This window comes from Pristis pectinata, chromosome 40, assembly GCF_009764475.1.
Source record: "Pristis pectinata isolate sPriPec2 chromosome 40, sPriPec2.1.pri, whole genome shotgun sequence".
In the NCBI taxonomy this organism is placed as follows: Eukaryota; Metazoa; Chordata; class Chondrichthyes; order Rhinopristiformes; family Pristidae; genus Pristis; species Pristis pectinata.
The window spans coordinates 8,782,759-8,843,706 of record NC_067443.1 but is presented as its reverse complement, the minus strand read 5'-3'; the positions used below and the strand labels follow the sequence as shown (position 1 = coordinate 8,843,706).

General features: G+C 48.6%; 1 protein-coding gene and 1 long non-coding RNA gene across 5 annotated transcripts; one reads left to right on the top strand and one right to left on the bottom strand.

The window, feature by feature from the left end:
- Window positions 1-8,086: 8,086 nt before the first annotated feature.
- Window positions 8,087-27,532, bottom strand: paqr6 (progestin and adipoQ receptor family member VI). 4 transcript variants are annotated; one of them, XM_052045749.1, is made up of 9 exons: window positions 27,258-27,528; window positions 27,000-27,084; window positions 24,637-24,784; window positions 22,531-22,658; window positions 18,373-18,578; window positions 14,047-14,173; window positions 13,521-13,617; window positions 11,611-11,755; window positions 8,087-9,905 (listed from the first exon to the last, which is right to left on the bottom strand). In XM_052045749.1, the coding sequence occupies exons 3-9, from the start codon at window positions 24,685-24,687 to the stop codon at window positions 9,634-9,636; spliced, it is 1,026 nt and encodes a 341-aa protein (XP_051901709.1). In that variant the 5' UTR covers window positions 24,688-24,784; window positions 27,000-27,084; window positions 27,258-27,528; the 3' UTR covers window positions 8,087-9,633. The 4 variants fall into 4 exon arrangements, with proteins under 4 accessions (XP_051901709.1, XP_051901710.1, XP_051901708.1 ...); XM_052045750.1 differs by lacking the exon at window positions 27,000-27,084 and having other exon boundaries at window positions 24,758-24,784; window positions 27,258-27,532; XM_052045748.1 differs by lacking the exon at window positions 27,000-27,084 and having other exon boundaries at window positions 27,258-27,525.
- Window positions 27,533-43,187: 15,655 nt separating this feature from the next.
- Window positions 43,188-45,273, top strand: LOC127587492 (uncharacterized). The gene is made up of 3 exons (XR_007958786.1): window positions 43,188-43,295; window positions 43,397-43,446; window positions 45,065-45,273. It is a non-coding gene; the product is annotated as an uncharacterized LOC127587492 (long non-coding RNA).
- Window positions 45,274-60,948: the final 15,675 nt, after the last annotated feature.

Genomic DNA, 60,948 nt, shown 5'->3' with positions numbered 1-60,948 from the left:
ATGTAAAGAAGGAGATTAAACCCAGCAGAGAGGGAGAGAGAGTCAATATTTACACCAGTACAGGGTCTGACCATGGGTTACAGGAAGTGATCGCTCCACAAAATGGCTTCCTCAAATGTCTTCGAATCTTTCCACCAAATTCCTTACATCCTTGCCGCCTGGTTACTGCTCTCTCTGCTGTAGGAAATAGATTGTTTCTGCTCAACCTGCTGGGGTCTCCCACAATGTTACACACCTCAAGTAAATCTTCCCTCAGCCTCCTCTGTTCTACATAGGACAGTACAGTACAGGAACAGGCCCTTCGGCCCACCATGTTTGCCAAACTAATTAAACTAGTAATTAAATGCCTAACTAAACTAATCCATATCCCTCCATTCCCTGCACATCCATGTGCCTATCTAACAGTCTCTTAAATACCTCTATCGTATCTGCCTCCACCACCACCCCTGGCAGCACATTCCAGGCACCCACCACTCTCTGTGTAAATAATCCTGTCCAGCCAGGGTTGTAAACCATATTTTTCCAGTGTAGTCCACACCCTCAAGAAGTCCCTTGCCTCCTCTCTAGTGTTGCTATTTCTGGTTATTGGTTTGGTTCCAGGAACAGGAACAGAGGGTTATTTTATGAGAAAATATCAGAATCAGATTCAGTATCACCGACTTATATGTCATGAAATGTGTTGTTTTGCGGCAGTAGTAGTGCAAAGACACAAATCAATAGTGCAAAAAAAAGGAATAACGAGGTAGTGTTCACAGGTTCATGGACCGTTCGGAAATCTGATGGCAGAGGGGAAGAAGCTGTTCCTGAATCATTGTGTGTGGGTCTTCAGCTCCTGTACCTCCTCCCTGATGGTAGTAACGAGAAGAGGGCATGTCCCGGGTGGTGAGGGTCCTTAGTGATGAATGTCACCTTTAAGGCACCTCCTCTTGAAGATGTCCTCAGTGGTGGGGAGTGTTGTGTCTGTGATGTGGCAGTGTGAAGCAGTTTGGGCCAATGGTCCCTGAAGTTTAGGCCTGGTGATGAGGTGCCGGGGTCCAGAGGGTCACAGAGCGAAAGTGAAGTATAAGAGTCAGGAAGTTTATGCCACCGCATAAACTTTTGGTTTGGCCACACTTGGAGTGTTGTGTGCAGTTCTGGTCACCCTGTTACAGGAAGGATGTGGGGGCTTTGGTGAGGGTGCAGAAGAGGTTCACCAGGATGCTGCCCGGACTAGAAGGTATGAGCAACAAGGAGAGATTGTTTACTCTGGAGCGTCAGAGGCTGAGGGGAGACCTGACAGATATATATAAATACATAGATGGGGTAGACAGAATCTTTTCCCCAGGGTAGAAATGTTGAATACTAGAGGGCATAGGTTTTGAGAGGGGGACAGTTTAAAGATGTGTGGGGCAAATTTTTTACACAGAGAGTGGTGGGTGCCTGGAACAGGCTGCCAGGGGTGGGTGTGGAGGCAGATACAATAGCGGCATTTAAGAGGCTGTTAGACAGACCCATGAATATGCAGGGAATGGAGGGAGATGGATCATGTGCAGGCAGAAGGGATTTAATTTAGTTTGGCATCGTGTTTGGTGCAGACATGGTGGGCCAAAGGGCCTGTTCCTGTGCTGCACAGTCCTATGTTCTGTGTTCTGTGTTCTCTGTTGTGTTCAGTGTTCTGTGTTCTATGTCCGGTGTTCTATGTTCTATGTTTGGTGCTCTATGTTTGATGTCTATGTTCTATGTTCTATGTTCTATGTTCAGTGTTCTATGTTTGGTGTCTATGTTCTATGTCCGGTGTTCTATGTTCTATGTTCTATGTTTGGTGTTCTGTGTTCTATGTTTGGTGCTCTACGTTAAGGCGATGGGCAGAAGACCTGGAGGAGAGATGGGGAGAACCTTCTGGAACCATGAGCTCTTGCTGCCTGGTAGGATGATGCGAGCTGATTCAACAACAGCTCTCAGTGGGGAACTGGACAAGTCTCATCACTGTGGCTGGAGAGAGAGGGCAGGAGAGTGGGACTAACAGCAGCGTTCTTTCCAAGAGATGGCCTCCTTTTGTGAAAGACGAACCAGTGTGTGCCAGGCAAAGACAAAGGGCAGGATTGAGCTCTGCTGGTTTGTTCTGACACAGCCTCACTCTGGGGTTAGAAAGGCACAGACCAGGAGGAAACTGAGGCCAACCACCTCCCGCCCAACCCCTCCACCCTCTACTTTGCATCGGTTCCTGCCCAACAACTGACTCTGACACACTTCCTCCAGTCGCTATTTAAAGCCCCTGTTGATCCCTTGTGTGAAGAGTGACGAAGGATTTGCATGTTCTCTCAGCTTGGCTGCTCTCCGCCTCCCCAGGCTCTGCCACGTGTCCCCAGTGAAACCCAAAATATCATCATCCCGAAACGCTTTACATACGGGGGGAGGGGGGTGGTGGGGAAGTTCCACAAGTGACATGGCCACACTGAACAAAAAGGGCCTCTGCATTTTGGGAACAACTCGGTGGTTTCAGTTATTGGAAACGATCAGCAGCAAGGTGCAGAGGTCTGGGGGGCAAGTGTTGGTAATTGGGATTCGTGTAGATGGGTAATTGGTGGTCAGCATGGACATGGTGGGCCAAATGGCCTGGTTCTGTGCTGAATGACTGTGACGACCACCCAGTCATTTCACAATCTCAAGTACTTCCTCAAAGAATTACCATTACATACACCAGGTCTGTCCAACCTCTCTTTATAAGCTAACACTCTCCAATCCAGGCAGCATCCTGGTGAACCTCTTCTGCACCCTCTCCAAAGCCTCCACGTCTTTGCTGTAACGGGGCGACCAGAACTGCACACAATATTCCAAATGTGGCCTTAACTAAAAAGTTTTATACAGCTGCAACATGACTTGCCAACATTTCTACTCAATGCCCTGACTGATGAAGGCAAGCATGCCGTACGCCTTCTTTACCACCCTGTCTACTCTTTCAGTGAGCTGTGGACTTGGACCCAGAGATCTGTCTCCGCCCATCACTGCTGATAAGGGTCCTCCCATTTACTGTATACTTTCCTCTTGCATTTGACCTCCCAAAGTGCAACACCTCACACTTGTGGGGATTAACCTCCATCTGCCATTTCTCTGCCCACCTTTCCAGCTGTTCAATATCCTGCTGAATCCTTTGACAACCTTCCTCACTGTCCAAAACTCCACTAATTTTCATGTCATCTGCAAACTTACTAATCAGACCACTACATTGTCGTCCAAATATCACAAACAACAGGGGTCCCAGCACTGGTTCCTGTGGAGCACCACTGGTCACCGAGCTCCAGCCACAATAAAACCCCTTCACCACTTCCCTGTCTCCTATGGCCAAGCCAATTTTACATCCAATTTACCAACTCATCGTGGATCTTAGGTGACTTAATCTTCTGGGCCAGAAAAGGATGTTGTTTAAAGGTTAAGGGCTGTGGGGAGAAGGCAGGAAAATGGGGTTAAGATCAATCAGCAATGATTGCATGGCGGAGAAGATGATGGGCCAAATGGCCTAATTCTGTCCCTGTATCTTATGGTTTCATGGTTTGATTGTGAGATGAATTGAATGCACTGGTGGGGAGGATGAAGGGGGAGCAGAAAGGGAACTTTGTAGATGCCCTAATCTAGCACAGAGTTATTAAAGCCACCTTGTCCTGGGAGTAACTGAGGATGGTCACCCACTTGGTCAGACACGTGTCCTGCAAGGGGAATGGGAATGATGTCGCTGTGCATGGGTTACACAGAAATCACAGCAGCAGTGACCCACAACCAGGAGTGCCCCACAGAGTGGTCATTCTGGGTAAAGTAATTCTCAACAGTGCAGCACTAAAGTACACAGCACCATCCCATTTCAGGTCTGCCACCTTGAACTGTCCCGCATGTCTGTCTGGCTGTTTCCAAGGACTTCTGAACCCCGCAACACAGAATCTTGACCCCTCGTTCCAGTTTGTGCTCCTTCAGCGCCCGTGAATTCTGCAGAGGAACCTGGTGGTGTCAGAGCTCATTGTCTTAGAGTGACTGTACCTGATGTGGGCCTGAAGCTGGGGGAGGGCAGGGTCGATGAAGAGCTTGGGTGCTGGAGGAGGGAAGCAGGGAGCCTATTAGGACATAAGCAAGAGATGTAATGCAGCACTGAGCCCCAGCAACGGTGCAAACCAGTGGTCTTGGCCGGCTGATGAGATAAGGGTGCAATCTGAGGGACAGTTCTTGCTGCATTAACACACAACATCCCTTTGCTCACTAAATCCTCCCAGAATGGCTCTAAGCCCACCTTCCCCTCCTGAAGAATTTATCCAATATCCTTTTGCAACCAAAGATCCCTCCCACCCTGGACATTCTCTCTTCTCCCCCCTCCCATCGGACAGAAGACAGAAAAGCCTGAAAGCATGTACCACCAGGCTCAAGGACAGCTTCTACCCTGCTGTTATAAGACTATTGAATGGTTCCCTAGTACGATAAGACAGACTCTTGACCTCACAATTTACTTCGTTATGACCTTGCACCTTATTGTCTGCCTGCACTGCACTTTTTCTGTAACTGTAACACCTTATTCTGCATCCTGTTATTGTTTTCCCTTGTACTACCTCAATGCACTGATGTGGTGAAATGATCTATGTGGATGGCATGCAAAACAAAGTTTTTCACTGTACGTCGGTACATATGACAATAATAAACCACTTTAATTTAAGCCTGACAACTCACAGCCTACAGGAGTTGTAGAGTGGCCACAGCTGATTGGCTGTGCTGGAACCCCACTCACCCCCTCCATAACTGGACGTGTTTCAGTGGGCGGCTGCATAAAATCCTCTCCATTTCTGAGCTGGATGAGGGAAAAAATGGCAGTGTCCCCTCCTGGGCGAACATCCCCAACACTGAGGCCCTAGTTACTCAGCCGGCTACACTGGGCTGGCCATATTGTTCTTACGCCCCGCACCACACTCCGGGAACAGACACTTCAATCCAAGCTCTGTCACAGGGAGAGATTGTCAGACAGACAGGAAACATTTCAAGGGTGTCCTCATATTTTGAGTCCATGGAAGCTCTGGCCCATGATAAGTGGGGAAGCAGTACGAGGGTTGGCACTGTGAATCTCGATGTATTAAGATCACACAGAGGCCCTATTTAGATGGCAGAGCCACCCCACAAAGCGCCAACACACCCGTCTGGTCAGCTACCTCCTACCTCGTCTGTGGCAGAGTCTGCAGTTCCCACAACGGTCTCCTCATGCACCGCAGATCCCACAGAGCCAGGCTGGAAGCAACTCATCCTCGATCCCGAGGGACTTCCCGAGAAGACAACCTTGAAGGTCACATTCCTGGAGGAGCGGGGGTCCAAAAGTGTCATCGGATCATAGAAACTCCCCACCAATTCTTCTATCCGTCCCCTGTCAGGCCCGTGTCTGCAAAGGGAAGTGGTCCTACCTAAGCACCCCGTTGCTGCACACAGCTCAGCTCCAGCTCCCGTGGGCACCATGAACGAAACCTGGGGACCATCGGCACCGTGGACCATGGCATCTCCAGCTGTGGGCTGCAGTGCGCCCTCCCAATCGCTGGGCGACGCTGCGGGTGAGCTGTAAGGTCATCCCCACCGCTAGATGGCGCCGTGGACGGAAGGTGTCGTCACCATTGGCGCCGCTAGGTGGCGCGCTCTGCCGCGTGCCGCTCACCCGGTCCTCCGAGCCGCCTGATGGCGGTGCTGCTGGAGGTCAGGTCACATGGCCACCATATGGTGCAAAAAATTAACAGATGAGGTTGTGTGGAGACCAATGCAATGATTCCCTCATAGAGCAAATTTGGCACTTCTCACCCATGATGGGTCATTGGAGTGGGTTGTTTGACCAACTCTGGGGTGCACTAATGGGTCAAGCCCTGCTGGACTGGAGCCTGGAGTCACATTTAGCCCCAGACCTGCGCAGGGCAACAGAATTGTGTTTCCAGTGGGTATCTAGGGTTGGCCAATTCAAGCTGGGTTCTTGGCATCCCTCTCTAACATATATTTGAAAAGTGAATACAAACATGTGGGCTGGAATTACATTTTTATTGCAGATTTTACTTTAGGTACTGGGACTTTTTTCTTTGCACATAAGAAAGACGTGCAAAGACCATATTTATTTGATTGGTTCTCAACAGAGCTAACAGGAAGTGTTGACCAGGGAGTAAGCAGCTGCTGTGTGAGGAGTGTGGCGATCTTTGGGCAATGGAGGGATGTCCTTCACTGCAACAAACTCATCCATGTCAACAGTTGCCCAAGTCACTGAGAGGATAGGGAGTTACAGTGTGTTGACTGAATTAGAAGTTGCAGGTTTGGGTCCAACTCCAGAGCCTTGAGCACCAAACCCATCCCAATCGTCCCAACAATGTACTGATGATGTGACACAATGTTGGGGACCAGTACTGAGGTAGAGTCCACTATGGGAGGGGTGGTGCTGAGGGTGGGTCACACTGTGGAAGGAGCAGTACTGAGGGAGTGTCACACTGTGGGAGGACCAATACTGAGTGAATGTCCCACAGTGGGAGGAGCGGTACTGATGGAGGGGTAGTACTGAGGGAGCGTCACACTGTGGGAGGGGCAGTACTGAGGGAACACCACAGTGTGGGATGGATGGTACTGAGTGAGGGTCACACTGAGGGAGGGGCAGTACTGTGGCCCCTCAGGGGATTGCATGTGTCGTGGACAGTACAAACACGATTCTTATTTGAAATGTTGCCTGTTGTGTTAACGGATGTAGCGTTGCGTGTGTGTTTCGTTAGTATTAGTTTGCATTCTCTACTGTAGTTCTGTCGTTGCTTAGTTTCTTCTTTTCTGTATTAGATGTCGTGTATTGACACTGGTTGTCTTTTTGTAGTGCTTTTAGCGAATAAATGTTTATATTAAAAAAAAGTGCAGTACTGTGGGAGGGGCAGTACTGAGGGAGTCATGTTTGAAGCTGCTAGATTGCAAAGTTAGGTGCAACATTTAAATGCAGAAGGTGGAAAGCATTTGTTACTGAGGACCAGGCAGCACTGAAGGAAAGTCCCAGGATTTCCCTCACTGGGACTTCGGGAATTCACCTCCAACTTTCTGGGGTTTGATCCAAAGCATGACATGCTTATAAACTGCAGGAAGATGAGAGAAAATGTTCTACAACAGGGGCCAGTGTTACAGTTCCTGGGCAGCTGAAAGGACGTGATCACCCAAGCGGACTAAAGCTGGTGACACAATGAGGGTGAGAACTGGAACAGTCAGGTTAAGGTTTACAAATCAGGAGGGATGGAGACTGACACATCCCTCCAGTACTGCCCATAGCTCAGTGGGTATAACTCAGGCCCAGAGTATCAGTGGATGTAAATCAGGGTCAGTGAGTGTAACTCAAGCCTAGAGTATCAATGGGTATAACAGGGTCAGAGTATCAGTGGGTATAACTCAGGGTCAGAGTATCAGTAGGTATAACTCAGGCCCAGAGCATCAGTGGGTATGACTCAGGCCCAGAGTATCAGTGGGTATAACTCAGGCTCAGGGTATCAGTGGGTATAACAGGCCCAAAGCATCAGTGGGTATAACTCAGGCCCAGATTATCAGTGGGTATAACTCAGGCCCAGGGTATCAGTGGGTATAACTCAGGCCCAGAGCATCAGTGGGTATAACTCAGGCCCAGAGTATCAGTGGGTATAACTCAGGCCCAGAGTATCAGTGGGTATAACTCAGGCCCAGGGTATCAGTGGGTATAACTCAGGCCCAGGGTATCAGTAGGTATAACTCAGGCCCAGGGTATGTGGGTATAACTCAGGCCCAGAGTATCAGTGGATATAACTCAGGCCCAGGGTATCAGTGGGTATAACTCAGGCCCAGGACATCAGTGGGTAAACGACTGTGTGCGTTCACTCTCTCTATGCCTCTCATGATTTTATGCCCCTCTATAAGATCCTCCTTCAGTCCCCTGTGGCATAACTCAGGCCCAGAGGATCGGTATTAGTTTTGCCAAATACCTTCATGGTGTGTCCTCTGGTTATTGCTCCTACCCCAGCCTCTCCTTGACTTTGAACACCTCTCTGTCCCATCACCAGCTCCCCCAATGTCTGCAATTACTGAAAACCCCGTCCCAAGTGAACAGTACGAAGGAAGGTCAGAACCCACAGTAAACTTTAATGTCGACAACTGTGACACAGGAACCTTTTACATTCAAAGGCCAGGAATTAATCCCTGCCTCTCCGTATAATTCACAATCTTCTCCAATCCATTAGAATTCTTTGACTGAATATTTTTTACAGCAACTGACATGTTTTATAGGTCAGTCTTCCTGGCTCCTGGAACACGTGGGAGTGGGAGCTGACCAAAAGAGAAATGATACCAAAGACAATCGATACAAATATTGCTTTAGAAAGCAGTTAACAAATACTCTGTTAAAACATCTAGGTATCCAGTTTAAATGCTTAATAGCACTGAGGATAAGCAGCACCCATTTGAGAGGTTTACTTATTATCAAGGAGGAATGAAAGTTAAGATGCATTTTTCATTAGGCAGAAAGGTTCACTGCAGTTGATGAGGCACCCAGGCAGAGGTATGAGGTTACATTGGGGCAAGGTCGGCAACAGACTCTACCTGAAGACACAGCTCTCTCCCTCTGTGACATCGGCTCCAGGCAAGTGGGAGAGTGAGGATAATGAGCTGCTAAAGTGTTGACTGGTTTAACTGGAGCCAAACTCTTGCAGAGTTGCTCAGATCCTTCCTGAGGGGGCTGTGGGCAGAGGCAGTCAGCTGATAGCTATTGGGGGGTGAATCACTGGCCGTTCCCAATCACTTTCCGTAACTGGCTCCAAAAATGCTGTGGGAACTGACAAATTAGTTTCTGCTTTTGTTGGACTTTCCATGACACTCTGAAGCAAGCTAGGTGGCATCCAGTGTGTGCCAACATGTCAGGAAGTGAACAAATTGTAGAGTACAAGCCAGAGTTTTTCCTGGAACATTTTTCAGGGTCAGCTCTGGATGAGTCACTGAGATGACTACACTCACTCACCCACAGGTGAGGATATCTCCATGCCTGGCTCCAAGGGGAGCATAGGGAGTAGGTTGCCAGTTATAGCCATGGTGATAGTGTGGGTAGCGACGGGGAGGTGAGGATTAGCTGACAGCATCCGAGTGTGTTTGCTCAGGAGGGAGCTGCCCAGATGTTTACATAAAACATCATATCTCCTTTGGAATCTGAGACAGTTGTTCCAAAATGGGTGCAGGAGGAGGCGGAGGCTATTCAGCCCATCGAACATGTTCCTACCATTCAGCTGGAGCGCACCTGATCTGCTCCACAACTCTGGGTGATCTCTGAGGGAGGATAGTGAAGGTTTGGGGCCCTCTTGTCGACACCACCCCCCCTCCGTTGCTCTGGGGATGAGAGCCGTGCTCCCCGTACCTGACTCTCGTGCACCCAAAGACCAACGACGCCCGGTAGCCACTTCCGGAGCCCAGCATTTGCCAACCACCACCCACTGGAAGAGGCAGGCACCATGGGTCAGAACACGAGTGAGTTCCATGGTCAAGTTCGGTCAGCCAACATCTCCTGGGGATCAGTTGGAGATGGAGGATGATCCAACCCTCTCCAGCCACATCACCAGGCAGTCAGGGGTGACCCCCGAATTCCACAATCCCATCCCAGAGAGCAGCGATCCCCTCCCCACATCACTCCCCCTTTGGCTTGACCCGATTGGACAGGGTGCTGAGGAGGAAGGGGGAGGAGCCAGGAGCCAGGGCCAGGAGAGCAATGAAGGAGGAGATGATGAGGAGGTTGAGGAACACGGCAGCCACCATCACGCCCAGGGTTCCACCCAGCGAGGGGAGTGGTGTGTTGGCCAGTAGCCAGGCCCGACGGCAGCCCATGTCGCTGATGATGGCCTCCAGCTGGAAGTGTGTGCCGGCCACTGCACTGATGTGGAACAGCTGGTGACTGTGACCTGCAGGGAAGGCAGATGTAGATCAGCCGAGAGCTGTCCCCTCGGTGATGCAACAGTCGGTTACATGGCAACAGGAACTGGCCATTCGGCCTCTCGGCCTGTGCCACAGGAACAGGAAGAGCCCACTCAGCCCCTGAAACTGTTGCAAGGGATCAGGAGGATCCCATTCACAGTTCCTGGGACATCTGAGTGTGGCCCAGGGCTTCCAGTGGTGAAAGGACTTGGTGTGTGGTCACTGTTGTCACCCACACATATAAAGAGAGCTCCCTCCGGCCCTACACCCTTCCCTGTCACTGTAACCCCATCCAGCACCTATACCCCTCCTTGTCTCTGTAACCCCCTCTGGCCCTTAAACCCCTCCCTGTCTCTGTAAACCCCTCCCTCCCCTACATCCCTCCCTGTTTCTGTAACCCCTCCAGCCCCTACACCCCTCCCTCACTCTGTAACAGCAGCCCCTACACCCTGTCTCTGTAACCCCCTCTGGCCCCTACACCCCTTCCTCTGTAACCCCCTCCCCTTCAGTAACCCCCTCAGGCCCCTACATCCCTCCCTCTCTCTGTAACCCCTATGTCTCAGAAACGTAAGTGCCCCTCCGCGCTCTCCCTGATGTTTCTCCCCGCTGTGCCTTCAGCTGCCTGATTCCTGAGCTCTGGAACTCCCTCGCCATTGATCCCTGCCGTTGTCTCATTGGCTGCCTGTCGGTTATGTCCTGAGGTGGTGAGGTGACTGGCTTTGACCGGTCAAGCTGCTTGTGAAGCTTGCAATGTTTGTCTGTGTCACCCTGTGAACGGAAGTGACTGGGACGAGGGTTACTCTGACTGGAGGTAATCTGGGCAGCTCTGTTACACGACCCACTGCCCACACAGAGCTGCGAAGCCTGGTCTCCCCTGTCCGCACAGCCCACTGCATGGAGGTGAGTGAGAACAGTGTAGTGGACAGTTGGTGATTACTGATAGAGGTCACAGGAGGGGTGGGGGGGGCACCTTGTCAGAATGACACGGCACTGGTGAGTCTACACTGTACACTGTTTGGGCCCTAAACTGAGTGAAGGGCAGACTGTTCCTGGAGTGGGTGAAGGGTGAGCTGTTGGATTAGTCCCTGGGATGAGGGAGGTGCCCCTGAGCAGACCTGAGGAAAGGTGACCATGGCTCACTGGAGTTCAGAACAATGTGAGGATGGTTCCAGAAGCTGCTCCTAGTGCTCGGGACACGGTCTCGGGACAAGGGATCAGCCGGGACAGAGGTCCTGGGACATTATCTCCCAGTGACTCAGGATCAATCCCGAACTCCGGTGCTGTCTGTGTGGAGTTTGCACGTTCTCCCTGTGACTGGGTGGGATTCCCCCGGGTGCTCCAGTTCCCTCCCACATCCCACGTCCCAATGGCATGCGGGTTGGTGGGTTCGTTAGCCTCTAGTGTTGGGGCGAGGGGTAGAATCCGGGGGGAGTTGGTGGGAATGTGGGGAAAATAAGAATGGGATCTGTGTGGGATTGGGGTAAAATGGTTGGAGTGGACTCAGTGAGCAGAGGGAGAGAGATGTTTGGACACGTGGGGGGGGAAGCGGGTGAGGGGTTTGGGAGGGAGGTTGGAAGAGCAGTCTGAAGGGAATGTCTCCCACCCGGGATCTATCCCAGATCTGCACACACACCACAGCCAGCCGCAGCCCAGTTCCCATTCCCACTCCTCCCTCTGTTCCCAGACACTCACCGATATAATCGAACCAGCCAGGAGCCAGGCGTTCCGGCAGGTGAGAGGCGAAGAGGAAGCAGGTGAGGAAGGCAAACAGCAGGTGGCAGTAGTGGGTGGGCACGGAGGCGTTGTGGCTGCAGTCTTCACCCCAACAGAGGAAGAGCTGTGGTAGGATAGAGGAGAGGGACAGAGGGGTGAGCCCTCTTCTCCAGCATCCCCCACCCCCACCCCCTTCCCAGCAGGGTCAAACCTCTCAGGGGGGTCCTACCGTAGAATCGTACCACATGGAAACAGGCCCTTCGGCCCATCAACGAGGCTGACCCTCAACCAGCCATTTACACCAATCTACCCAAGACCAGTTCACTCCACCCACACTCCCACCAACTCCCCCCAGATCCTACCCCTCCTCCACACAATGGGGGCAATTCACCCACCGACCCTGCATGTCGTTGGGATGTGGGAGGGAACTGGAGCATCTGTGGGAAACCCACCCGGTCACAGAGAGAGCGTGCAAACTCCACACAGACAGCGCTGGAGGTTGGGATCGAACCCTGGTCTCTGGAGTTGTGAGGAAGCAGCTGTACCCGCTGGGCCACTGGACCACTCCTTACTGCTCACCAAATATATCTTAATATTCTATTATTATCTTAGACTATTAAAGTAAGTTTGCCACTGAATTCACAAAGTTTTAGGGGAGCACAGAACACGGGACCTCAGTGGGTCCCGGTGAGGTTTGGGAAGTGTGGGGTCCCAGTGAGGTTTGGGGGAATGTGGGTCCCAGTGAGGTTTGGGAAGTGTGGGGTCCCGGTGAGGTTTGGGAGAGTGTGGGGTCCCAGTGAGGTTTTGAATGTGGGTCCCGGTGAGGTTTTGGGGAGTGTGCGGTCCCGGTGAGGTTTGAAGTGTGGGTCCTGCTTAGGTTTGGGGGAGTGTGGGGTCCCGGTGAGGTTTGGGGAGTGTGGGGTCCCGGTGAGGTTTGGGGAGTGTGGTTTCCGATGAGGTTTGGGAGTGTGCGGTCCCGGTGAGGCTTGAAGTATTGGTCCCAGTGCAACTTGGGGGTGTGGGGTCCCAGTGAGATTTGGGGAGTGTGGGTCCCGGTGAGGTTTTAAGGAGTGTGAGTCCCAGTGAGGTTTGGGGAGTGTGGGTCCCGGTGAGGTTTGTGGGAGTGTGGGTCCCAGTGAGGTTTGGAGTGTGGGTCCCGGTGAGGTTTGGGGAATGTTGGTCCCAGTGAGGCTTGGGGTGTGGGTCCCGGTGAGGTTTGTGGGAGTGTGGGTCCCGGTGAGGTTTTAAGGAGTGTGAGTCCCGGTGAGGTTTGGGGAATGTTGGTCCCAGTGAGGCTTGGAGTGTTGGTCCCGGTGAGGTTTGGGGTGTTGGTCCCGGTGAGGTTTGGGGAGTGTGGGGTCCCGGTCCTGGGGAGGTCAGGAGGGAGAGGAAAGGGACAAAGGGGGAGCAGGTTACTAGATGTTGGAGAATTCAGTGACCATGCTGTCAGGGTGTAGACTGCCCAGAGGGAATGTGAGGGGCTGTTCCTCTGGTTTGTGTTGGGCCTCTCCCTAGCAGTGGAGGAGGCCTAGGACAGACAGATCGGTGTGGGAGTGGGGAGGGGGATTAAAGTGGTTGGAGCCGGGAGCTCCAGACAGCCATGGAGGACAGAACGCAGGCACTCGGAGAAGAAGTCGACCGGCCTGCACTTGGTCTCACTGATGGTTCTGAATGAACATAGGGAGAATTCTCAGAGCTTTACTGTGCCACCTCTCACCTCACTGGTTCACCCGGTGACTCGGTGTGACACAGAGCTAATACTGAGACCCAGTGCACCAGCCACTCCCTCCCACCCCCCACACATTGGGAGTGTACGTGTTCACCTCCCCTCTGACCAGTGGCCGTTGTGTGTGGGTGCCCAACCCCTGCACCCACTGACGTCCTCTTACCCTGTGGAAGAGCGGCACGTTGTCGAACAGGAAGGGGTAGGTGAAGGCTGTTAACCGCAACGTTTTACTGAGCCTGGGCTGCTCAATCTCCAGGAATCTGCGACACAAACATACTCAAGTCAACTTTAACCAGGGAGTCAGTGCAAGGGAGGGTGATCTGGCTGACAAGGTCTGGGTCCCAGTCGTGGACCAGACACCTGAGCACAGGTATTGAGGACGACACCTACACCCACATCCTGTGAGCGAGGACCACAGACCTTCACAGGGTCTTGCTTCCCGCTGGCCAATGACTGACAGAAGCAGGATGCCGGAGCGTGGCGACTTTGCACGATGCAGATCTACTCGTTCCCTCTGTTGTAATCGTTCTGGTCTTGTAGATCTAAATTCTATGGCCACACTTTATTCTGCGTTCTGTTATTGCTCTCCCCTTGTGCTACCTCGATGATCTGTGTGGGCAGCATGCAAAACAAAGTTTTTCACCGTACAATCGACCTATTTCACAGCATCGCACGGTAACTGGGCCTACCTGGAGTAGCAAGAGAGTGTTGTGCAAACCAGCGTGTTAAATGCAGCGACAGGGACGAAGCAGGAATGGAGAGCATTGTTAATCCAACGGTCAGCCATTACATAGGCCCGGTAAGTGATGGCACATCCTGTGACACAGAGAGAAGGGCGTTGGCAGGGAGCAGGGCCACGTCCAGTCAGAGGGCACATCAGAGGGCAAACATCAGTCAACACCAAACACAGTAAGGACAACAAGAGAGGGAGGTGGAGGAAGGGAGGGGGTAGGGGAGATGGAGGAGGGGGAGGAGGGTGAGGGGTAGGGGAGAGCGAGGAGAGGGAGGGGTAGGGGGAGGAGCAGGAGGGGGTAGGGGAGAGGGAGGAGGGGAGGAGGGGAGTGGGAGGGGTAGGGGAGAGGGAGGAGGGGGAGGACGGGGAGGGGGAGAAGGCAGGAGGAGGGGGTGGAGGGGGAGGGGAGGAGGAGGAGGGAGAAGGGGAAGGGGAGAGAGGAGAGGGAGAGGGAGAGCAGGAGAGGAGCACAGTGTAAGGGAGGGATTCCACATAGCTTGGCAACCAGGGAACACACATACCCACATCTTTGCTTCGAAATAAAATGATCTTTCAAAGCAGTTTAGCCATGGGATATTGTCAGAATAGGCCAGGGTGGGGGCTGCATCTGCTGCCCCCACCACTGAACTGGGCAGCACACTGGGCACTGAAGAAGGTGCAGCTGCCTCACAGTTCCAAAGACCCAGGTTCAATCCCAACCTCTGGCGCTGTCTGTGTGGAGTTTGCAAGTTCTCCCTGTGACTGCGTGGGTTTCCCTGCCAGATGTTCCAGTTTCCTCCTACATCCCAAAGACAGGCAGGGTCGGTGGGTTAATTGGGTGCTGTAAATTGCCCCCAGCGTGTGGGTGAGGGGTAGAATCTGGGGGAGATGATGGGAGTGTGGGGGGGATAAAATGGGATTCGCGTAGGGTTGAGGTAAATAGGTACTCTGTCCGCATAGACTCAGCGGGCTACAGGGCCTGTTTGTGCTGTGTGACTCTGAGTCCCCTCAACGGGGCAAAGTCAATGTGGAATGCCAGCAGAGAGGGCTGCTGGAGTGCTGAGGCTGTAACTCACAGAACAGAAAAGAACAGATTGTGCTCAAACTTTGAGTAATAATCTCTTGTTTGTCACTTTACTGAAGGCTTCTGAAAACCCAAATGCACATCAACTGTTTGTCCTCTTGGTCCCTGAGTGCTACATCCTCAGATTTCCCTGTCGTAAGGCCATGCTGACTGTCCAATCCGATTATTATTTTCCAAATAAAGTTACTAATTCCTTCCTAAAAGATTCCAGAATCAATCCACACAAAGCACTTGTGACAAGTGGACATCATTACAAGATAAGGGTCAGGCAATTAAATCTGAGTGCATGGAGATGTCTTCTCTCTGAGGAAGGTGCATCTGGAATCCTCTGCCTCGATGGTGGTGGAGGTCGGATCATAACAAACACTTAAAGTAAATATTTGGAAGATCGAAGAATTGAGGATTGTAGGGAACTGGAGCTGAGGCTGGTGTAGGTTAGCCATGATCAGATTGAATGGTTGGGTAGACTAGAGGGGCCAAATGGCCAACTCCAGCTCCTGTTCCCTTGTGATGTTTTGTGCCTGAGTCGGGCTGACTGGTCTACACTTCCCTGTTCTTTCCCTCGCTCCTTTCTCAAATACGGAATTACATTTCTCCAGTCAGTGCAAATCATTCAAAAGTATCTATGGAATATTGAAGATGAAAGTTAGTGCATCTAACATCACCATAGCAACATCATTCAAACCCCTAAGGTACGGGTCATCAGGTCTTTGGGATTTATTGCCTTTCAGTCCCGTTAATGTTTGCAATACTAGTTTATCACCACTGCTACTTTCCTTAAACTCCTCATTTACTCCTGATCTGAGGCGTTCACTGTTTACAGGGTAACGTACAATGCACGATGGGTAAACATACCTGACTTTTCTTTCCAACGTCTCTGTACCCCGACAGAGGAGAAGTTGGAAAAACAATACTGTTCATGAAACATTCTTCTGGTTTGACTTGTGAATGTTCCAAAGCATGAAAACCCCATCCTGTGAGGGTTACTTAGTGGGAAGCACGAGTAACCTGCAGGCTGCTAATTTATTCAGCCCTGTGCTCAATAACAACGCTGTGAATTGGGCCTTTATTGACCGAGACAATGTCTCTGTCTCTCTCACCAGTCAGACCCCTGAAACAGAAAGGCACGCGGGCAGCTGGGAAGGAACTTTCAGCTCACACTTGGTGGTGGAGTCAGGGTGAGCCAGAGAGTGTAGAATTAATATAGATAGAGAGAGAGAGAGAGAGAGAGAGCGAGAGTGAGAGAGAGAGAGAGAGAGAGAGAGAGAGAGAGAGAGGGGGAAGGGCAGGAGGGCACAGAGAGGGGGGAGACAGGGAGAGAGAAGAGTGGAGAAGGGGAGAGAGAGAAAGAGGGGTGGGGAGAGAGTGCAAGAGGGAGGGAAAGAGATGGAAAGAGCAGAGGGAGGGAGAGGGGGTGGAAGGAAGGAGAGAGGGGAGCGGGAGAGAGAGGGAAAGTTGGAAGAGGGGAGGGAACGTGAGAAATGGAGTGGGGAGAGTTCAGAGTTCAGAGGGCAGAGGGCAGTGGGGGGAGGGAGAATGAGTGAGAATTCTGATATCTGTGCCGTGATCTTCTCCCAAACAGGTTCCCTTGAATAAAAACGTTCTCATTTTCTGACCGACCCCCACCCACCCCCCACACATGACCTCATCCCTCCCAGTCTCTGTCACTTCCAGTGTCCCCACCCCACCTCTGGCTCCACACCCCTCCCGACCTCTGAAAATGAGTGGGTGACAAGAGAGAGCCGTTGGGGCCTGAGGAGGTTACAGATATACAGAAGGGCGCAGGGACATAAGAAGATAAGAGACAGGAGCAAGAGTAGATCTGTCAGCCCCTGGAGCTCCGCCATTCAGTGAGATCATGGCTGACTCGCTCTCCGATTTCCTCAACTCCCCTGTCCTTAAGTGTCTGTCAGACTAGTTTCAAATAAAAACAGTAAGTGCAGCATCTGTGGAGAGAGAAACAGTTAATGTATCATCCCCGAGGCCATTCATCAGACTGAGCTGTGTTGATGGACAGAGGGACCTTGGGGTTCAAGTCTGTCGTCCCTGAAAGTGGCAACACAAGAGAAGAAGAGAAAGGGAGGGAGGAAGGGAGAAAAAATGGGGGGGGAGAAGGGTGAGAGAAAGGGGAGGGGGAAATGGGAGGGAAGAGAGAGCGAGGGGTAGGGAAGAGGGCAAACAGAATGCTTGCCTTCATAGGTCGGGGAATAGAATATAATAGTTGGGACATTATGTTGCAACTTTACATAACCCTGGTTAGACCACACTTAGAGTATTATGTGCAGTTCTGGCCGCAACACTGCAGGAAGGATGTGGTTGCATTCCAGAGGGTGCGGAGGTGATTCACCATGACGTATCTCGTTTGGAGGACTTTAGTTCTGGGGAGAAATTGGACAGACTGGGCTTGTTTTCCCTGGAGCGATGGAGGCTGAGGGGTGACCTGATAGGGGTGTTGATAGTCAGAATCTTTTCCCCATGGTAGGGGTGTCAACAACAAGAGGGCACAGGTTCAAGGTGAGAGGAAAAAAGTTTAAAGGGGCTCGGAGGGGAAAGTTTATTTTCACAGAGTGCGTGCCAGCTGGAACTCACTGCCAGAGGAGGTGGTACGGTCTGACACAATTACTATCGCATCGAGACAGACATTTCACTAGGTCTATGTTCCTAACGCTGGAAAAAGGGATTAGTGCCATTGGGTGAAAAGGTCAGCATGGAGGTTGTGGGCTGAAGGGCCTGTTCCTGAGCTGTATGACTCTGTGACTCTCTGACTGAGGAAGAGAGGTCTTGTATATATTCAATGTCTTTGCCTCCACAGCAGGAAGCGAATTCAAAAACACCTACTGCATGGACACAGGCCCTTTGGTCCACTGAGTCCATGCTAGCTGACACCTACCCAATTACACTCAGCCCTGTTTTACGTTCTCCCCACATTCCCATCAATTCACCCCAAATTCCACCACTGACACACACACTGGGGGGCAATTTACAGTGGCCAATTAACCAAACAACTCACACCTCCTTGGGATCGAACCCGGGTCTCTGGTGCTGCAAGGCAGCAGCTCTGCTGGCTGTGCCACTATGCCTGTCTCGTATCTGCCCGCTGACATAGCCCAGTAAAACACTCTGATCCAAGGCAATAAATGCCGACAGGTTCCTGGCCTCGTTGATGATCTCCCAGGCTATGACAGTCCCCGGTACAGAGGCTGATGGACACGGACATACCCAAGCTGTACAGGCTGAGTGCCCCATAGTCGAAGAAGTAGCAGATGTGTCGTGCGTGAGCGGACATGGTGCTGAAGGTGTGGGCACAGCTGGAGGTGAAAGGGTAGAGGCAGCTGAAGAACATGTAGACAAAGAGTGGCCAGGCATACGCCTCATTGTAGAAGTCCACAGAGTGCCAGAGGACGAGCAGCCGCCACAGAAAGTACCTGCGTGAGACAAGGGTCAGAAGTCAGTGTGAGCTGGCAGGACGAGGACGGAGGATCTGCCGAGCACACAGTCCCGAGGCACAAACTATCTGTAAATACTCTGCTGGTCAGTCAGTGTCTGTGGGGAAGGAGCAAGCCGGCACTTCATCCTCTGGGAATGGCTTCACTGTTTGCCTCATCAACACTGTGGGATCAAGCTGTGCCTTCCAATGTAGAGCTACCCACAACCCTGTGGTTTCTGCTCCATGCCAGTCTCACCCCATTGCCCCCTCCTTCCATTCCTCCCCACTTCTGTGTTCCCCCAACTTTCATTCAATCTCTGCTCTCCAACTCAATAGTCACCTCACTATTGGCAACTGCCTTGTCTGTGCACAGGAAGACTTTCTTCCATGAATTTTATCTTGGAAAATTGATTCAAAATACTCTCCGTTGTTTGCAGTTCCATTGAGGACTTTGGTCCTTCCAGTCTCTGTAACCTCCTCCGACCCCTGTAACTTCCTCCGACCCCTGTAACCTCCTCCACCTTCCCTATTCTCTGCCCTCCCTCCAGTTCCAGCCTCTCGACCATCTCCGGCTCCCACTGCTTCATCACTGACTGCCATATCTGGATCCCAAGTTCTGGACTCCTCTGCTGAAGGCTCTGCCTTTCTTTCCTATTTTAAACACCCTTAAAGCTGACCTATTTGATGAGGCTTTTGATCCTCTGCCCCAATATCTCCTCCTGCCGCTGTGTCACATGCCTCAGACTGAGGTGAGGCCCTTGGAATGTTTTACATTATGCGCACCATGTAAGTTCTATTTGTAACTGTATCCCATTTGATTAGTGTGGTGTAGGCATTAACCCTGCAGCCTGTCTTTAATCGTTCCTTTCAGGAGCAGTACTCCCAGTACCATTGCACGGAAGAGAGGAATTCAGGGCTTAGCGACAAGTTCTGTCTGTCGGTGTGAGTGAAACCACTGGCACTGCTCACCGGCATAAGTGTGGGCGAGGAGGCATCCCTGTACTCAGTGATCATGGGGAAAAGGCTCTGGTAAAGACCACCAAGGCACCCCTTCACCATAGAACATAGAACATTGCAGCACAGTACAGGCCCTTCAACCCACAATGTTGTGCCGACATTTTACGCTGCTCTAAGATCTATCTAACCCTTCCCTCCCACATAAGCCCTCCATTTCTCTATCATTCATGTGTCTATCTAAGAGTTTCTTAAATGTCTTTAATGTATCTACTCCCACAACATCTGCTGGCAGTGCATTCCATGCACCCACCACTCCCTGTGTAAAAAACTTACCCCTGACATCCCCCTTATACCTTCCTCCAATCACCTGAAAATTATGTCCACTCATGTTAAGCAGATAACAGTGGCAGCTAATGACAGGTTATCAACCTGAAACATTAACCCTTGGTTTATCTCTCCAGATGCTGCCTGACCTGCTAAGTATTTTCATCATTATCTGTTTCTGTCTCTGATTTGCAGCACCTACAGCCTTCTGGTATTTCAGTGTAACCAGCCCTTTGTTGGCGAAACCAGGGGCCATTCTCAAATACTCAGAAACAGGATCTAAAGGCTGATTGGCCCCTGAAGACTGCGGCAATATTCAGCAAGGTTAGGGCTGATCCAACATTGACCCAACAGTTTCCTACTCTCTCCTTTTGGGATTCAAGTGTTTGTCATCTCCATCCTGTGTATAATCCACAGTTGTAACCCTGGAAGAAAGTCCCCTCATCTTTGTCGTCTATAAACCCCTCAATCTGTGCCTCCTAAAAGAACATAGAACAGTTCAGGCCCTTTGACCCATGATGTTGTGCCGACCAATATAAACCTACTCTATGATCAGCCTAACCCTTCACTCCAACACAGCCCATAACCCTCCATTTTTCTTGCATCCATGTGCCTATCTAAGAGTCTTTTAGATGTTCCTATTATATCAGCCTCTATCACCACCCTGGCAGTGTGTTCCAGGCACCCATCACTCTGTGTAAATAAACCTACTGACATCTCCCCTAAACTTTCCTCCATTCACCTTGAACAGATGTCCTCTGGTATTGGCCATTGCCACACTGGGGAAAAGGTGCTGGCTCTCCACTGTATCTATGCCCCTCATTATCTTATAAACTTCTATCAAGTCGCCTCTCATCCTGCGTAGCTCCAAAGAGAAAAGCCCGAGCTCACTCAACCTTTCCTCATAAGACATGTCGTCTAATCCAGGCAGCATCCTAGTAAATCTCCTCTGCATCCTCTCTAAAGCCTACACATCCTTCCAAAATGAGGCGACCAGAAATGAACAAGATACTCTAAGTTATAGAGCTGCAACATTACCTCGCGACTCTTGAACTCAATCCCTCAACTAATGAAGGCCAGCACACTGTATGACTTCTTAACCACCTATCAACTTGCAAGGCAACTTTGTGAGATCTATAGACTTGGACCCCAAAATCCGTCTGTTCCTCCACATTGCTAAGAATCCTGCTATTAAACTTGTACTCCAACTTCAAGTTCAATCTTCCAAAGTGTATCACTTCACACTTTTCCAGATTGAACTCCATCTGCCACTTCTCCACCCAACCCTGCATCCTGCCTATATCCTGTTGTAACTTATGACAGCCTTCTACACTATCCACAACACCTCCAACCTTAGTGCTATCTGCAAACTTACTAACCCATCCTAGTTCCCAATATCCCCACGTCTCCACCCTGTCCACTGCCCTTGGAACTTGACATATTTCAATAAGATCATCTCTTGTTCTTCTGTACTCCACTGAGTACAGGCCCAACCTGCTTGGCCTTTTCTCCAACCTCACCTCCTTCGTCCCAGGAACCTTCCCTGTATCACCTTCAATCCAAGCACATGCTTCCTTGGAGATGGAGACCAAAGCTGTACGCAGCAGTCCAGGCAGCAAGCTGTACAGTTGCATCAGAACTTCCTTGCTTTTATACTCATTCCCCTTGAAATAAAGGATGACATTCCAGGAGGCTAAAGAAATTCAGCATGTCCCCTTTGACTCTCACCAACTTTTATCGATGCACCATAGAAAGCATCCTCTCTGGATGTATCACGGCTTGGTATGGCAACTGCACTGCCCAGAACCACAAGAAACTGCAGAGAGTTGTGGACACAGCCCAGCACATCACGGAAAACAGCCTCCCCTCCTTGGACTCTTCACCTCTCTTTACCTCTTTACCGCTTGCTGCCTTAGCGAAGCAGCCAGCATAATCAAAGACCTCACCCAACCAGGTCATTCTCCCTTCTCTCCTCTTCCATCAGGGAGAAGATACAGGAGCCTGAGGGCATGTACCACCAGGTTTAAGGACAGCTTCTACCCCACTGTGATAAGACTATTGAATGGTTCCTTTATACGATGAGATGGACTCTGACCTCACGATCTACCTTGTTGTGACCTTGCACCTTTCTCTGTAACTGTGACACTTTACTCTGTAGTTATTATTTTTACTTGTACTACCTCAATGCACTTTGTACTAACTCAATTATGTAGCTGCACTGTGTAATGAATTGACCTGTATGAATGGTATGCAAGAGAAGTTTTTCACTATACCTCAGTACAAGTGACAATAATAAACCAATACCAATACCAGTTACCATTCCTGATTATTGCTGTACCTAAATCTGCACATTTTGTCCAGGTCTCACTCAAGTTAAATAACAATTTGCTTTTCATTCTTCCTTCCAGAGTGGAGAAGCTGACACTATCCCACATTATACCCCATTCTTACCCATTCACATCCCACCTGTGCAGGCACATTGGATGCTCCCCACAACATGCTAACCGACTTACCTTAGGTGGGGATGAGAAGGGAGGGAGAGAACTTGTGAACACTAGCACAGAGCAGAGGGGCCAAAGAGCCTCTTTGCTGTTGCTGCCTGTGACATAGGTCACCGTGAATGAGCAGATTGGCTCTTCTCCGCCACCACGTTAAGCTACAACACGTACCATGTGGGGAGGAAGTGGGTCCAGATGTTGAGCGTCTCATTGGTCATTTGGAAGGTGCTAATGAGGCAGTCCCTGGCTGAGCTTTGGGGGTTACGGTAGCCGGACACAATCCCATCCTCACGGAAAACCTGGGGTGGTGGAGGAGGAGGGGAGGGGGTGGGGGTGGGTGCAGAGAACATAAAATTAAGGCAGATCAGCATTTCCCCAGCACTCCTCAGTCTGGGAAGCCCCAAAGCCCCCCCAGCCCAGGAAATATGATAACCTGGGATTGGCCAATTTATGCGCAGAAAGATGCCACTGATAAACATGTGACCACACGTTTGTGCTATCGTGACGTTTGAAGGATAAATATTGGGCCCAAAGCTCTGGGTAAACACCAACAATACTGACCGTGTGCTCAATCCTTCCCCCGAGAGTGTCGATGGGACATGGGTTTGAAACTTAATTCAGAACATCACATCTCTAATGGTGTGGTGTTCTCTCCCTGCCCTTCCCACAGTGCTGTGCTTCCTCAGTACTGCCCCTCCCACAGTGTGGTGCTCCCCCCTCACTCTCCATCCCATAGTGCGGAGCTCCCTTAGTACTGCCCCTCCCTCAGTGTGACAGTCCCTCCTCACTTCCCCTCCCGTAGTGAAGTGCTCCCTCAGCACTTCTCCTCCCACAGTGTGATGCTCCCTCAGCACTGTCCCTCCCACAGTGTGACTCTCCCTCAGTACTGCCCCTTCCACAATGTGTTGCACCAGGCCTATGAGCTCAGGTCTCTGGAGTGGGAATGTCACGCCTTCCCAGTGCAGCATTCTCTGAGTGTGGGTTTTGGGGAGGAATGGGGTGATTTTATTATCATTTAAAAAAGTAGTTTAATTTAAATTTACAGTTAATGTGTCTTAACCTTGTAATGTTAAACTGTGGAGATAAATGGTAATCAAATAAACTAAGTCTGTCAGGCAATTGTCAACCAGTTTGTTGAGCTCAAATGAGACAAAGTGATTAATACCAGAGTTTGTAACTTTGTGGTCCCAACTTCCCTAAGTCCATTTTAACCCTGACCTATCCTTTTATTATGTTCCAAGTGCCTTCTTTCCACTTGCTTAATATTAAATTCTAACATTTCCCCCAGTATAACGTTAGGTGAACTGCCGATAGTTCCCTTTTGTGTTTCTCCCTCCTTTCCTAAATAGTGAAGTGTATTTGCAACATTCCAATCCACAGTATCCTTTTTAAATTACCTCAGAATCAGTTTGTTTGGCCCAAATGGTATATGAATGGTAATTATGCTGCAAATGACCATCCTGCCCCCCTACTACAGCTTAACCCCAATAGTTCAAGGTCGAGGCCTGAACCCTCAGAGTGGGATGAACTCACGACCTTCTGACTGAAGGTTGGTCAGTGAGATGTGGCAGACACAGACCATTGGAATGTGCTAAGAATCTAGAATTTTTTGTGGTGACTGATTTCTTTTTTTATGTTGTTATTCAAAACAAATGTTTCTCAGAAATGTTCTGGTGAATGTGTGTGTGTGTGTGTGTGTGTCTTTTTATCTTTGTGTGTGTGTGTGTGTGTGCGTGTGTGTGTCTGTCTGTCTGTCTTTGTGTGTGTGTGTGTGTGTGTGTGTCTATCTGTGTGTGTGTGTGTGTGTGTGTGTGTGTTTGTAAGGGAAGGAGGGACAGATAAACAGACTGACTGACTGACTTACTTTGGAATCCTGCTTTGCTGAGACACCAAATGGTCGGAGCCGGATTCTAAACTGTGACTTGCCAACAATGAATGGAGAATATTGAAAAAAACAACTTAGCCGTTGAAGAAGAAGGAAAAATATAACCAAACACATGATGACAGGTTTGGCAGGGGAAATAAATTGAATGCACAAGATTGTTTCGAAGTCCTACAACACAGAAACAGGCCCTTCAGCCTACAATATCCAGTACCCATCTACACTGGTCCCATTTACCAGCACTTGGTCTGTAACCCTCCCTGCCTTGCAGATTTAAGTCCTTGTCTTGATGCTACTTTGTTTGATACATTGACATAAAGAATGGCCAGCGTGTAAGGTTGAATTAACTCTGTGTTTGGGATATTTCGAGCAGATACCCATAACCTTGGACTTACTCTGGGAACTTGGTGATTGCTTAACAGGTGGGGCAACTTAACAGTTAACATCTTGGAGACCTGTGCCCATAGACAGAGACTGTGCCGGAGGATCAATGTGGCTGTCAGGTGCCCCCCTCACCTTCTCTTCCTCAGCTCCATTGTTAACCTGCAAGATTCACATTGGAGGTGGGTTAGAACAAAGAGTCAGACCTCGAAGTCCCAAACAGCAAAACAGGCTGCACACACAGTGGCTCCAACCTGCTGAAACACCCGTCACAGCAGCAGTATCAGGATATGGCATCAAACAACATTAGATGTCAGGACAGACAGAGAGACAGACAGACAGGCAAATGGACAGACAGATGGACAGAGAAAGAGAGAGAGGGATAGAGTGAGTGAGAGAGAGACAGAGAGAGGGACAGAGAAAGAGAGAGGGAGTGATGGAGAGAGACAAAGAGAGAGAGAGAAACAGACAGACAGAGAGAGATAGACAGAGACGGAAAGAGAGATGGAGAGAGAGAGAGACAGAAAGAGAGCGCGATGGAGAGACAGACAGAGAGAGAGTCAGACAGACAGAAATAGAGGAAGTAAAGTGCAGGGAGGGAATTCCAGAGCTTGGGGCCCAAGCAGCTGAAGGCACAGCCACGTGTGGTGTCTTGATGAAATGTGACAATGTTGCCCTTGTACAGAAGCCTCCTCCCACCCTGTAGTTACCCTTGATCATGTCACCTTGCCCTTCCATTCCCTTCTGCTGCATGTTTCAGCTCCCTCATCTTTCAGTGCCTGATCTTCACTCTCTGCCACAGCCCACGTTCCCAGACCCTCTAGGAAAAAGCCTCTGGGAAATCTTTTCTCGGGCCTGTTGTGGTTGTACTCACTCACAAGTGGAAACAATTTCTCAGCATCTCTCCCCGTGCACTTTGTGATTTGAACCATCTCCAGTGAATCTTCCCTGAGTCTGCTGTGGTTCAGGGAAAAGCACACTCAACAGTTTCAGCCCACCTGTTCCTGCAGATCTTCTCCCCACCTCCCCCAACATCCATGTCACAAGAAGCATGGACACTGACAGAGAGTCCTGCATGTCCAGAGTACCTTTCACCTCCCCTTCATTGTACCCCGTGTTCACAAGCAAACCTCCCTTTGAAGTACAGTCATTGCTATACTGTGGGAGACTCAGCAGCCCACCGCACACAGAAAGATCCCACAATGGCAATGCCAGCATCAGCTTCAGTGACGCTGATTGGCGGACAAGTATTGGGAAGCGGTGGGAGAGGATGTCCTTCCCCTTCCCCCGTTATTACCGGGAGACCTCGCATTCGGATGACCAGGCAGGAGAGTTCCGGCTTCAGGTCTCATCTGGAAGATGTCGCCGCTGACAGCGCGGCATCTCCTCCGGCAGTGGTGTCACCCTCAGGTGTCCACGGCCCTGGGCTCCCTCAATACGGCGCTCCCGTCTGACTGCGGCGCTCCCTCAGGACTGCCTCCTGAACACTCTGATATTGGGGAGCTCCCTCAGATTCCTCCGTGCGGCGCTCCCTCAGGACTGCCTCTCTGATTGCGGCGCTCCCTCAGTAATATCCCTCTGACTGCAGCGCTCCCTCAGGAATATACCTCTGCGGCGCTCCCTCAGGACTGCCTCCTGAACACTCTGATATTGGGGAGCTCCCTCAAATTCCTCCGTGCGGCGCTCCCTCAGGACTGCCTCTCTGATTGCGGCGCTCCCTCAGTAATATCCCTCTGACTGCAGCGCTCCTTCAGGAATATACCTCTGCGGCGCTCCCTCAGGACAGCCTTCTGACACTGCGGCGCTCCCTCTGTACGCGCTGGGAATGTCTCTGATAGTGCCCCAGCGACTACGTGTGTTATATCTGAATATTTTAATGCCATTGAACACAGTGGTGTTGCCTACAGCTCACCGCGGTCTGCGTTTATCGCTGGCAAGGCCAATAGTTACTGCCTGTCCCTGATTTATTGGGACCGAGCGGCCTTCCGGCTAATTTCAGAGGGCATTTGAGCGCCAGCAGCCCCTCTGGGTCCGGAGTGACAAACAGACCACATCAAGCGAGGATGGTAAATCCATTCCCGATCCCTAGGTCGACCAACTGGGTTCTATTCCATGGATACTATTTTTTTAAATGTCCAGATTTATTTAATTCGCTGAATTTAAATTCCGCACTTCCCGCTTTGGGATTCGAATTCGCGTCTCCGGGGCACCAGCTGGGCCTGGGGGACGTCAGTGCAGCAATGGAACAGCTCTGGTCGCGGATCACCGACTCGGCTTTATCAGATCATCTGGATCATCCCTCAGATCGCCCCCCACCCCCGCCCCCACCCCCGCCACGCCCCCTGTGACAGACCTCAACCATCCCCTCCCCTCATACCTCCTGACGTTTGTCACAACAAGATCTTCATCTCCTCCAGCGGGCCAAAGTTTGAAAGTAGCAGATGCCAATAGCGAAGTCCTGACTGAATATATTAAGTATATTTTGGGAGTCGTTTCGCAACGAAACAGGACATATTGTACCCGCACAATCGGTGTCTTTCTCGTGTAGGCAGTTACAGCCCGTTCGCGGTTAGACGTTTCCATTTAGTTGCACACTTCAGTGTAGCGGTTTGGAAAGGGCTCAGTAGGGACTCACCAGTCTGTAGAACGGGGAGTCGCCCCCTCCTATTCCGGACTGATTTGCCCGCGGGGATCCCGGCGTTTCATTCTGCCTGCGGAGACTGGCTTTCCGGATCAAAGTGGGCAATACCTTCGCTCGCCGAGCTCTCTCTCAGACTCCTTCACAAACTCTCTCTCTCTCTCTCTCTCTCTCTCTCTCTCTCTCTGTCACTGGAAATCAGTCGCCGCCTTCTGGAAGCGGGCTGATTGGAGGAAAGGCAAAGACGGGGCCCCTTGTTTTCCGAGAAGCAGCCAGAGGAGGAAGCTGCCGTTTAAAGGAGCAGTGTCCTCCCTTCTCCAGCCCGGCGGCTGCACATTGCAGCATCATCTGTCGCTGCCTCATGGGACAACGAACACCCCCTTCAAAATCCGGTGGCCAACATTGTAAAGTGTCTCTCCACTCTGTACAAATCCCAGCCCTATTTAAAGGCACGGCGTTGTCACCCCGGAAAACTCCCCCTTCCATTTAGAGGGGCAGGGTCCTCTTCCAGCCCACCCCTCACACTCTGCAGGATGTCCTGTCACTAATTGAAGGGACACCACCAATCCCCAGCAATCTGGCCACCAAGACAGTGAAGAGAGATTCGGAGCAACACATAAGATGCTGGAGGAACTCAGCAGGTCAGGCAACATCTGTGGAAGGAGATGGACAGTCGACCTTTCGGGTGACACCCCTCATCTGTGTCTCCAACTGAAGAGAGATTGTCCCCAGAATATACAACCCCGCAGCGTTTCCCGCACTAACATCACAGATCCTTCTGGTGAAGAAGCAGGAATTGTTTCCAGAGGCAGAGTCCCTGTAACCAGGGATTCAAAAGAAGTGGCACAGGAGAGAGCAGGAAGTGAAGGACGGAGCTTTGTGCAGGAGGCCGTTGTGATCAGGAACCCAACGCTGTGGAAACATGTTCAATAAATAGAACATAGAACAATACAGCACAGGAACAGGCCCTTCGGCCCACAATATCTGCGCCTAACACGATGCCGAATTAAACTAATTATCTTCTGCCTACAGATGACCCATATCCAAAGTCAAAGTCAAAAGTCGAGTTTATTGTCAGATGCACAAGTGCATGTGTGCATAGGTGCAATGAAAAACATACTTGCAGCAGCATCACAGGCACACAGCATCAGATAAGCAGTATTCACAAGAGAAACATAAATTAAACATAAATTTTACACTATTTTTACAAGTAAAACACAATTAGAACAAAAAAAGTCCATTTTAGTTCAGAGTGATCAGAGTTGTCATTGTTTTGCTGAACTGTAGTGATTAGGGTTGTACCGATTGGTTGAAGAACAGAATGGTTGAAGGGAAGTAGCTGTTCCTGAACCTGGCGGTGTGGGACTTCAGGCTTCTGTACCTCCTGCCCCATGGTAGCTGTGAGAAGATGGCATAGTCCGGATGGTGGGGATCTTTGATGATGGATGTTGCCTTCTTGAGGCAGCGCCGCCTGTAGATACAACGGAAGGCAGGGAGGGATGTGCTCGTGATGTATTGGGCACCCAACAGTCCTTTCAGGTGAGACCGAGATTTATTTGCAACTCCCTTAATATCATCTACTGCATTCGGTGCTCCAAGTGTGGCCTCTTCCTCATTGTGAGACCAAACACAGACTATGTGACCATTTTGCAGAACACCTATGCTCCGTCCGTAACCGCGATCTGCGTCTCCTCGTTGCCAGTCACTTCAACTCCCCCTCCTACACGGTCACTGATATGTCAGTCCTCGGCCTCCTCTACCTCCAGGAGAATTCCAAGCGCAAATTGGAGGAATAGCACCTCATTTTCCGTCTTGGAACCTTGCAGCCTAACGGCATGAACGTTGAATTCTCCCACTTTAAGTAATCCCCCCCCCCCCCCACCACCACCACCACCACCACACCCACCACCAACCATGCCTCTTCTTCCCTTTCCTAGCCTATCTCTCTTTTTTCTACCTCTTATTTTCCTTTCTATCCTTACCTTTGACCCATCCCCAGTGGATCTGCTCTCCCCTCCTGCCCCGCACCTGCCTATCACTACCTCTAACCTGCATCTACCTATGACCACCTTGTGCCCCCCCCACCTCCCTTCTTTTGTCCATCTGTCACTCCTTTGCTTTTCCCTCCTGTACACTGGGCTTCCCTTTTTCCTATCTTCAGCCCTGAAGAAGGGTCCTGACCTGAAATGTTGACCGCCTGCTTTTCTCCACGGATGTTGTCTGGCCTGCTGAGTTCCTCCAGCATCATCGTGTTTTTCATCATGCATTGGACAGATTCCACTACTCTTCAGCGTCTTGCGTTCCTGAACATTCACATATTCATGTGTCTATCTAACAGCCTCGCACCTGCTTCCACGGTCAACACCTCACTAGGCCATTCCAGGCACCCACCACTCTCTGTGTGAAAAACATCTCCTTTAAACTTCCCCCCTCTCACCTTAAATGTATGTCCTCTAGTGGTTGACATTTCAACCCTGGGAAAAAAAGATTCTCACTGTGTACCATATCTATGGCTCTCATAATCTTACAAAATTCTACCAGGTCTCCCCTCAGCCCCCGCCGCTCCAGAGAAAACAACCCAAGTTTGTCCAACCTCTCCTTTAGCTCATACCCTCTAATCCATGGTATGGGGGCTGCCAGAACTGCACACACTCCAAATGCGGCCTAACCAAAATTTTCTACAGCTGCAACATGACTTCCTGACCGATGTACTCAATGACCAACCATTCTTTACCACCCGATGTACGTGCGTGACCACTTTCAGAAAGTTATGGACGTGGACACCAAGATCCCCCTGTTCATCAATACTGTTAAGGATTTTGCCATTAACTGTATACTTTCCCCTTACATTGGCCCTCCCAAAGTGTAACACCTTAAACTCGTTCTGATTAAACTCCATCTGCCATTTCTCCACCCATATCTGTAACTGATCTATATTCTGCTGTATCCTCTGACAGCTCTCTACACTGTCCACAACACCATCAATCTTTGTGTCTTCGGCAAACTTACTAACCCAACCATCTACATTTTCATCCAGGTCCTTCATTTTTCACAAACAACAGAGGTCCCAGCATCAATCCCTGAGGTACACCACTGGTCACAGACCTCTAGTCAGAAAAGGGGACCTGATACTATTACCCTCTGTCTTCTGTGGGCAAGCTATTTCTGAATCTAATCTTCTATTCGCCGTGATCCCGTGCATTCTAACCTTCTGGATCAGCCTTCGATGAGGGACCTTGTCAAATGCCTCACTATAAACCGTGTAGACATCATTCACTGCCTTCATCAATCACCTTGGTCACTTCCTGAAAAAACTCAATCAAGTTAATAAAACACGACTTGCCCTGCACAAAGTCATGCTGATTGTCGCTAATCAGGCCATGGTTTTCCCAAATTCTATCCCTAACAATCCTCTCTAATAGCTTCCCTACAACTGACGTAAAGCTTATCGGCCTATAATTTCAAAAGGAAACTTCATAAGTACTCAACAGGCAAAACATTGCTCTAGGGAAGGAGCTGGAGAGTGCAAAGGTCTTCCATAGAAACGGCACAGGATGGCTCTATCTGCGCTGTATCATCCGGTGAGCGAGTCTCTGCCCCAAAGATAGCAGCCGGTCTAGTCTAGAAGCCTTCACAGACAGGTCTGCAGCCTATGTAAGATATTGGAGAGGGAGCGGGTGCGAGGGATGAGGTGGGGGTCAAAGGTTTGACAAAGCGGTTGGCTGTATTTATCCAGGGTTTAGGATGGGAAGTTTTCAATCCTAAACAAACAATATTTCAGGGTGACATGCACGCGCGCCAGGGCTGATTCTGGAGATCGTGTCCCGTGTATGCATTACCGAATTCACAGTTCGGAAGATGAGAGGCTCCTGTCCACGTCGATCTCTCGCTCCAACAGCAAAATACAAACTGCTGGAGGAACTCAGCGGGTCAGGCAGCATCTGGGGGTGGGGGGGGGGGCGGTGGTGGTGGGGAAGTGCACAGTCGGCGTTTCGGGTCGGCACCCTTCATCTGGACATGCCGACTGTCCATTTCCCCCCACAGATGCTGCCTGACTCCAGCGTTTTGTTTTTTGTTTGTTCCAGATTCCAGCATCTGCAGTCTCCTGTGCTCGAGATCCGAGGTCAGCATTTCAGGCCCTGGTCCACACGACTCCCTTTCCAATCCGAGGTCGAGAGGATAGGCTGCAGCCCGAGTGAGAGTCCAGAGTCCCGGGTTACTCTCATGTTCCAGTACAACGAATGAGAAAAGGGTTAACCTATGTTAACAAAACAGATGGACGTGGCAAGAATGGTTCAATGGGCAATATAACTGTGATTGGAGAGTGGTGAATGGAGGCCATGAGCCTTCACGCCACCGTAATATGGTCATGTGATTGTTTCTAAATTTTACTTTATTTCACTGCCACACTTGGCAACGATAAAAGCGAAAATAGTATTAAATTCAGTCCTTTTCCGTATATAGGACAACTTGGTCAGGATTTGTTAATGTGATGTCTCATTAAAACACTGTCGTTATAGTTATATATGTGTGTGTGTGTGTGTGTGTGTGTGTGTGTGTGTGTGTGTGTGTGTGTGTGTGTGTGTTTGTTCACCAAGATAATAGAACCAAATCAGTGCAACAAAACAATCAACAAAACAGAATTGGTTCATTATTGTCACATGTGCCGAGGTACAGTGAAAGCCTTTGTTTTGCATGCCATCTGTACAGATCATTTCGTCACATCAGTGCATCGAAGCATTTGACCCTGTTGATCACCGGCTGCGTCCTCCATTCCAGCCTCCTCCCACCACCCTCGTTAACATTGTACGTTATCCCTTCCTCCTTAATCTGAATATCCAGCTTCTCTTAAACTTAAGTTTCTCCACAAATGCTCAGACCGAATCTCCAGTGAAAGAGCGGCGCACTGCCCACCGTGCCGTCTTCAGGCGATATTAAACTGAAGCCCGCTTGCCCATTCCCACTCATTAAATCACTCCATGATCACTCCACTGAAGAAGAGAAGACAGTTCCTTCGCGTTCTTGGAGCCAATATCGATCCATCAAGACCGGTCACCATCACATCACCGGGTTGTGGAAGCTTGCTGTGTACAAATTGGTCGGTGCCTTCTCAATGTTACAACATTGAATCGCCGCTTTGTATCCCCGCTTTGGATACTTTTTTTTTGGGGGGGGGCGTCCTACCAGGGGAAAGCCGCAGTGACCAGCTCTGTGGCACTGAGCCTGGTTGTGTGGCGCAGAAGGGAAGGGGGGAGAATAAGAGGGCGGCAGTGGTAGGGGATTCCAAAGTAAGGGGGGGGGGCAGAAAGGAGAAACTGTGAACGTGAAAGAGACTCCCGGATGGTATGTTGCCTCCCGGGTGCCAGGGTCAGGAACGTCTCGGATCGGGTCCACAGCATTTGAACGGGGAGGGTGAACAGCCAGAGGTTGTGTTACATATTGGTACCAATGACATAGGTAGGAAAAATGATGAGGTCCTGAAGAGGGAATATAGGGAGCTAGGTAGGAAGCTGAAAAGCAGGACCTCAAGGGTAGTAATCTCTGGATTGCTGCCTGTGCCACGTGCCAGTCAGGGTAAGAATAGGTTGATTTGGCAGATGAATGCATGGCTGAGGAGTTGGTGCAGGGGCAGGGTTTTATATTTGTTGATCATTGGGATCTATTATGGGGAAGGTACGACCTTTGCAAAAGGAACGGGTTACACCCTAACTGGAGGGGGACCAATATTCTGGAGGGCAGGTTTGCTAGAACTGTTGGGGAGGGTTTAAACTAGTTTTGCAGGGGTTTGGAACCCGAGTGATGGGTCAGAATTGGTGCATTTAATGTACAAGTAGATGCAGAGTGTAGAGAGACTGTGAGGAAGGATCGACAGTTGAAAGGGCAAAATTGCAGTCAGTTGGATGAACTGAAGTATGTCCAATGCGAGAAGTATCAGGAACACGGGTGATGAACTTAGAGCGTGGGTAAGTACATGTGACTACGACGTGGTGGCCATTTCAGCGACTTGGCTGTCACAAGGGCAAGAATGGCTGCTGGATATTCCGGGCTTTAGATGTCTCAAAAGGCACAGGGACGGAGGTAAAAGAGGTGGGGGAGCGGCTTTGATGATCAGGGACAGAAACACAGCTGTAGAAAGGGAGGATGTCCTGGAGGGATCGTCCACTGAGTCAGTGTGGGTGGAAGTCAGAAACAGGAAGGGAGCGATCACTCTATTGGGAGTATTCTACAGACCCTCCAACAGCTGCAGAGGCACTGAGGAACAGATCAGGAGGCAGATTTTGGAGCAGTGCAAAAATAACAGGGTTGTTGTCATGATAATACTGATTGGCATCTCCTTAGTTTAAAGGTCATTGGGCAGAGTTTGTTAGGTGTGTCGAGGAAGGATACCTGACACAGTATTTGGGCAGGCCGACGAGAGGAAAGGGACCTTTACCATAGCCTTGGAGAGGGATAGGAACAGATGATATGGGAAAGTATTTAATTGGGGGAGGGGGAATTATGATGCTATTAGGCAGGAACTTGGGAGGTAAATTGGGAACAGATGTTCTTGGGGAAGTGCACAGCGGAAATGTGGAGGTTGTTCAGGGAGTACTTGCATGGGGTTCTGGATAGGTTTGTCCCATTGAGGCAGGGTAAGGATAGTCGAGTAAAGCAACCATGGTTGACAAGAAACGTAGAAAAAAGAAGCTTACCTAAGGTTTAGAAAGCATGGATCAGACAGGGTTCTGGAAAGTTACAAGGTAGCCAGGAGAATGCTTAAGAATGGACATCAGTGCTAGAAGGGGACTTGAGAAGGCCTTGGTGAGCAGGATTAAGGAAAACCCCAAGGCATTCTACACGTACGTGAAGAGAAGTAGAATGACTAGAGTGAGGGTAGGACAGATCAGAGGAAACATGTGCCTGGAGTCGGAAGAGGTAGGGGAGGTCCTTAATGAGTACTTTGCTTCAGTATTCACCAGTGAGAGAGACCTTGATGTTTGTGAGGCTGGCGTAGAACGGGCTGATATGCTGGGGCATGTCGACGTGAGGAAAGAGGATGTGCTGGAACTTTTGAAAAACATTAGGATAGATAAATTACCGGGGTTGGATGGGATATATCCAAGGTTATTACGAGAAGCGAGGGAAGAGATTACTGTGCCTTTGATAGTGATCGTTACGTCCTCAGTCACCACAGGAGTAGTGCCAGATGATTGGAGGGTGACAAATGTTGTTACTTTGTTTACGAAAGGGAGTTGGGATAACCCTGGGAATTGCTGATCAGTGAGTCTTACTTCAGGGGTGGGCAAATTACTGGTTAAGATTGTTAGAGACAGGATTGTGGACATTTGGAGAAGCCTAGGCTAATTAAGGACAGTTAGTATGACTTTGTGACTGGCAGGTCGTGCCTCACGACCCTGATTGAATTCTTTGAGTATGTGACAAAGCACATTGGTGAAAGTGGATGTGGTGTACATGGATTTTAGTAAGGCGTTTGATAAGGTTCCTCATGGAAGGCTCATTCAGGAAGTCAGGAGGCATAGGATCCAGCGAAACTTGGCTGTATGGATTGGATCCCCCATAGAAGGCAGAGGGTGGTGTTAAATGGAGCGTATTATGCCTGGAGGTCAGTGACCAGTGGTGATCCGCAAGGACCTGTTCTGTGACCCCTGCTCTTTGTGATTTTTATAAATGAATTGGATGAGGACATGGAAGAGTAGGTTAGTAAGTTTGCAGATGACACAAAGGTTGGTGGTGTTGTGGATAGTGTAGAAGGTTGTTGTAGGTTACAACAGGACATTGATAGGATGCAAAGCTGGGCTAAGAAGTGGCAGATGGAGTTCAATCCAGAAAAATGTGAAGTGATACACTTTGGAAGATCGAATTTGAAGGCAAAATAACAAGGTTAATGGCAGGACTCTATGCAATGTGGAGGAACAGAGGGATCTTGGTGTACACGTCCATAGATCCCTCAAAGTTGCTGCGCAGGTTGATAGGGTTGTCAAGGAGGTGTATGGTGTGTTGGCCTTCAATAGTCGGGGTATTGAGTTCAAGAGCCGTGAGGTAATGTTTCAGCTCTATAGAACTCTGGTTAGACTGCACTTGGAGTATCGTGTTCAGTTCTGGTCGCCTCATTACTTTAGGGCAGTTAAGAGACTCTGAGGCACATGAATGATCGTGAAATGGTGGGCTACATGGGAGGGAATTGTTAGATAGAGCAGGATAAAATGTCGGCACAACATCGTGGGCCGAAGGGCCTCTACTATGCTGTAATGTTCTGTGTTCTATTTTCCAACGGTGATTACCAAAACACGTTGTTGTCTTTTAAACAACTTGGGACGCCGTGCAGGAGGCGTGAAACATGATGGAAGTGTGGGTCTGTTATTATTAAAACCCACAAATTGGGACCAGCTGGGTGGGCACTGTGGTCGGCATGAACTCATTGGGCCGAAGGGCCTGCATCCGTGCTGTATTGCTCTATGACTCTGTGACCTCTGCTCTTCGCCCCAACTATTCCTTGCAGGAGCGGGGATCGCAGTCTCACGGTTCTCTGGGAATGGCTTCTCCTGACTTTCCTGCTTCATCCATTGGCCTTACACTGATGACCTCCAGTTCTGGTGTCCGCCGCTCCTCCCCTACTCCCAACACACCCATCCCCACCTGGAAACATCTTCTCCGTGCCCACCCGATCGAACCCTTTCACAATTTAAAAAAAATACTCCCACCAGGACGCCCTCACTGCCCTCATTTATAAAGAACATAGAACATTACAGCACAGTGCAGGGCCTTCGGCCCACGATATTGTGCTGACATTTTATCCTGCTCTAATATCTATCTAACCCTTCCCTCCCACATAGGCCCCTATTTTACTATCATTCATGTGTCTAAGAGTCTCTTAAATGTCCCTAATGTATCTACTCCCACAACCTCTGCCGGCAGTGCGTTCCACACACCCACCACTGTGTAAAAAAAAAACCTACCCCTGACACCCCCCTTATACCTTCCTCCAATCACCTTAAAATTATGTCCCCTCGTGTTAGCCATTGTCGCCCTGGGAAAAAGTCTCTGACTGTCCTCTTATCATCTTGTACATTATCAAATCACATCTCATCCTCCTTCTCTCCCAAGAGAAAAGCCCCAGCTCGCTCAACCTCTGGAGGAACGTTCCTGGCCGAATTCGTCTTTCCTGATAAATCTAACCAGAGCCCTCTCGGTTTTCACACCCAAGAGTTGAGCACCATGCAGAGGACTCCAAGTGTGATCTGATCAACGCGAGCAGACGTGCATTTGTTTTATGTCTGCAAACTGCGTTCCATCTGTGTGTACCGGGCCCTGCGTAAACAGGAAACCCACAGCGCGTCTCTACCTGTTTCCAGTACAACTGAACATTTATTAATAAACATTGCGTGTGACTTTCGTAAATTACAATGCATCTTACCCCTCCTTCGCACCGACTTTACAAACCAATGACACGCGTCAGCGATTAACTGCCAGTGTTTAACCCGCTCACGAACAATGAGCTGCTTCGCGGTCTTCGCGCTCTCCCACCTATTGCAAGGTGAGCGACCTGCACTCGCTTGATGGAGCGGAGAAGAGTTTGGGCGGCTAGTTCAGCGGGGAATTTGCAGTTAATAAAAAGAAGGGACCCGGTGGAATAAAAGGAGTTCGATAATCAGAGAAGGATGGATGGCACAAGAGGGAAGGGGTGAAAAGATCTGCTTACCCCGCAGGGAATGCAGCGCCTGGAGGGACTTTTAACGGCTCTTTCAGAAGGGGATTTAGATATAACCGTGGGATTGGAGCAGCGGGTAGTGCAACTAATTGGAGGGACTGCGCTGTCTCGCCTCTTTCTGTGTTCTAAGGTCTTAATTTGTAAAAAAAGGAAGCAAAATATTCAGGTGGTGCGCGGCTGAAGTCGCGCCACGTTACCTGCGTGCGAGATTGATGCAAATTCTCCTCAAATAATGTCAAATAACCGTGGTGTGAAGGCCGGACCGGCTGCTGGGAACGGGGAAGGGGTTCGGATAGAGCATTAGCAAAACCTTCTGTGGTCTTTAGCCCACGACAATGCACGAATGAGGGCGAGACACAGAGTCCAGATGAAATTGTTGACCATACCATAGTCACAAAGTCACACGGATTCGAGGTTACTCACAGTTATGGGACCAGGTCAAAGTGCATTAAATAGGGGTCGGTAACGCGCCTGCGGAGAAGTGTAACGCATTCTTTCAATTGCGCCCAAGCGGTTGGGTTTTCCGATATTCACCTGGATTTCATCTTCAATACTATGGCGCTGTCCTGCCCGTAATCTGTTGTGAAATGTTTCTCTCCTTCACAGTTTCTGTGTCTCAGGCGGCCTTGTTCCAGTCTCCACCGGTTCAGACCGTTCGTGTCGGTGGTCGGGTCACCCTGAATTGCCACTGGGATGGCGTTGCGCTTGCTTTTATAAACTGGTATAAACGGAGCGACCAAGGGCACCTGCAGTTCGTTTACAGAACGAGCAGATTCGCAGGCCCGGAGGGGAGGTTCTCGGGACAGGTAGACGAAAAATCGGCCAATTACATGCTGGTGATTGAGAATGTCCAGCGAAATGATTCCGGGATCTATTTCTGTGCAGCTCATCTCTACAGTGAGTTCGGCAATGGATCCAAACTGATGGTCACAGGTAACGGTCACAACAAGTCCATCCATTTCTACGGGCGCTAGGACCCTTGTTGTTCGTTATAGGTCGAATGTAGAAAGTATGATTAGTACTCTAGCAGACGAGACGAGAATTTGTGGTGCTGTCGGTAGTGAGGAGAGTAGCTGCTTTCAGCTACAGAGCGACACCGATGAGTTGATGGAATGGGCAGAGCAATGGCAGGTGAAAGTGAATCCTGAAAGTTAATCGAGGAGATATGCTTTGGGAAGCTCAGGAACAGACATAATGAACGGCAGGACCCTTGGAAGTACTGAGAAACCTTGGAGACAAGGTTGAGAAGACATACCGAATACTTGCCTTCATTAGCCGGGGCACAGAATCGAAGAGCAAGGAGGTTATGGTAAAACTGTACAACATGTTAATCAGGCCACAGCTGGAACAGTGTGTGTAATTCTGGTCGTTACTGTGTGGCAAGGACGCGATTGCACTGGAGAGGGTGCAGAGGAGATTCTCCTCCTCTCACCCTCGAATATTACCTCGATTGTCTTAGCGTGAAAGGCTCAATGTGGCGGGATTATTAAGGTGTGTTTAAGAGAGCTTTTTTAACATAAGTGTGTAGATGGACCAATGAGGGAAGGAACACTACTGGACCTTATCTTAGGGAATGAAGCTGGTCTAAGGGAGGGAGTGTCAGTGGGGGAGCATTTTTGGAATAGTGACTGTAAATCCGTATAACTCAAGTGGTTATGGAAAAAAAGGATGAACCAGAAATAAACCTTAATTTGGGGGTAAAACCAAGTCCATTAACATTAAACAGGACCTGGCTCAGGCTGATATGGAGCATCTGCTTGCAGCAAGTTCATATCTGTACGGTAAGGAGAAACAGCAAGTGTTCAAGGCCAACATGTCCTGTCATGGTAAAAGCCCGGGGTAACAAGGTCAGGGAACCCTGGATGTCGAAGGTTATTGATGGTTGGATGAAGAGAAAAAAGGAAAATATGGCAGGTGTAGGGAACTAAAGACGAGCAAAGCCCTTCAGGAACATAACAAGTGTAGGGAGGTGCTTAAAAGGCAGGTTAGGAAGAGGTCGCAAAATATCACTGGCACACAGATTAAGGTTAATCCGAAGGCGTCCTATAAGTATATTAAAGGAGAAAGAAGAGCAAGAGAAAGAGTAGATCCCATTAGGAACAACAAGAGCAATCTGCGTATGGAGCTAGAAGGTGCTGATGAAGTTCTAAGTTAATACTTTTCATCAGTAGATACAAAGCAAGCGGACTTTGTATTTGGATGATTCGGTGAAGGAAAATTCCAGTGTAAATCTTAACAAATAAGGAGGAGGTTCTCTATGCCTTAGCGGTCTTAAATGTAGAAAGATCCATGGATCTATTGCGGCCTGTCGTGGGAGGCAAGGTGTGAGACTGCTGGGGCCTGAACTGAGATTTGTAAATCCTCGCTGGTCACATGTGAGGTTCCTGTTGACTGGGGACAGAAAATGCAGTAGCAGGGAAAAGCCTGGTAATTACAGACCGATGAGTTTAACATTAGCAGCAGGGAAGTTATTGGAGAAACTCTGAGGGACAGGATTAGTGGTCACTTGGAATGACAGGGTCTATTCAGAGATAGCTAACGTGGCCGTGTCAAGGGCTGATCCTGTCTGAGTAATCTGATTGACATTCTTGAAGAGGTAGCCAAGTGCATCAGTGGGGGGGAGAGCAGTAGATCTGTTTTAGGTGGACTTCAGTCAGGCTTCTGACGAGTTCCCACATGGAAGACTGGTCCAAAAGGCCAGGGCCCCTTAAGATCCGGGGAAATTTGGCAAACGATCCAAAATTGGTTTTGCAATGATGGTAGAGGGCTGGATGCCTGTTACTAGTGGTGTTCTACAGGGATCGGGGATGGAACATTTGCTATTTGCAACATACCTAGATAATTTGGCTTTGGATATAGGAGGCATGATCAGTAAATTCGCGGATGACACAAAGATTGGCGGAATTGTTGATAGTTTGGAGGGTGGTCTTTGGCGTTCGGGTGATAGTGAAGTGTTGGTGAAATAGGCTAAGAATTTTAATCCGGATAAATGTGAGGTAATACATTTTGGGAGCACTAGTCAGGCTAGGACGTCATAAACGGTAGGGTATTGGGGTGTACTGAGGAACAGAGGGACTTTAGAGTACAAATCCAGTGATGCTTGCAGCGCAGGTAGATAACGTGATCAGGGATGCATATGGATGCTGGTCTTTCATTGGTAGAATGAATGGAATCGAACAGAAAGGTAGGAAGGTTACGCTCCAACTTTATATTATGAGAGGTATAAATAGGGTAAACTGCAGGAAACACTTCCCCGTATCCGAGGAAGAAAAAAATAAAAGGACAGAGATTTTGGATGAAGGGGAAGAGATTCAGAGGATCTGAAGGGGAATTTTTCACTGAAAGAGTGATGGGTGCCTGATTTGCACTGCCCGAGAGAGTGGTTGCAGAGGGGCTGCTGACAGCGTTTACGAATTGTCCAGATGTCCACGAATCATTATGGTAGAGAAGGGTCTGAGCCAAGTGCTGGGAGATGGGAGTAAAGTAGATGGGTGCCACTGGTCGGTGTGGATGTGGTGAGCTGATTGTCTGCTTCCCTGCTGTAAGTTGCTATGACTCTATGACCAAGATGTTGCCTAGGTTAGAGCGTTTCGTTTACGAGAAGCGTTTGTATTGGTTGGGTTTGTTTTTCTTGGGGTAGAGAAAGTGAGTGTTGAGCTGATAAAGGTGTAGACGTTTATAAGATAGGAAAAACCTTCAGTACGGGGTCTATAACCAGAGGGCTTAAATTTAAAATAAGAGGTCGGAGATTTTGAGGGGGCTTGAGGAAGGATGTTTCTCTCAGAGGGTGGTTGGGACCTCACTGCCTGGGGGGGGGGGGCGAAGCAGATGCGCTCTGAATTATTTAGATGAACCATGACATAGAGATTACAAGGAGGGTGTTGGAAAATAAGTATAGATTGGCACGACTGCCAGCACGGAGAAGATGGGCCGAAGAGCTTGTTTTAGAAACTGTAATTAAAGACGGCCAATCCAATTGATACAGCGCTGTTGTATTTTCCGCACTTAGCCGATCCTCCGACAATATTCCTGTTAGCTCCGCCAGTGGGTGAAATTCCCCAGATGAATCTGGTGCCGTTGATGTGCTTGGTGAGAGGCGCCTCTTCCGAGTCCTTGCTCATCCGCTGGAATGTTTCGGGAAACGTCAGCGAAGGTGTCGTCGATCCCCCGACATTTGATCCGGACGGGAGTTACAACGTTAAAAGCCGCTTCCAGATCTCGGCGGAAACTTGGCGCAGCGGCGCTGTCTGCACTTGCGCCGCTGAAGAGCTGGTCAGTGAACATGTCGCCGCTCATAAAGGTATCGTAGAAACCAATGATTCCCATCAGTTTTATGACAGAGGCCATTCGGCCCTTTGGGGTTATGCCGGTCGATAAAGATCTACCCAGCTTAATCCCACCTTCCAGTATGACCCTGCAGGTCACGGCCCTTCAGGTGAACCCAAGTGTTGTATAATGTGGTCAGAGTTTCTGCCTCCACCGCTCATTCAGACTCCCTCCGCGCTCTGGGTGAAAACCTGTCTCTCATTTCCTCCCTCATCATTCGATGATTTGACCACTCTGCTGAGGCAAATAGTTCAGAATCAGAATCAGAATCAGATTTATCATCACGGGCTTCTTATTTATAATAGGCCCTTCTTATTTACAAGTCTCCCGATACACGCCTCCCGAAAAGTTTCCCAATAGTCTCTTGGATTCCTCACAACTTGCTCACCTACTTATTTTTTGTATAATCAGCAAATTTAGTTAAAAGAAACGCATCAATACACATTATAAATAGTTAAGGCCCGAAAGTGAACCATCCATCCCGACTCTTCGATTTCTGTTGGTTAGTCACTCCCCTTTCCAGGCCAACATATCGCCCCCAACCCTGTGGGCTCTTAACTTGTAATCTTCCTGTGGCACATCGAATGTTTTCTGGAAATGTAAACATCATTTCTCCTTTGTCCATCCTATTTGCGGTGACCTCAAACGTTAGAAAAATATCAAACACAAACCGAGTAACTGGTGTACCTCATGTGTTTCTTTCTATAAGACGCTTGAACTGACCTCTCATACGATAGATGAACTCGTGATCTCTCAGTCCACCTCGTGGTGGCCCTTGCACCTCATTTGTCTCCCTGCACTGCACTTTCCCTGTAACTGTAACACTTTATTCTGCATTTTTCCCTTTTGTACTATCTCGGTGTAGTTATATATGGAATGATCTGTCTGGATAAGACGCAAACAAAAAATTTTCACTGCATCTCGGTACACGTGAAAATAATAAACTAATTACCAATTACCATAAGTTCCATAATTTATTGTATTAAACGATTAACAAGTCAGCGTTTCGTAAAACCCCAGGCACAAGGATTGTAAAGGAAGTTTTGGTGACCATTCCGATCATTTTCTGTGACACCCCCTCACCTCTGACAGTCCCCAATCTCGTGCCCGTTATTGTCCATTTCAGGTCTCGGGATATCCTCCTTCAGATTTCCTTCCCTTTATATCCCTCCATCTTATTCACTCGGACGTCAGACTCCCTTTGATTTTTTGTGGTCAATTAGTTACCAGCAAGCCTTTGGGGTCTGTGAGACGGTGGGAACATCTGGTGGAAGCCCACGTGATCACGAGGATACGTGCACACTTCACATAGACGGCACCCGAGGTCGGGATCCAACCCGGGTCCCTGGAGCCATGAGCTACGGTCACAGTAGGATTGGCGAGCGTATTTGATACAGAGCGACACACAGCGAATGTCATTGCCCACCGCCGGAATTATAATCAGAGCCCACCGTCCCCAATCTTGGAGGCAGTCGCGTTGTATTGGACAATAAACCTCGAAAAGCTAGTTAACCTTTTCAGCATTACCCGACTGTCCCAACAGATTAGAAAGAAGAGAGTGGAAAAAGGCCACGCGGAGCCTAAGTACCAGTATGGACTGGTTGGGCCGAATAGCCTGTTCCTATGCCGAGTCGGGAACCATTGGGATAGGTCATTGTTTAGGTCAAAGGGCTGAGTTTTCAGAATGAGAGAGAGATTGGGAAGGATTTCCAGAGCTGTGGGGAAGGGAATCGGGGAAACCGGAGGTGCACAGTTCTTCACATTGACAATTTGCATTTATGCGAAAACTGTTGAGCAACTGGGCCACACAAGCCGGTAAATGGCAGGATGACACTGATGGCAAATTTCTTTCAATGGAAATGTGTTCCTTTGTCCTTCAGACGACCTGCAGACCTGGCTCTGTCATGTAATTTTCGTCGGTCTGGTGCCGACCCTCCTGCTCCTTGTTCTGGGGGCGAGCGCTGTGGCCATCACTAAGGGCAGGAAGAAACGCCAAGCAGGTAACGCGCTGGCCTTAACTCAATGGTAAATTGAAGCTCTCGCCAACTGGCGAAAATTCCCTTTGAAGAGAAACTCACTTTTAAACATTTCCTTCAACCAGGCAATCCTGGCAAAAGCATCAGCTCCTGGAGAAAGAATTCAGAACACGACGTAAGTATGAATAGTCCGGGAAATCTGTTGTCATTCAAAAGGGGAGGGGCTATTCCGGTTGGGGGATGGGAGGGATAAGAAAGGATGAATGGTCTCCTTCTTGTTCAATTAGAAATTTGGCTGGAATCACGTGACTCGTTGATATTGATGAGAATCTTCGTTGCAGTAACTTAAATGTCAGAATTTAACTGCCGGATACAAGTTAAAGCGACTCACACGCAAGGGATTGCTTTGTGTAGGATTCAAGGTCCTACAATAAATTGTAGGAACGACAATAGACAGAATGTAACACCGAAGCTGAGTCCCACGTGATCTTGGGGAGAGCTTTGAATGAGGAGGTGACGGAGCCCAACCGCAGCAAACGCCACGGTTGGTATTAGGCGGAAATCAAGGGGTGACGGGAGGCCGCAGCTGAGGAATGCAGAGATCTTGTGAAGTTTTGGAGCTGGAGAATATTACAGAGAATGGGAGTAGGCAAGGAATGGAGGAGATTTTAGTGGCAGGGAATGAGTTAACAACTGGAGGGGGTAACTGATCGGCAAGGATACAGAGGCTGGGATGGGTTCCACATATAGAGGGGTGTAAGGGCTTGAGGGGTTTACACGGATAGAAACGAGTGTACGGGTTGGAGGGGTTTACACAGATAGGGAAGGGCAGAGAGGCCTGAAGAGGTTAGATGGGGAGGGATAAAGGGATTTGAGGAGTTACAAAGATATGCAGAGGCTAGAGCATTCTATAGAGATATGAGGGTCGAAAGCTCCGAGAGGTTGCTTGAATATGGGTGCTGAAGAAGCTTGTAGAGATAGGGAAAGGTGTTGGGGCCGGAGGGGTTTACAGAAACGGGAAGGGATGTTGGGGCCGGAGGGGGTTACAGAGACAGGGAGGTGTGTAGGGGCCGGAGGGGGTTACAGAGAGAGGGAGGGATGTAGGGGCTGGAGGGGGCTACACAGATGGGGAGGGGTGTATAGAAAGGAGGGGCTTTCAAAAATAGGGAGGCGTGTGGGGGCCGGAGGAGGCTACTGAGATAAAGAAGAGGTAGGGGGCTGGAGGGTTTTGCAGCGATAGGGAGGGTGTGAGGCTGGAGGGGTTACAAAGATGGGAGATGTGCAGGGGCTGGATGGGCTAATGAGACTGGGAAAGAGGAAGGGGCTGGATGGCGTTGAGGGGATGGGGAGAATGTGGGAACTGGAGTGGTTATAGGGACAGGAGAGGTTTAGTGTGCGTCTAAATTTACAGAGACAGTGAGGCGTTCAGGGCTGGAAGGTACTTCAGAGACCGTAAGACGTGCGGGGGCTGTAGGATGTTACAGACGGATTGGGGCGGAAGGTTGTGCGAGATTGCAGAGTGCGGAGGCTGAATGCTGCCAAGATCGGGGGGTGGTGGTGGTGGGGGGGAGTGGGGGCACAGGAGGAGGTTCAGGGTCCGCAAGAGACCTGTCGGTTGTTGGTTGCAATCAGTGAGAGTGAAGCGGAATGAAACTCTTTCACCGATAACGCCATGTTCCTTTGACCTGGGATTAACGCGTTGCCGAGTTCCCCTTTGTTGTAACCTGGTCCCGTCTGACGGCGAAGGATGGTGTGGGGAGGGGAGTAACCGTTCTCTTGTCGTTGGCTCACAGACCTACGCTCAGCTGGCGATTGGTAACAACTGATATCGAAAGGCAGGGCGAAAGTTCTCCTCCGCGAACATGGAAAGATTCAGTCCTCTCCATCCAAAGCCTCACCCAGAGCTTCCTCAGTAACAGACCATGTGCGGTGGTAATGAGGACCTGTGATTAATCTGCAGATCCCTGTTTGACTGTATACTGTCTGTTGCAATTAAATTGCACTTTTGTCCGAATTACTGCTCAATAAATTATTGTTTGGCATTAAATATCGAATTAATTCTTTGTGCTCTTGAGAGCCGAGATGGCTCCGAGGCGCTTCTCCCTGATTCTCCCTGATCTCCCAACTGACGGAATGAGGGAGGGGCAGGACTGAGGGAGAGCCGTGCTTCCGAGGGGGTAGGATTGAGTCAGGTTCAGTCGGGAATTGAATGGTGTTGTAGAATTAATTGGATTTACACTGATCCGAGGGATTGTATTTGACACCAGTTCTACCGCTGTGAGAATTGACCTTCAGTGATGAAGGAGTGAATCAGCCCCTGTTTCAGGGAGGGACCAAACGCGCTGACAGCAGGAAGCCGCCTGGCCGGTGACCGGAGCTCCTGGTGTCAAACACACAGAGTCACCTCGCTCGTATTGGAGGCGGGTTCCGGGATCCGTGCGCAGGCACAGCACTGGCTGGCCGAGAATCCCAGCAACCTTCGCGCTTGAGGTGGGGAAGGCATTATTGATGCTGAGGCTTTAGTGTTGATCGCTGCCCGCGAAGGTCAGTCATTGACTGACTGGTTGTGTACCCGTCTGGTGGTTCAGCCTAATGAGTCGGAGGCATGGGCCCAAACTCAGTCGTGAATTTATAACCAGTTAGTTAAACACACCCGCCGATTCGTTCACACACACAAATTTCTCTCTCGTCTGCCTTGCCCAGCCTGGACTTTCAGCAGTCTCAGCAGACCACTCTTCTCAGGGGCAACATCTCGTCAACAGCGCCCACAACCCACCAGTGAATAAGAAATGTTAGACTTCCCGTGAACCTGGGGTCTTCCCGACCGGAGTAAATCAGCGAGGGGATGTGTTGCCCTCTCCTGTGTTCCTGCATTCTCCTGATTTGATCACGTTCCGATCGCCAAGATCATCATTAAATACTCATTCCCCCCACTGCCGGCGCACAGTGGCTGCGGTGTGCAAAATGCACTAATGTTACCTGCCGAGCCTACCCGGACTGCTTCTCACAAACCCAAGACCCCTATCCCCAAGAGGTTCAAAGGCAGTCGGCACAGGAGCACTACACTACCTGTCCATTCCCTCTTCGACTCGTACATCACCCTACCTTGGGTATGTATCATTCGTTCCGTCATTGTTAATAGGTCTAAATCCTAGAACCCCTCCTCAACAGTAGCGCGAATGTACCTTCACTGGAAGGACTGCGGCTGGTCATCGGCACCCTCTGGAGGGTAGTTAGGGTCAGGCGATATCGGAAATGGGTTGATTACGCGTGTAAACGTTAACTGATTTAAATTTAACACAATATGAAAGGCATCCAAACCAGTATTCTTCAGACACCCTCCCTGAACATTACCAAATCTTTCCATGTCCTTACAACTGTTTTCCTGCGGTTGACCCCGTGCCGTCACCGGGTGAAAGCCGCACAAAGCGCGGGATGCAGCGGCCCCGGCCGGGAGACTCATCACTCGGTGCAATCGCCACTCACACCGACCCCCGGGAGTGGGGGCAGCACCAGCAGCGCACCGGCTGGAGTCCGGGTGTTGACGGAACCCATCTCTCGGGTGATAAGTGCCTCGGGTTTGCAGTGATGGAATTAGGTTTGACAACTTTTATTCGGAATTGGCTAAAAAAAAAGGCGGTCGGATAGAGGCGGAAAAGAATGACCCTGGTAAGGTCAGAAAATACTGTTACCGGCGAGGAGGGAAGGAACAAGGCTGTCCTCAAGTCACAGGCAAAGCATCCAGCGCGGCTCATTGCCTTCAAAAGTCGATTTACAGCATTTTAAACAGTAATTTCTTCAGGGAATCGGAGCCCTTTCTGTCTGAAGGACCCTTCACTGTGTCTGGTGAAGGGCTTGGTCGGGGAAATCTGAACGGTGCAGGGCGGGGTCGTGAGGCGTACAATGAACTTGGTGTTAGAGTCACATGGAGAAGGCCGCTGGCTCCGAAGAGCCGCAAGTCGGTAACTGAATCACCCCCATTATATCCGAGGAAATGGTTTATCCAGGGAGCCCAATCAAGGAAACACTGAAGGCAAACACGCAGGTGCAGCAGGCAGCAGGTACTTTGACCGACATAGGAAGAAGATTTAAGAGGCAAAGATGTCTTACTGCATTTATATAGGAACCCGTAAGACTGATCCTGCAGCGTTGTGCAGCTCTTGTCTCCTTACCTAAGAAATGATATATTTTCCATCGAGGGATTGCAGCAAAGGTTTTTCCAGACTGTTTTCTGGGATGGCAGGATTGTCATGTGTGAGAGATTAAATCGACCAGGCTCGTATGCGTTGTCATTTAGAAGAGTTAGGAGGGACCTGACTGAAACGGACAAACATCCCAGCGGATGAAACATGCGGAGAAGTTATAAAATCGCACAGAACGGAAACAGGCCTTTCGGCCCGCTGAGTCCATGCCGACCACAAACCACACACTTACACTAATCGGATTTTATTCTCTCCACGTTCCCAGGTTGAAACTAGGGACCGAGATGAGGCGAAATTTCTTCGTTCAAAGGGGCGGGGAGGGGGGGCGAACCCGTGGAACGGAGCACTACATGGGTCTGTGGAAGTCAAGGCGCTGAATATATTTAGGAAGAGATAGATACATTTCTGGACACAAAGGGCGTCCAGTGACACAGGAAACCGTGGGAATATGGTACTGAGATAAAGTATCAGCCATGATAGCACTGAATGGCGGACTCGGCTCTATGGGCCGAATGGGCTGCTCCGGCTCTATCTTTCTATGTTGTCGTGATAATTAATCCCGATGAGAAGTAAGACTCAGATCCTTATAATGTCTAAAAAGTACTGGTTTCTCGAAGAATCTTCAAACCCATTAAGTAGAGGTGATTAATGGCTACTTCAATCGAGGTATTGGAGGAGGTGATAGGATGGAGAACTTCCTGTGCTGGGGAGAGAGGGAGTCCAGAACAAGGGGGAAGAATTTCCAATCAGAGCCAAGTTGTTGAGGGATGATGTCAGGAGGCACTTAGCGACACAAAGGGTGGAAGGAAAGCTGGTCTTTTCTCTCCCCTTTATCGTCCAATAAATCGTTGTTGGTGTTGGGTGGGATCAACAGGAAATCCAGTACGGATGTTGTTAGGTGTTTGTTGTGTCTGGATATTAAGGAACATGAGATCAGAGCGGGTAAATAGACGGTACCCACTACGGAAGTGAATAGCGAACAGGGACTGAATTGCCTCTCATTCTCCTCTCAGATTTTTTTTATTCTGGGAGTTGAGGAGAGAGGGCGCAAGTTGGGGTCCGACTGGCGCTCAGCAGTTGTACCATTCAATGTGGGTCGCAAGAGGGCGATGCAGAGCTATGCTGGGATTTCCGGTTGCTGCATTCTGAACAGGAAACCTCCAAAGCACCGGATGTCAGCGGCAAACAAAGAATATTAAAATTGTAAATATGAAGTTGCAGTTAAACATTAAGAGTGCATTCAAAACATAGACAATGGAGTCTGAAGATAACATGCAAATAAATCCTTACAGAACTACCATCTAGGCTTAATTTTTTTCCTGGATTGGCTGATTTCCCACATTTGCCATAATAATTGGACCACAAACTTTCACACTGCACAGAAACTTGGAACAGAACGAGGACTTTCCTCTCGAGCTTTATTCAATGTTAATTTAGATGGCGGCTGATTTGGGGGAATGGCACGGATACAGGAAGGATTGTCGGGCTGAAGGAAGTTACAGATACAGGGAAGGTCGAGTTGGGGAGGATTTCAGTAGGAGGAGGACCGGAGGACACCCCAGAAACAGGGACAGGAGTGTGGCCAGTGAAATTTCGGGGAGAAAGTGGGTGTAGGGGTAGACGTGCCTAAGGTACTTCATGAAGGACTCTCAGCACAAGGCTGAAATATTAAAATCGAGAGGTTCGACTGTCGGTCAGCAAGGTCAGAACTGGAGAGAGGTGAACAGCTTGTGTGTTAGAGTGCTCGCTTCAGTGTTACATTACCTCTTCCTCCTCCTTGCTGGTCTTACGCGACTAGAGTGGAATGAGTCGGCACTAGCTCGGGGCTGGGGGTGCAGGGGGTGAATGCAAGGCCTCATTCTGAGTTGTTAGGCTCTGATTTTATTTTCTGACGTAGAATCTTCCACCTGAAACCTTAACTTTTCACATGTGCTGTTGAAATGCCGAGTGTTTCCAGAATTTTCTGCTTTTATTTGATATTTCCAGAAACTACATTTACTTTTTTTAATCTATAGTTCTATTGTTCCATTGAAGTTATGAATTGGGTATGCACTGCGGGGGTTATTTTACAGATGTCACGGAACAGACGTTGTCCTGACGCTGGTTCCACATCTCTGATCTATAAAGTGTTCAGGGGGCTGAACGATTGAGAAATTCAACAGAGAAAAGCAAGAAGAGACATTCCTCTTCGTCACATATAGGATGGAGTGTAGGGATGAGTGAAGTGGAATCGTTCGATGCACAACTCCCGACCCCTGTCCGTTTCAATTTTTATTGAAAGCTCCTTTACTTTTACTGAAGTTAAAAAGAAACACGCTAAACATCTAAGGAATGCACAATGTGCATCAGTTTCTCTTTTCTGACTTTACGTTATTTGTAAAATATATTTGGACAGAATTTTCAGCACTCTATTTGACCAAGTTACGGCCGTTTGATTTTGCATGGTGTCAGACCGCGATATAACACAATTGAACTGGATTGTTGTGTGAATATTTGACTACTTGGATGACGAGAAGATGTGGATGATAGTAAGTATCCATTTAAAAGTTGGATCCCGCCTCTACAGACTGTAATTCCATCGGCGTTTCTTTCGGGTGAAGAAAAAAAAGCAGAAGAGTGAAATTCAGTGCGTGTTTTGTATATGTCATCGCGGGGGAGAAAGAGAAATTCTCCTGGACCACAAGTCTGGAGTGAATGAGGAACAGATCATTAGCACAAAGAAATGTTGTTGGTGAGATTGACAAGAACGAAAATGTTACATTTCAGGGACTTGTTCATTTGTTTCCTAGGATTTTGAAAAAAAGGATGGCTATGGATGCAGTGAATGTACTGGCTGTCATCTTCATAAACGTTATAGACATTAGGACGTTTCCCACAGATTGAATGATATTAAATGTAACCTCATCATTGAAGAAAGGAGAGATAAAAATAAACATAGACTCATTAGCGGAATATCAATGGCAGGGAAAATCCACTATGAAGGAGTGGTAACGGGGAACATAATGACTGGATTAGATAACGTCATTATGGATTTGTCAAAGAGAAATATGTTTGACAAATCTATTAGTGAATTTTGAGCTTGTAACTCGCAGCAGAGGTAAAGTCGAACCATTTGATGTGTTTGGACTTCCTGAAACCCTTTGGGAAGATGCCACACGAGGTTATTGAATTTAATGTGATATATTGGCCTGGACAAGATTGGGTAACGGAAGTAAACAGATCATTTTTAATTTAGTATGACAACATTAGATACAGTTTCTCAAATATGTTCAGGAAAGGCTCCTTAATCAATATATTGAGGTCCCAAAGAGAGAGAGAGAGAGCGATACTGGATCTCTTCTTAGGGAATGAGACAGGGCAGGTGACAGAAATGTGTGTAGGGGAACATTTTAGATCCAGTGATTATAAATCCATTAGTTTCAAGATAATCATGGAGAAGGATGGGACTGGACCTAGGTTTGAGATTCTAAATTGGAGTCAGGCTAAATTTGATAGCATCAGAAAGGATTTGGCAGGAATGGATTGGAATCGGCTGTTTTCCGGCAAATAGATGCTTGATAAGTGGGAGGCTTTCAAACGTGAAATATTGAGAGTGCAGAATCTGTATGTTCCTGTTAGAATAAAAGGCAAGGCTAACAGGTTTCGAAGGATATCGAGGCCCTGATAAATAAACATAAGGTGGCGCATATCAGGTATAGGCAGTTAGGATCAAATGAGGTGCTTGAGGAGTACAATAAATGCAAGAGAATAGTTAAGTGAGACATCAGGAGGGCTAAATGAGGACATGTTGCTCTGGCAGACAAGGTGAAGGAATCCCAAGGATTTATATAGCTATATTAAGAAAAAAAAGGGTAACAAGGTACAAAATTGGTCCTCTTGAAGATCAGTGTCGTCATCCACATATGGAACCGAAAAAGATGGGGGAGATCTTAAATGATTTTTTGTTTTGCATCCGTATTTACTCTGGAGACAGGCACAGTCTATAGGACTGAGGTAAATGAGCAGTGAGGTCATGGGTCGTATTCAGATTACTGAAGAGGAGATGCTGGTTGTCTTGAGGCAAATGAAGGTGGATAAATCCCACAGGTCCTGACAAGGTGTCCTCTCGGATGTGGTGGGAGGCCAGTGCCGAAATTGCAGGGGCTCTAGCAGAAATACTTAAACTGTGCTTTGCCACAGCTGAGGTGGCGAAGGGCTGCAGGATGGTTAATGTTGTTCAGTTCTTCAAGAAAGGCTCTAAGACTAAACCGAGAAATTATTGGCCGGTGAACCTGTTGGAAGAATTGTTGGAGGTATTCTAAGGGACAGGAAATATAAGTATTTGTCTAGACAAGGCGGGATTAGGGATAGTCCACATGGTTTTGTGCCTGGTAGGTCATGTCTAGCCAATCTTATAGAGTTCCTAGAGGAGATTACCAAGAAGGTCGATGAGGGAAAGGCGGCAGACGTTGTCTACAGGGACATTAGAAATGCCATTGACAAAGTCCCACATGGGAGGCTGGTCCATACGGTTAAGTAACTTGGCATTCAGGATGAAGTGGCCAATTGGATTCAACACTGGCTTGGCGGGAGAAGCCATAGAGTGAGAGTTGATGGTTGTCTCTCTGACTGGAGGCCTGTGACTAGTGGTGTGCCGCGCAGATGGGTGCTGGGTCCGTTGTTGTTTTTTAACTATATCAATGATTTAGATGATAATGTGGTAAATTGGATTGACAAATTTTGTAGGTGACACGAAGATTGGGAGCATAGTGAACAGCGAGGAAGGCTATCAAGTCTTGCAGCGTGATCTTGACCAGCTAGGAAAATCGGCTGAAAAATGGCAAATGGAATTTAATGCAGACAAGTGTGAAGTGATGCACTTTGGGAGTACAAACCAGGGTAAGACTTACACAGTGGACGGTAGGGCTCTGAGGTGTGCGGTAGAACAAAGGGACCTAGGAATACAGATCCATAGCTCCTTGAAAGTAGCGTCACAGGTAGGTAGGGTCGTAAAGAAGCTTTTGGCATTTTGGCCTTCATAAAGCATATGGCATTTAGTACAGGAGCTGGGATGTTATGTTGAAGATGTACAAGACGTTGGTGAGGCAGAATTTAGAGTACTGTGTGCAGTTCTGGTCACCTACGTACAGGAAAGTTATCAATAACCTTGAAAGAGTACAGAGAAAGTTTACAAGGATGTTGCCGGGATTTGAGGACCTGTGTTATAGGGAAAGGTTGCATATGTTGGGACTTCATTGTCTGGAGTGCAGGAGAATGAGGAGAGATCTTATAGAGGTATACAAAATTAAGAGGGGTATAGAAAGGGTGAATGCATGCAGGCTTTTGCCCCTCAGGTTGGGTGAGACTAGAACTAAAGGTCATAGGCTTAGGGTGAAAGGTGAAATATATAAGAAGATTCTGAGGGAAAACGTCTTCACTCAGAGGGCGATGCGAGTGTGGAACAAGCTGCCAATGGAAGTAGTGGATGTGGGTTCATTTGTAACACTTAAGAGAAGTTTGGGTAGGTGCATGGATGGGAAGGGTTTGGAAGGATAGGGTCCGGGCGCATATAGATGAAACTAGGCAGGAGATTAGGTCGGCATGGAATATATGGATCGAATGGCCTGCTTCTGTGTTGCTGTACTCCATATGTGGTAATGGAGCAGGCACGGCAGTGTAGCGGTTCAATTCCGGCCACTGACTGTAAGGAGTTTGTACGTACTCTTCGTGTCTGTGTGGGTTTCCTCCGGGTGCTCCGGTTTCCTCCCACATTCCAAAGACGGACAGGTTAGGAAGTTGTGGGCGTGCTATGTTGTCGCCGGAAGCGTGGCGACACTTGCGAGCTGCTCTCAGAACACTCAACACAAAAGATGCATTTTACTATGTGTTTCGATGTACATGTGACTAATAAAAATATCTTATCACAAATTTAAATGAGGAGATCATCTCTAATAATAAATAAACAAGAGGCAGGGTGGATTGTGAGGAGGATGTAGATGGGCTAAGTGAATGTCTAATCTACAAAGCAAATGAAATCTAACGCAGAAAGTATGTGCGATCATCCACATTTGGTCAACAATTAGTAAAGAAATTTTAAATGATCAGAGACTGAAAGATGTTGGTGTTCAGGGTGACCGGGGTTCATTGTACACAAATCAGTGAACGTTATTGTGCAAACGCAGCAGGCAATTAAGAGGAGAAACAATTTGTTGGCTTTCGTCGCAAGGAATTGATGACAAGGTTAAGGTTGGGAATAAGACTGGGCCTATGGTCTTTAGAAAAGTTGGAGGTCAGCTCAGAGAAACCGACCAAACGCCTTCTGGGCTGTACGGGGTAGATGCGGAGTTAATGATCTTTCATTCCCGCCCACCCCCCCCCCCCCCAACCCGGCTGCAGGTGTCTAGAACCACGGCCATGCCTGTCAAATTAGGTCGCCATTCAGAACTGAAATGAGAGGAAATTTCTTCAACCAGATGGTAAAGAATCTTCAGAATTTTCTTGGAAAGAAGATACTCGAGTCTCAGTCCCTGGTCCGAGTTGGGTGGATTTTTAGATATTAGATGGAAAGGCGGGTGTGGGATTGATGCAGGGAAATGGCACCGGGGTGCACACCAGTCCTGAGCTGATTGTAAGGGCGATCAGGTGTGTGGGGCCGAATGGCCGCCTCCTGTTGCCATTTCGGATGATCTCCTGTTCTTATTGTTTCGGATCAAACTCTTCTCAGTGACAATTCCCAGTCCCTCTGTTATGCGCCCACCACTGACAAAGAGAAATTGTACTCCATCCTGTCCAATGTGTAACAAAGAGATAGTTCCCATGTGGACGGGAGCAGAACGGGGGCGGCACAGTGGCGCAGCGGGTAGTGCTGATACCCCCCAGCTCCAGCGACCCGGGTCCTGAGGTGTCGCAGGCAAATGAGAACCAGGTGAACGATAAATCCGATTCAGTGTAAATCAGGAGAATCCTCTCTCCCCAGGGTGCGAATGTGACTGTGGAACTCGTTCCATCTGGGAGGGGTTGGACTGAGCAACAGTGTTACTGGGATAGACCGAGCGAAAAGTTCCCTCAGGCGAGAGCAGGGGATGAACAAGAAGCTTCTTGTGGGTGAATCCGGTCGCTTCCTCTTCCAACACCGACCCCCGCCCCGAAAATAAATCCCCCTCTACCCCGCTCCCACTTCCCTCCGGATAGTAGGCCTGGCGCAGGTTTGCCCTTAGGTCCGGCAGAACATCGGCTCGGGAGTGTGCTCATTCTCACTCCGTTTATTGGTTTGTTGTTGTCACATGTACCGAGATGTACTGAAAAACCTTTGTTTGTGTGCTATGCAGACAGATCAATCTACACACAAGTACGTCGAGATAGTTGACAGGAAAACAGATGTAGAATTCAGTGTTGCAGTTACAAGCAAAGTGCAATGCAGGGAGACAAACAAAGTGGAGGGGCTACACGGTTGAGAGAAGCAGTAGAAACGGACTCCACGCCACCTGTTTCTTGCCCACGGTTTAAGCAGCCTATTCTGCACAACGCTTTCCACGCGTGTTCAGTTCGATCTAGCACAGATCGCCCTTTGCAGTTAGATGCACTCACTGACGTTTAAGGTGTAAACAGGAAACCCGCAGAGCGAATCAGCATGGCGTGGGACTTTCCAGAGAGCTATCTTTATACGCGGGGCCTAATGTCGGCAGCTGCCGTGCATTTCGCTTCTCTTCTGAGCCCACCGATATCCGGGCAACCTTTAGGTGCACAATGAGCTTCTTAACGGCCTGTGTCCTGGTCCACCTCTTCCCAGGTTAGTCTTTATCTGCTTCAAATTTGGGGCGCAATTCTGGCGCCAGATCATTGAAGTGATCAGTTTAGGGGAAGAAGGCATCATTTGAAATTATCCTGTGACAAACAGAGTATATCTTCTTCCAAAATTACCGGGGCTTCGAATGGGACCTTACAAGGACCCCCTCGGTTGCACATAAAACATCCCAGTCCACTTTTGGAAGGAGGATTGAGGATTTACCCGGCCTCCTTGGCTCTCAGTTAACCATCAATCAAGATCATTAAAATATTACACAATGATTATTGCATTCCTGATTTTTTCAGGATATTACTTTGCTAATACTGAATGCCGCATACTCTACCGCAGTGACTTCAAATTACCATTCAGTGGCTGCAAAGATCACCTCTATTAACTGTCTGTCTCTGCTTGACTCAGTTTGTCTGTCTGTCTGACTGACTGACTCTCTCTATCTGTCTATCTATCTGTCTATCCCTCTGTCTGTCTGTCTGTCCATCCATCTTTATCTTTCTCCCGTTCTTGCTTCAATTTAATCCTGAAGATTTAAGTCCCAATGGACATCAGGAATCCTAATCTTTTTGTGACCGGATGGTGCATCTTGCGGCAGAGCACGGTCTATATTTTCCTTACAATAGATTTGGTGGATTTTCATCCTAACAAACCTTCTGATGAATTCCTTCTCTTCGCAGTTGGCCCCCAGGACGTTTACCCCAAGACTCCGTCGGCTCAGGTCCTTTCCGTTGGAAGTACCTTTAAGGTGCATTGCCACACGGGCTGGTTATCAAGTGGAAAGGTTTTCTGGTACAAACGGCAGCACCGAGAGCATTTGCAGTACCTTTTCTCTGTGATGGAGTACACCTCTCGCATCGGAAGATTATCGGGACAAGTTAACAATGAATCGACTATTTATTCCCTGATTGTTAACGATGTTCAGCGAAATGATTCGGGATGGTATTACTGTTCACCCAAAGAATTTAGCGGATTGCCCTTCTTGTTCGAAAACGGCTCCAAACTGATCATTGCAGGTTAGCATCAGGTCAATTGTATTCATTTGCTCACAAATTCCCAAATTTATACTGAACTGAAATTGCGTCCCGACCCCCATCCCAGCCAGGGTCTCCGCACATTCTTCTCTTAACTCCGGCAGCGGGTGAAATCCGTGGGGTGAAAAGAGTCCAGTTGATGTGCTTGGCGCAAAACGCGGCCACCGATTTCCAGTCATACGTTGGGAGGTTTTGGTAAGGGATGTCGAGGGACGGGCGGATTCCGGAACAATGGACCGTGACGGGACGCGAAGTGTCAGGAGTCAGATCGGCATCCAGGAGGAAGGAACACGATGAGCCCATAGAGGGCTGATAGACACTGATAAAATGGATTAAAAGTTGAATAGTAGTCAGGAAAAAAAGTGTTGGTGGACCGGTATTCTTCGGATTAGCGATAGGTGCAACTGCTGCTTTCCAGCGTTAGCTGAGCCTTGAAATTAATACTTGATTATTATCTGAATGTGGGCAGAGGTGGGTAATGGACTGAACTTGTGCTAAGATTGCGGGCACCAGAGATTTCTCCGGTACCTTACAATTGGATGATTTCATTGATCAGTGGTCCCATATTTACAGTGCGATGTTGTGTTTCTCTTGCTATCCACCATATCTATCTGTCTAGAGAATTTATACATCTATCTATCTGTCCGTCTGTTTCTCCCTCTTGCTCCGTCTTTTGACGCATCGATAATGTTAATGCTTTTGGAAATATCATTTATATTGGGGATCTGGGAGGCACTATTATCTGCCACCAATATCCTCCCCTGGGAATTATGCTTGTGAATATATTGTTAGAATCGGAAACTATGGGATAGAGATTAGTAAACGTATAAAAATGAATGGATCTTTTCTTGCAAATGATTCTCCCCAACAGGTTTGCATTTCCCTGCTTTATATGGGGTTTCCGGTGGTGATTATCCTTCCGACGACCGTTATGGTCGCTGTGGGAAGAAGAGTCAGGAACCGGCGATCAGGTACCGAGGTCGTTCTTCCTCCCCAAGACTCTTTGTTGTGTATTGTTGTCTGTTTCTGGGTCAGTTCAGAACGAGATTTAAAGCCAACGTTTAGTTTAAATCTCTTTCCATCTCAGGCAACAAGAGCGGTGCTGTGAACTTTGCAGACGTGAGACCACGGGCAGCAGGAAATGAAGTACAAATATTTTATTCTTTGCTTTATTTTTAGTTTTTGTTTACTTAAAACAGAACAGTACAGCGCAGAAATCTTGCAGATTCTTCGGCCCAAGACGTTGTGCCGAGCCAATTAACCTAATGGTTAAACGCCTACTAAACTCGTCCCTTGTGTCTACACGTCCATATCCCTCCATTCTCTGCATAGTCACGCGCCTATCTACGTTTATTTTAAGAATCGATAAAACGTTCCGAATAAGACGCTGCAGATCTTTCCTCTGAGTCTGGACGTTCGAAGTTAGTGATTGAAAATATAGTCACAGAGCTAATCAGCACAGAAACAGGCATTTCGGCCCAACTCGTCCACGCTGACCGAGATGTCACCCTGAGAGAGTCCCATTTGCCTGCATTTGGCTAATAACTCGCTAAACCGTTCATATTAATGTTCCTGTCCCAATCTCGTTTGAACGTTGTAACTGTACCCGCCTCTACCACTTCATACAGCAGATCGCTCCATATACTCACCCCAGCCCCCGTTGAAAAAATGCTCCTGACGTCCCCATTAAATCGCTCACCTCTGACCTTAAACCTGTGGCCTCTGGTTTTACACTTCCTGTCCTGGGAAAAAGGCGTGCCCATCACGATGTTATAATCCTCCATAAGACCACCCCTCAGTCTCATGAGCTCCAGGGTACAAAACAATTCCGGCAGATTCGGTCTCTCCTTACAAATGAAGCCCTGCAGTCCCGATTATATCCTTGTGAATCTTTTCTACACTCTCTCTAGCTTAATCACATCATTTTAATGGTATGGCGACGAGAACTGCACACAATATTTCAGGTGTGGTCTCACCAACGACTTGTACAGCTGTAACATGACGTCGTAACTCTTGCATTCAAAGCCCCGTCCAATGAAGGCAAGAGTGATATTTGACTTCTTTCACCACTTTGTTTCCTTGTGTCGCGACTTTCAGAGAACTATGTATTTGCAGGGCCGTGTCGTTTAATATGTAATTCCTACCGTGGTTTAAGTTCCCAAATGCATCATTTCACACGTCTGAGTTTAATTTCATCCGCTATTCCTTGTCCGTTGTCTATTTTCCCAGTTGATTTAGATCGTGTTGTAATCTCAGACAACCCTCTTCACTGTCTGCCACATCACCAATCTTCGTGTCATTCGCAACCTTCCTAATCATGCCAGCTATATTAACATCTAAATCGTTGATATATGTGACAAACAACAGTGGATCCAGCACCGATCGCAGTGGCACACCGCTTGTCACAGGCCTCCTGTCTGAACAACAGCCCTCCACTGCCACCCTCTGACACCTTCCACCAAGACAATTATGTATCCAATTGTCCAGCTCACTGGATCGCCTGCGATTTCACCTTCCAGGCAGTCGACCATGCAATAATTGCAGAATGATATTTCATGACCTGCATAGAGGGTAAACGACGAAGACACTTGTTGAATTGCTTTGCAGAAAGTTTAAGGACCAATTTAATTGAGGAGTTTTAAATTCATAATAAAAATTACAGAGTGGGTGGAGTGAAACCATTTCCTCTGGCGGTGGAAGTGCAGAGTAACATCGGAGTCCGGCCCGTCGGGGCGAAGACAAACAACACGTCCTCACACAAATGGTGGGGTACGTCTTCAACCCTCACTATCAACAAGTTGATGTTGGAGTCTATTAGGAATAGTAAAGCTGAGAACAATCGGTTGTTTTATTTTTCAAACAACGTAAAATACTGCAGATGTTGGAAATCTGAAATAAAAGCAACAGATTCTGGAAATCCTCAGCAGGCCAGCGAGTATTGATGGAGACAGTAACAGGGTTAAAGGTTCTAGGACATAGGAACATGCAAATCAAGAGTAGGAGTCGGCCACTAAACAAGTTCATGGCTGATCTGATTGCAACCTCAACTCTGCCTCACGTTTAACATTCACCCCTAGCTTATCAAGAATCTCTCTGCTCAAAGGGTCCGCTTCCGGCTTTGAGGAAGAGAGTTCCAACGACTGAGAAAGTCTCCTCATCTCAGTCTTAAACGGGCGATTTATTTTGTTTAACAGTGCATCCTCGTTCTCCGTTCTCCCACAAGAAGAAGCATCAGCTTCACCTCTAACTTGTCAAGAACACTCAGGATCTTGTACATTTCAATCAGGTCTTCCTTCATTTATCTAAACTCCAAAGGATACAACCCAAGCCTGACCCAAACATTTTCTTAAGAGAATACACTCATTCCAGGTATTACTCCTTAACTCGTGAACGCTTGCTGCGGATGTGATCTCTGTAATGCCTCTTCTAACAGAAACAGATCCTCCCTTCTTTTACCTTCTCTTCCCAATGCACTGTTTCACTTTTACACCTCCTTCCCGGTGGTGCTGTCACGTTCCCGGTTATTCCGTTCGTGTCACTTTGGTATTTTTTGCACTACCTAAGATTGCCTCACTGCCTGTGTTTTGCGCTAGTCGTTGTATGTATTGTTTTTATTTTTGTATATTTGATGCGAACAAGGAATTTCATTGCACCCTGGTGTGTGCGATAATAACCTCATCCAGTCTAATATCACTTGACTTTCCCCAATTATTTGCCGTATTTATGTACTAACACTTTGCACCCATACCCCGGGACATGCAGATCCCTCTGTACCTCAGAGCTCCGCAATCTTTCACCATTTACATCATCAGATTCTTTGTTATATTTTCTGCCTAAATGGTCATTTTCACATTTTCCCACATTACACCCCATTTGTCAGTTACTTACCCATCTGTTTAATCTATCTATATAATCCTTTTGGCCTCTAAACATCCCCTTCAGAACTTAATTTTCCACCCATATTCATGTCGTAAGTTACGGTGCATTTGTCAGTCATTTATATTAATTGCAAAATTTTGAGGTTCCAAGACCAATTCCCGCGCCACCATATTTGTTACAATTTGTGAATCAGAAGAAGATTAATTTCTGCCCACTGTCAGCCTGCAGGGTACCTCCTGAATCAAATCTGAGTCTCGTACCTACCGACTCCTTCACTATTCAGTCCTTGATCCTCATTGCGCAGTAATAGGTTTAGTCTCTGACTGGCTCCAGAACGCGCTATTCTGAGAAACTCTGAAAACACTTCCCTAACTCTTGATCCAAACTCCATTTGCCTATTTTTTTTTGCTTAAGTCGATACATCCCTTATAGGTATCACCACATCTTTGTGACAAAGTCCCATTTTTCTTCATTTCGTGCTCGCTCCCACCGCGTCGTTATTGTTAATAGGCCTGAAAACCGTCCCCACCAGCGACTTCTTGCCGTTATTATATCTTAACTACATCCAAACTGTGTCAACATCCGTTTCCTCAACTTCAGTCACTCATCTCTCATGCACTATGATCATCATGCTCCACCTTTTCCTTGCTTCCTGACTTGACTCACCAAAACCCATTCTGAGGACTCCTTCTGAAATCTTTTAACCAGTTAAGCGAATCCTCTGACTTAAGTTGACTAGTCAGTGTTATCCAAAATATCAGGATTTAGTAGTATTGTGGAAGAAGGTT

Coding starts and splice junctions, on each gene's coding strand:
- paqr6 (XM_052045749.1), bottom strand. CDS start 24,687: ATGTTAACTGTTAAGTTGCCCCACCTGTTAAGCAATCACCAAGTTCCC. Junction 14,174..18,372: donor ACTCAGCCTGTACAGCTTGG/GTATGTCCGTGT, acceptor TCTGTGTCACAG/GATGTGCCATCACTTACCGG. Junction 9,906..11,610: donor TGGCTGGTTCGATTATATCG/GTGAGTGTCTGG, acceptor CCTTCCCTGCAG/GTCACAGTCACCAGCTGTTC.